The 71,805-nt window shown below is 43.6% G+C and overlaps 2 protein-coding genes and 1 pseudogene across 3 annotated transcripts; 1 reads left to right on the forward strand and 2 right to left on the reverse strand.

The window, feature by feature from the left end:
- Nucleotides 1-8,135: 8,135 nt before the first annotated feature.
- Nucleotides 8,136-8,794, forward strand: LOC110286286 (biorientation of chromosomes in cell division protein 1 pseudogene; annotated as a pseudogene).
- A 2,867-nt stretch (nt 8,795-11,661) lies between these two features.
- On the reverse strand, nt 11,662-16,122 carry LOC110286285 (uncharacterized). The gene is made up of 2 exons (XM_085837822.1): nt 13,426-16,122; nt 11,662-11,862 (listed from the first exon to the last, which is right to left on the reverse strand). The coding sequence occupies exons 1-2, from the start codon at nt 16,120-16,122 to the stop codon at nt 11,662-11,664; spliced, it is 2,898 nt and encodes a 965-aa protein (XP_085693948.1).
- Nucleotides 16,123-21,969: 5,847 nt separating this feature from the next.
- Nucleotides 21,970-28,579, reverse strand: LOC110286835 (uncharacterized). Of its 2 annotated transcripts, none has more exons than XM_021153453.2 (3): nt 27,355-28,579; nt 25,316-25,391; nt 21,970-23,451 (listed from the first exon to the last, which is right to left on the reverse strand). In XM_021153453.2, exon 1 carries the CDS (start codon nt 28,524-28,526, stop codon nt 27,699-27,701), a length of 828 nt encoding a protein of 275 aa, XP_021009112.2. In that variant the 5' UTR covers nt 28,527-28,579; the 3' UTR covers nt 21,970-23,451; nt 25,316-25,391; nt 27,355-27,698. The 2 variants fall into 2 exon arrangements, with proteins under 2 accessions (XP_021009112.2, XP_021009113.2); XM_021153454.2 differs by having other exon boundaries at nt 25,169-25,391.
- Between the last annotated feature and the right edge of the window lie 43,226 nt (nt 28,580-71,805).

Below are 71,805 nucleotides of genomic sequence, written 5' to 3' on the forward strand. Positions count from 1 at the left end.
TTGATGACACGAGGGGTGCATCAGGCTCCGTTTGAATAGGGATTAAGGGAACCTGCTTGCCAGGCCTAGAGCTTGGGTCTAAGGTGAAATGAAGTTAGGCACTAGAGTAAAAATTTAATGTAGTGCTAAAAGTTTTTTTTAAACCCTTAAAGGCAAAAATATCATTACTTAGCAGTATTTTGAAAAAATGTTTGAGCAAAAGAATCTATGATGAATGCAAATTTTTTATTAGATGTTTTCTTTATTTACATTTCAAATGCTATCTTGAAAGTTCCCTGTACCCTCCCCACGCCAAGCTCCCCTACCCACCCACTCCCACTTCTTGGCCTTGGCGTTCCTCTGTACTGGGCATATAAAGTTTGCAAGACCCAGGGGCCTCAAATCAAAAAAGGCAAGTTGAGTGATTCATGCTTATAATCCTAGCACCCAGAAAGTGGAAGCAGACAGATTTGGAGGCCAGCCTGATCTACATAGTGATTTCCATAGCCAGACCCTGCCTTAAATAACCCAATTACACACACACACACACACACACACACACACATATATATATATGGCTCATGGGTGCTTCCTTCTATAAACTTTACCGACATTGTTTGGGATTAAAGATGTGATGTAAGGGTGTGTCTGTATTCCAGCCAGAGGAATTAAAGGTGGCTAAGCCATACCACAACTAGAAACAGGTTTTTCAGTAATTAACACAACCTTGGGGTTCATGGTGTGATCAAATATCCTGCAACAGAGGAATAACAGCTACAGGGAAGCTTTTAAAGTCTTATTATTTTTTTTCTTTCATCTTTTTGTGGCTGTAGGGATTGAACCTAGGGCCTTTTGCATGTGAGGCAAGTGCATCACTGAGATTTATCAACAGCATTCTTAGTGTTCTGCGATGTTTTTATTAGCAGCAAAGTATCACATCCCTGAATTGTCTATATAGGATCTGAAACCCTAAACTGCTTTTAGCATACTTAATCGATGTCTTAGTTACTGCTCTACTGCTAGGACAAGACAACATGACCAAGGTAACTGAACTCAAAATATGTGACTTTTTTTTTTATCAGGATTAAGATATGAATTGAGAGCTGGTCATGGTGACGTGCACACCTGTAATCCGGGCAGGAGGATCAAGAGTGTAAGTGAGATTTTGTTTCAAAAGAAGGAAGGAAGGAAGGAAGGAAGGAAGGAAAAAGATAAGATAGATAGATAGATAGATAGATAGATAGATAGATAGATCTGGACTATAAGCCTCAGAGTCCAATCCCTGGTATTGAAATAAATAAATAATAAGCAAAAAAATTAACAAAAATAATTAAGTGCTTGGTTTTTCTAATGTTCTAAGTAGGAACATTGGGCCAGGTTCCTACTGAGGGCAGAACGTCTACATAGTGAGGTCTAAAATAGGAACCATTCTGAATTAAAATTACTTAAGCAGACAAACAGTGGATGGTTGATTCCAATGGATAGCCAAGACAGAATTCATGAGACAAGTGGCTGATCTAGAGCTTTCTGTGTTGACAGAGATATTCCATAGCTGTGTTGTTAAAATGAGTAGCCGTTAGCAGCGTGAGGCCCCTGAGCACGGGAATGGGGCTAGTGTGACTTAATTTTTAATTCTAATTAAAAATTTTGGTTTTTGGTATTTGAGATTGATGTTCCAGATATTGGAACTCAGTGCTAATATTTTCTAGGCGAGGTCCCAGAAGGTGTACAAATGAGACACGGCCAAGGAGGCTAAAGAGGAGACACAAGCTGTACCACCAGTTTTGGGTGGCAGGTACCCACTGTTTTTCGCACATGAGATAGAGCCTCAGTCTTTACGTAATTTAAAGTAAATTTGAAGAATCACAAGTAACGACTAGCTACCATATGCAAGAGAGTAAGTAATGTCCAGATTTCAGCGGGACCAGGCCTAGGGATGGGAGAATCCAGCAAAGCTGCAGTGTCAGACTGCATCCTACGGCAGGCTTGGGATTCGGAATTCTCTGTCACTTGCCAGCCTTTCCATAGCCGTACCTCCCAGACTCCATGAAAGGATCTAAGTAAAAATGCTCATTCTCACTTAGAGGTTCTGGGGTATCAGGGTACAACTTGCAAGCCGGTCTCTCTTTGTCTCTTTCTTTCTCTCCTCTCTTCCCTCTGTCCCTTCCCTAAACAGGATGGTCTTGAACTCACTATAAAGCCAAGAAAGTCTTTGAATTTCTGATCTTCCTTTATTGACCTCCCAAGTGCCAGGATTATAGGCATGTATTATTCCAGCCTGTCTTTTTTCTAATTTAAAAATTTTTAATATTTTTTTTGTTTGAGACAAGGTCTCTCTACATAGTTCTGTCAGTCCTAGAACTCATTATGTAGACCAGATCTCAAATACCTGCCCCTGCCTCCTGAGTGTTAGATTTAAAGGCCTCTGCCACCACACCTGCCACCACTGCATCTTGTTAATGTACTGTGGAGTGAACTCAGGGCTTTCTGTACTTTAGGTAAACATTCTAACAACTGAGTGGCATCCCTGGCCTGAGTACCTTCTTCCCTTCTTCATACTACTCTCTCTCTCTCTCTCTCTCTGAATGAGTGTTTTGCCTGCATGCCTACATGCATGCCTAGTGCCCATGGAGGTCAGAAGAAGATGCTAGATTCTGTGGAACTGGAGTTGTGGGTGGTTATGAGCTATCAAGTGGGTGTTGGAAACTTTGTAAGAGCAACAAGTGCTCTTAACTGCTGAGCCTGAATTTCTTTTTAAAAATGTGCATGTGCGCGCACGAGCGCACGCACACACACATACACACATACACACTGAGTATGGATGCGTGTTTTGTCTGCGTGTATGTCTGTGTACCTTCTGTGTGTGTCGGGTCTCCTGGGACTGAAGTTACAGACAGTTGTGAGCTGCCATGTGGGTGCTGGGAATTGAACTCTGCTCCTCTGCTAGAGCCACCAATACGCTTTTGTTTTTTTTAAATCTTTAATCTTGTTTTACGATCTGGTCGTTATCTCCCTCCAGTTCTGTCCTCTGACAGTTCCTCATCCCATTCCTCCAATCCTGCCCCCCCCAGCCCCCCACCCCCTATCTCCAAGAGGATGTCCCCATCCCCCCACCCCCTTCCCCTCCACACCCCACAGACCTCCTCACTCCCTGGGGCCTCAAGTCTCTCAAGGGTTAGGTACGTCTTCTCTCACTGAGGCCAGACCAGGCAGTCCTCTGCTGTATGTGTCAGGGGCCTCATATCAGCTGGTGTATGCTGCCTGGTTGAATTAGGGAAAGACTGGAAGAAGCTGAGGAGGAGGGCCACCCTGTAGGAGGACCAGCAGTATCAACAAACCTGGACCCCTGAGATCTCTCAGACACTGAGCCAACAATACTCTTAACCTTTGAACCATCTCTCCAGTCCCCAAGAGAGGGCCTGAATTATTTTTTAAAGATTTATTTATTTATGTATATGAGTACACTATAGCTGTACAGATGGTTGTGAGCCTTCATGTGATTGTTGGGAATTGAATTTTAGGACCTCTGCTGGCTCTGGTCAACCCCACGTGCTCCTATTGGCCCCGTTTGCTTGGGTCAACTCTGTTTGCTTAGTTCCTACTTGCTCCAGCCCCGAGATTTATTTATTATTATACATAAGTACACTGTACCTGTCTTCAGACATGCCAGAAGAGTGTCAGATCTCATTACAGGTGGTTGTGAGCCACCATGTGGTTGCTGGGATTTGAACTCAGGACCTTTGGAAGAGCAGTCAGTGCTCTTACCGCTGAGCCATCTCGCCAGCCCAGGGCCTGCATTTTTAATGAGCTCCCAGAGATGGCAGTGCAGATTGTCTTAGGACCTCACTTGGTACATGATACTATATTTGGGTTGTATTAATATTCTTTTTTGGCTAAGAGAATTCGTGAGGGAAATGAATGCTGTTAGCTCCTTTCAAATATTTTACTCAGTAAAAAAGTACAATCAGCTGGGTGTGGTGGCACATGCCTTTAATCCCAGCACTCGGGAGGCAGAGGCAGGCAGATTTCTGAGTTCGAGATCAGCCTGGTCTACAAAGTAAGTTCCAGGACAGCCAGAGTTATACAGAGAAACCCTGTCTCGAAAAACTAAAAAAAAAAAAAAAAAAAAAAAAAAGAGGTTGCTGGGAGCATCAACCTTATCTTTTATCTGGTTCCATTTCAAAGGAGGACAGCTGCCTCCAGCCTCCAGCCTCCAGCTCAACTGCTTGAGGCCTCCAGCCCCAACTGCTTTCATACCCTTTAATTAAAAGCACCGGGAAAACCTGGAACAGTAAGGGACAGAAACTTAAGAGGCATCTTGATCACCATGCATTTTGTTAGGCGCTATTTTTCTTTCAGAAGAAAATGTTACCTGTTTCAGAAAACAAGTCGTGTGTTCGGACATGCGTGCAGTGATGACGGGCATGGGGTGGGGACGTGCGTGCATACACGTTTTAGGGGTGAGGGAAAAGCCAGTATGTAAAGGCACAGAACAGGGACTTGCATTTGCCAATATTAAACAGTTGTAATTCCTGTAGATATTAGTGAGCTTCTCTAAATTTATCATCACAATTTTACAGTAAGTACAGATTCTTGATTGGGCCACAGAAAAGAATTGTATTGGGTAGGAAACATTGCATTGTCTTAAGAGAGGCAGACATCTTAAGCCTGAGAATGTTAAATGGATCTCTTAATGGGAAATAATGGGCACCCTCTTGTTATTTCCACATTCTAGTGTGTTCCACAATGTCACCCATACATTGGGCAGCTGTTCTTTTCTTAACCACACTCCATGCCTACAAAATTCCCATTTAGATAAAAGAATCTCATTCAGCACTGTGCATCTCAATTACAATCTGTTTCAAATTGCAGATGTTGGAGAACAGCAAAAGCCCACTGCAGCAAAACTCCCCACAGGCAAGCGAACCTAGGACCTGGCCTTTCTCTGTCCCGACCTGGGCCTGATTGGGAACTCAGCAGTTCTGTTGCTGGTGGGGGTGGGCGAAGGTGTCTCTTATAGGTATGGGAATTTTATGGCCTTTTCCAGCTCTTTTTACATTTTTTCACATGTATGTGGAGACCAGAGGTTGAGGTTGACCATTATCCACGGTCTCTCTTCCAAACCTTATTCATCAAAGCAGGGTCTCTCAATCAAACCCAGAACTTTTCGGGGTTGCTAGCCAGCTTCTTCTTTCTGACAGTCGGGTTTTGTAGGGATTTCAGGCAGGCTGCCACCCCCACCTGCATGTGTCTGGGTTCTGTGGATCTGGTCCTCAGGTTTGCAAGGCAAGTGCTTTAACCGTGGAACAGTTTCTCCAGCCTGCCACCCTTCCCCCATCCCTCTATTTGTCACTCTCATTTTTCCAGCATACATTCTTCCCAGCCTGTATAAGTGGACATTCTCAAAGACTAGATCCCAGATTTTCTTCTTTATAAGTTCTATATATTTAGCTGCTATGTTATTAAAAACATATTTATGATACAGTCCTTTCTTTCTTTAAACTGTGCCTTTCTGACAATCTTTTCATTTTCGTTTTTCTCTTTTAATTTTTTTTTTTTTTTTTTTTTTTGAGACAGGGTTTCTCTGGGTAGCCCTGGCTGTCCTGGAACTCCCTCTGTAGACCAGGCTGGCCTTGAACTCAGAAATCTGACTGCCTCTGACTCTCGAGTGCTGGGATTAAAGACATGCACCGCCACTGCCTGGTTTATCTTTTAACTTTTAAAGGTAAGATTGCACATAGCCATACAGGTCTTGAACTCCTGATCTGCCAGCCTCCAACACTGGGATTATAGACCTGTGTCACCACATCTGGTTCCCTCTGTCATTGTTTTGCATGTATGTGTTGGCATGTGCACATATGCATGGGGAGGCCAGGCTGTGACTTTTAATTAAGTGCCACTCCTCTAGGGCAGGGCATCTCAGCTTTCCTACCCCATGACCGTTTAATACAGTTCCTCATGTTGTGGTGACCCCCAACCACAAAATTATTTTCATTGCTACCGTTATGAATTATAATGTAGATATTTTTGGAGATAAGAGGTTTTCCCAAAGAGTCAGGACTCAGGACTCACAGGTTGAGAACTGCTGCTGCAGAGTCATTCACCTCACTTTGTGACAAGCTCTCTCACTGGCACAGAGCCTTCCAAGTAGGCTAGGCTGGCTGGCCACAGAGCTACAGGGGTGTTTGGGATTACTGGTGCGGTGTGTAACAACAGGCCTGTTCTCTTTTTGTTTTCATTTTTGTTTTTAATGTGGATTCTGGGGATTGAACTGGGTCCTAATGTTTGCAAAGCTAGCACATTACCAAGTGAGCTATCTCCCCAGAGCCTCCTGTTATTTTTGTTGTTTGGCTTTTATTTTAGCACTGGGAATCTTATTTAGGGCTTCACACATGTTAGGGAAGTGCTCTGCCGCCGAGCTATATCCCCAGCCCCTCCATCATTCTTTTAAAAAACTATATTTTAATATTCTTTAGTTCTCTCTCTCTCTCTCTCTCTCTCTCTCTCTCTCTCTCTGTATGTATGTAGATGCATGTGTTGACCATAGAATCCAGAAAAAAAATTTGTTCCCTGTGTATGAATGTTTGCCTATATTATGTATGTATGTATGTATGTATGTATATATGTATGTATGTATCCCATATGCCTATCTGGTTCCAGAGTAGGCCTGAAGGAAATACCAGCACTGGGCCATCTACAGGCCTCTAAACCTACTTTCTTAGAAGTTTGTATAGTGGAAAGTCTTAGGAGATAAAGATGCTATACCCTTATACAGTTCAGGGCATAAACAGTTCTTTCAAGAACAGGATGGGCCACTTTGCAGCTTTTGAAAACACCACTATTTTCTGGACTAGAGAGACGGTCGCTTTTGAACTTGCCACTTTTGAAGAGAGCCTGGCGTTCAGTTCCTAGCACTCACATAGTGGTTCACAACTATCCATAACTTCAGTTACAAGGGATCAGATGCCACCTTCTGACCTCTGCAGGCACACACGTGGTGCAGATATACATGGAGGCAAATGCTCAAACATGTAAAATAAATAAATCTGAAAAAAATAATGAAAACCTTGCTATTTCTTACCCATGGCTTCCTCAGCTGGGACACATTTTCCCTGCGTGTACAACACGTACCTGGGCCTATATTCCCATCGCCTTCATGGGACTTAAGGGAGAAAGGAATGAATGTAAATCCGCATCTCACGCTGCTTACCACATTGTAGGGAAAAGTCCTGTGTTTTCACTAGATTCTTGTGTCTTCTTCCAGTATCCATAAAATGATAACAGGCTAACTTGTCTTATGAGCAGGATAAAAATCTTAAGGCCCTTCATAGTTCTGTTTTATGGAGCAGTGCTGAGACTGGGCTTCACTTTGTAGCCCAGGCCCAGCCTTGAACTACATAGAGGCAATCAATCCTCCTACCTCAGACTCCAAAGTGTTGGCTTTACAAGTCTGAGCCATCATTCCTGAAATTTTGTAGTTTTGGTGTTGTGGCATCCCTTATACAGTATTTTTACTGATGGGTGTTCCCACTGATGCAGTAGAAACTCAGATTAATAGTGTTGATTAATAGAATAGAAAGGATACACTAATCGTTTTGCTTGGGAGACATTAAGTCACACAAGTGGAATTTAGCTAAAGGAACACAAAAGACCCCAAAGAAAAGTAGTTTACTAACCATGCCTGTTATAATAAAAATGTATAGTGCCAAGATGGAAATGTTTACTCACCAGGATTGACCAGCCATTAGGCCCGTCCCCAAAGAACATACCACTGACAGGCAGCTCAAGGGGGCAGAGCAAGGTGGTAACCATCCTTAAGATCTGGTCTGCCACTAAGTCCCCTATGCTTATCAGGAAATGCAAGAATGTAAGTGGGCAGGATGAACCTGGGTAAAGAACAGCCCTTGTAAATTTAAAATGATTCTGGCAATATCTTTGCTGTGTAAATCTGCCCAAGTGGCTACCCTTGCTGTTAGTGAGGCAGTGGGGGAACGGTGTGGGAAAGAAGATCTGACCCCAGGAGGCTTGAGCCCAAATCTGGGCCTTGGCACTTCATAGCTGGCCTGAGCACATGATTTAGGCCGCCAACTTGCTTCCTTTAAAAAACAAACAAACAAACAAACAAACAAACAACTTGGGGAGCACCGTGGTCCTTGCCTCCTTTGTCGCCGCCGCCTCCGTGAAGCCCTCCGTGTCTGCGCAGCTCGGCTCGCAGCTCCTGGCGCGGGCGCAGAGGGCCATGGCGGACGGTGCCCGAGCAGGCGCGGCGGGCCAGGCCTAGGGACTGTCGCAGGGTGCGAGTGGGGCAGGAGGCCCGGTCAATCCCGCTTCGCTGCCTCCCGCAGCTCACCGCTCTCATAGTGGAGCAGCTCAAGAGCCGTGGGTTCTTTGACAGCTTCCGCCGGGACTGCCTAGCCAACATGGACACTCAGCCAGCTTACCAGAACCCTGAGATAGAAGGCGGATAATTTTGTGTCAACACATCTGGGCAAACAGGAACGGAATCCTGCAATGAACAAGAGCCAGTTGGGAAATGGGCTGAGGCAGAGCGTGGTTCAGTCAGGCATGTTGGAAGCAGGAGTGGACAGGATCGTTTCTCATGCTAAACCAAGCTAACCACACCTTTAGGCCACAGATAGAGCGAGCAATCCACGAGTTCCCCGGCGGCCCAGAAAAAGCTGTGCCAGCTCTGCCTCCAGAACCTGAAAGCCCGGATCCTCTAGTGCCATCCCAAGATGCTTCCTTAGAATATGCTCGGTACCTTTGGAAAGCTCTATTTAATGAAGCAACGGATTCCTGTTTCATACGAATATAACTTTAGTCGACCATGGCCTTACTGATGTCAAGATTTTGGCCTTGACTGTGATGGTGTCCACACTGGATGGAGAGCAAGTTTGCTGGTGGGACAGTTAGCAGTACTTGCTCATGGATTGTGTCACCTTTGACTAGCCTGTCGAAGGCTGTGACCCCAGTAGACACTAGAGGTTTAAGCACTACAGTGACCTGGGCTTCCCTGAACGAACCTTTATACTTGAACACAGACACTGCATGTGGATGCTAGCGCTTGCGCTCTGTGGTGTGCAGAAGCCAGGCTGAAGGCTAGCTGGTCAGGACAGCGAGGGTCAGTGGGAGCAGCTGTTGGACGGTGGGTTGTTGATACGCTAGAGCTATAGACTGGAGCATGTAGCAGTTAGCAGCAGCAGCCTTAAGGCTGTTGTGACCTTCCTGTGCTTGGAGATCTTAGTGGTTTCCATTCCTTGTCAGAGGTAGTGTTGGAGCCCTGGAGTGAGTGAGGAAGCTGAGACTTGGGGTGCAGGGAAAACCCCCAGCTTCCATCCTCAGGGGCGAGTCACCCTGGGTGCCCTGCTTAGTTCTCATGTTTGTGTTTTTTTTTTTTTTAAACTTGCTAATAAATAGTGAATGTTTTACAATTTTTTTCTAAAAAACTGTATGGGGTTCTTTCTTATTAATCATTTTATTCATTTACATTTCAAATGATATCCCCCTTCCTGGTTACCTCTCTAAAATGTCGCCATCCCACGCCCCCCTTTGCCTCTATGAAGGTGCTCCTCCTTTTAAGGACTAGATGAAAACATTGTAAACAGAACTATGCCTTCCACATACTGGGACTGGGTAAAGGGTGGATGTATCCTATACTTGATGGCATAGGTGTTTCAAGCAGCTGAGTATATTTTATTGTAGATGATATATGAACATCTTGGATATGGAGGACTGTTGTATTCAATTTTACCAAAATGGATATTTGTTGAAAACACTACTACAGCACTGGTGAGGTGGCTCAGCACATAAAGCACTTGCTGCTAAACTTGGTGATCTGAGTTTGATCTTAGGGACACAGAAGGTGGAGGGATAGAACTGACTCCCATATGCTGTCCTCTGACTGCCCTATGTTCAGTGTGGCTGGTACATATGCACATGCTTGTGTCTGTGCACGCACACACATGATATAATATAAAAAACCCACTATTAACAATAAGGTTTCAACCATACACAAAGAACTATAACTAAAACTAAGGAATGCTGAGAGTGAGGGAAATAGTCTTCCCTGGGGAAGAGCATACCAATTAGTGACCCAGGAGCAAATGGCCAGCCCTGAAAACATACATACAAACGCCATAGCTGCATATGCAGCAGAGGATGGCCTAGTTGGCCATACATGGGAGGAGAGGCCCTTGGTCTTGTGAAGATTCTATAACCCAGTACAGGGGAATGCCAGGGCCAGGAAGTAGGAGTGGGTGGGTTGGGGAGCAGGGGGAGAGGGGAGGGTATAAGGGATTTTTGGAGAGGAAACCAGAAAAGGGAATAGCATTTGAAATGTAAATGAAGAAAATATCTAATAAAAAATAATATATATACATACATATACTAACAATTAATGAAAAAAGCCATGAAATTGAAAGAACACAAGGAGAGGAATATAGGGCAGGGGTTAAAGGAAGGAAAGGAAAGGGGAAAATGATAAAATTATATAATAATCTCAAAAAAAGAAAAGACTGCAAAACCATTGTATCCATTACCAGCAAGACTCACCTTTCTCTAACCAACAGGATGGCATTTCAGCGATGCCAGCTTCATTCAACAAAGACAAAAACTATATTGCTGTCAGCTGGGAGGGAAGAAATATGGGAATAAGACCCTGAATAGAGACAAAATGTCACCACAATGGAGACCACTGGAGGGGAAATAACAGAGGCAAATTTATTTGTCTGAAAAGGAAGGGTACACCACTGGAGCAAAACATCCTGCTTATTGTAACTGAATGGACCACATACAGAGCTAAAGGAGAAAGGACACCAAAACTGGCGCTGCACCGAGGTCAGATCTGCTCTCGTTCTTCGCAGCTCACTGGGCTACTTCACTTCTTCCAAGTGCGAGCACACACTCCCAGCAATGTCCAGGATGCTCCAGTCAGCTCGCTGTCACTCTGGTGGCAAATGTGACCAGCATGCTTGAAGGAGGTCAAATCTTTGTTGAAGAGCACCAGCAGGACCTCAGTGCAGGTTTACACCAGTGGCGATCACAGTCACCTGTACCTTTGTTAACCTCTTTCAGACCTGACAGACCAAGTTTCCATTTCTTCTTAGGGAAAAAGGCAAACAAACATACATGTGCACTTCCTTACAGAGGCAAGTTTCACATAGGCAGATTACCCTTCAGAGTTACAGAAGAACAAGGCATAGGCAGTAAAACAACCCTGTCCATGGCCGATGGCAGCACCACTACCCACAATAGCCCACAGGTGGAAACAGACCAAGCCATAGACAGACAAGGGACTGAGGACCAAAGTGCTGGTACACAGTACAATATGAACAAACATTAAGCACCTGCCAGGCAAAAAGGCAGACACAAAAGTACAAAGTTGTATATATAAAACACTGTAAAATTCACCTAATATAAACACGGGGAATAAGTTAATTCATAGAGACACAAAGCAAATTAGTGGTTGCCAGTGGCTGGGGGGAGGGGTGGGGTGGGGTGGGGGGAGGGGGAGGATGGCTTCCTGCTAGTGCTTAATGGGGCCAGGACTTCTTTTGAAGTGCTACGCATGTGTTGGAAACAGAGAGGGCTTGGCTGCACAGCACTGCCAATGTTATAAATGCTAAGGGGCTGCACCTTGATGTGGATCAATGCTTGTTACAGAACTGCTCCAACCTCAACCCTCTAAAAGGCAGGGCAGCCCAGTCCCCTGAGATGAGGAACTGAGATGAGGTGGGCAGTGTCAAACAACTGATGAGGACGAAACGGGGTGGGGGCAGAGGAGGAGGGCTTCCCATTTACCAGCCTCAGACAACTGTAGGCATGCAAGAAGCAGTCTGGAAGACTGCGCTTTAGGTTCTTACTTATTGCCTCCGTGCCAGTAACCTAGAATGTTCTAAAACACAAAAACGGCTTCACAAGGAGAGCCACAGCAAGCCACCCCAGTGGCCTTTTCCAGGCCAGTGCCAGGGTCTGGAGGAGAGCTGGGGTCTGCCAGAGCCCTGCTTGCAGGGCAAACCTTCTGAGGGTGGGATGCTCATCAGACAAGTCTGCCATGGGCTCCCTTGCACAGGAGTGCCAGCCTAGGCTATACTCAATTTCAGTGTGATAGTCCTAATCAGGCCAGGTGGGGGTGGTGCACACCTTTACTAGCGGCACTTCCTCCGGAGACAGAGGCAGGTGGACATCTGTGAGTTTTCAGGCCACTCTGGTCTACAGGGTGAATTCAGGACAACCAGAGCTACCCAGAGAAACCCTGTCTCCAAAAAAAAAAAAAAAAAAAAAAAAAAAAAAAAAAAAAGTCATTAAGGATATATCCCTCCTTCAAAAATTTGTTAAAATAGCAAAATGCGTGTTTGTTTTAAATCACCATTTACAAATAATCCCTAAATTACTAACTTAAAAGTGTATTCTTGCCATTACAAAAAGATATACTAAGTTTATTTTATGTGCTTGGGCATTTCCATGCATGTATGTGTATCGTATGAGTACCTGGTGTCCACACAAATCACAAGAGGGTGTCAGATCTCCTGAAATGGAGTTAAAAGATGTTTGTGAGCCGGGCCTGGTCCCAGCACTCGGGAGGCAGAGGCAGGCGGATTTCTGTGTTTGAGGCCATCCTGATCTACACAGTGAGTTCCAGGACAGCCAGGGCTATACAGAGAAACCCAGTCTGGAAAAACCAAAAACCAAAACAAACCAAACCAACAACAACAAAAAAAACCCAAGCAAACAAAAGATGTTTGTGAGCCACCATGTAGGTGCTGAGAACTAAGCATGGTTCCTGTACAAGAGCAACAAATGCTCTTAACCACTAGTCCTTATCTTAAGTTCTTATTTTATTTTAAAGGTATATTTGTGTGGGAGGGGCACCAGTATGTCAGTCCTCAAAGAGGGCCGACACATGTCAGATTTTCTGGAGCTGGGTGTACAGACAGCCTTAGACCTGCCTGACATGGGTGCTGGGAGCCAAACTCCAGTCTTGACAGAACAAGTGCTCTTCACTGCTGAGCCATTTAGGCAGCCTCATGGTACTGTACCTTTTATATTTATCTACTGACAATCTGGAAGAGACTAAACATTTGAATGTGGAATCACACCGGAACACTACAATAAACATGACTATATGGAAAGCAAAAAGAATAACAAGCAAGATTGTCTCAGTTTTTAATATCCTTTCTCTGATTCTATGTAAAACTTGGGTATTGTGTTTTTTTTTTTTCATTTTAAACTATAATATATTAGGACATTCAAAACACCAGAGGTGAAGTAAAAACTGAGAACTGATTTAGCTCAATGCTGGCACATTTTAAAGAGAATTAAGACTCAGGAATTTGGGGTGTTTGGTGGACCCCCTGTTCTATCACTGGGTTCACCAGCTGCATGCCCACAGTCAGAGCACTGAGTGCCTGGTTTGCCCACAGTTACTATGTGTGGTATGATTCTCACCTGCACATTCTGGCTCTGAGTCTGCCTTTGCTGTACTAGGGTAGCAGGGCGCTCCAAGCTCTGTGAATGAGTACTCTGCCTGTGGCTCTTCTGGGTGGAGCCTACCTGAGATACAACAGATGTCGGGGTCGGGGTCAGTTGAACTCCTCTGGCCCCACCAGTGTTAAGGAGACCAGTTTGCTCAGTGCTAAGGCGACTAGTTTGCTGAGCTGGCAAGAGCAACTGCTGATTATTATTAGGCCCTTGGGAGGAAGCTAGTGGCACTGGCTGTGGGGGGACAGGAGCCTTGGGTGTCTGCTGCTGTTTTGGAATCAATACATATATCTGCTGTGGCTTTCCCTGGGATGACTTCCGAGGCTCTGGGCGCAAAATGATAGAGCCAGGGGGAAGCTTTACAGTTAAGGGATTTGCCGTATTATTTATAATGATTTGCATAGGTGACTTTACGGGGCGCTGTGCTGGCCTAGGTAGCTGCTGTCTGGTTGGTAGAAGGCTGTTTTGAATGATTCCTGCAGCAGCTGGTACACTAGTGGGGCGCCCTAGGACCTGGGTTGAATTACCCACCAAACTAGATTTTGCTTTAGACTTTACTACATTGATCACATCTGCGGTAGTGATACTGGTAAGGCCCTGGACCTTTGGCTTGTTTTCTGATGACCTAGCAGTAGGCTGGAGAGCTAGAGGAAGGAAGTTAACTCCGCTCATGCTCACAGGGGCCTGCTGAACCACAGTGCTTGTCTTAGGAGCAGGTGGTGCATTCTGACCACAGCTCACAGTCGATGAGCCCAGTTTTGAGATCTGGGTAAGTGCAAGTGGTGGAGGAATTCTGCTTTCCTGCTCTAAGACTGAGGTTGGCACCAGACCAGTTGCAGGCTTTGCCACCAGACTGGTTGCAGGCTTTGCCACCACAGTGATTTGGGGCTTTGCCGCCAGACTGGTTGCAGGATTTGGCACCAGACTAGTTGTGGACTTTGGCACCACACTGATTGTGGGCTTTGACACCACACTAGTTGTGGGCTTTGGCACCACACTGATTGTGGGCTTTGACACCAGACTGGTTGCAGGATTTGGCACCAGACTAGTTGTGGACTTTGGCACCACACTGATTGTGGGCTTTGACACCACACTAGTTGTGGGCTTTGGCACCACACTGATTGTGGGCTTTGACACCACACTAGTTGTGGGCTTTGGCACCACACTGATTGTGGGCTTTGACACAAGACTAGGTGTGGGCTTTGGCACCACACTGATTGTGGGCTTTGTCTCCAGGGAGGGTTGAGGAAGACAGACTGAGCTACTAGAACCCTGCGTCACCTTACCTGAACACTTAGCTTCACCCTGGGCAGACCCTTGGCATATATCTACTATCTCCCTAGGCTCAGAGTTTACACTCGCCATGAAATCATCTGAATAATCATCCAGGGACATGTGAGGGAAATACATGTGACTATCAATTCTGTCCTCTGGAAGTGGCCCTATGTCAGCAGAGAAAAATGGATCATTAAGGGACTTCATAATATTTGAATTCATTTCCCATAGCTGATTGTCATCCTCATAATCAAACATAAAGCCATGTTTTACCTCAGGAACTTCCAGGACACTTGGTTCTTCATCATCAAAGAGCAGAGATGGCACCTTGTTAATATATGTCTGCACATCCAACTCTGATGGCATGGTCAGTTCACAGGGTCCCTGCATCCATGCATCAGTGTCAGAAAGCAGCAGCTCATCTAGGTCATCTGGACCTATTTTTGCCTGTTTTTTGGAAGGCATCATCATTGTGAGGTCAGGGGGACATGTACACCCAGATGACACCTCCTGTTGATCCAGAGAGGGAGATGTAGGCCTCTTGAAGCATTGTTTCACGGGGTCAGTGTTCATCTTCTGCTCATTAAACAGCAGTCTGTTGGCTGTGCAGGAGACAGCAACGGAGGGATCCAGACACAGTGGCTCAGTTGTTGCTAAAATCAGTTGGCGCTCAAGCTCAAGTTTTTCTTCCTCATTCCACTGCCGGTTATCACTTGTAATGGACTCTACATCGCTTACTAGACTCTGCATCGTGGGACGTAAGAGAATATGCCGAGTTTGGTAAGCAGGAGGCAATGTAGTAGATGGCACAGCAGATGACACAGCAGATGACTCAGCAGAGGACCAGGCAGAGGACCAGGCAGAGGACCAGGCAGAGGACACGTCAGAGGACACAGCAGGCTCTGCACCAAGCTCCCCAGGAGGGTGGACATTACTGCATTGTCTGTAGTCTCGGATTTCTGCTATGACACACCCATGGTGAAAAACATTCACAGGAGACTTGTCCAGGACATCAATCAGAAAAGAAGGTAGCTCTTCAGCATCCAAGTATTCAAGCAGTTTCTTTACGTCATAAGGCAACTGAAAGGTCTCTGAAAATGACCCACTTTTGTCCTTCAGCATGAGAGAATAGCCCTGATTTTCAGGGTACAGGTTGACCACTAAACATGGCAACGCCTCTCTCCTTAGAAGCTTCTCTAGCAAGTTGACATTGCTTTGAGGACCCCCTGCCTCTGCCTCTCTTTCACATTCCTCAACATAGATGTCATACAGTTTTTCATGAAAAGATTTTTCCCTGGTGGAAGTGAGTCTCGGAGGAGGGGGCTGCTGCAGCACAGACTCAATAATGTCATCGGCCCACTCAAAAGCCTTCTGTAAATTTCGCGCCATCGTAACAAACTAATCAGGAGCTTTAAAGAACAAAAAGAAACGAAACGCGTTGATGGAGGCGGATAGAGGTCGAAATCAGGGCAGTTCTAGTAACCGTCCGACAAAACTCGACAACTGTGCGCAGGGGCACACGACCCGAATTTAACATGGACTCCAAGAAACCCACCTCCCACGGCCGAGGCGGACGCCTCCAAAAGCCTGCACTGGCCCCTTGGCGCTTAGGCCCGAGCACGCGCAAAGCCCGTCTGGGCTGCACCAGGGAACCTCGACATCACAGCAAAGACGAGGCAAAAGCGAGCCGGAAGCTCCCTCAGCAAGTCTGCAAGTTTCTGACCCCCCCATACCTTCGGGGCTCACAGCCGGGTTGCCGATAGACACCCCTCCGCACTGGAAGCGGACACGCAGGGCTGAGGAGCCGCCTGGCTTGCGCGCGTCGTCCGTCCACCGTCCGCGCGTAGTCCGGGCCTCATGCTCCTTAAGCCCTCTGGGTAGGAGGGTCCCTGGCCAAACTTCCTTTCCAGGGGTGACTCCACTTCCGCTGGAGAAGGCGGGAAGATTTTGGGGGCGGTGCCCTATTGTCCATGAAAGGCGCTCAAGCGGAAGCTTGCGCAAGCTGCACTTTTGTTGTTGTTGCTGTTGTTACAGTTTCAGCTTCCACCATTCTACACTGGAGTTCAGCCCGCAGGGCCACTGAGCATCATTTTAGTTGTCTCTGTGGGTCCTTCAAGAACTGATGATCTACGGCAACCAGGGGCCGTCAGATCGCTGGGAGTTTCAGGGCCAGCCTGGCCTACGTAATTCAGTTCGAGGCCAGCCGGGCCTCTACAGTCAGTTCTAGCCAGCCAGGGCTACATAGTGAGACTGTGCCTGGTTATATTTTCGGGGGTAGGGGTGGGGGTGGGGGTGGGGGTGGGGGTGGGGGTGGGGGTTGGGTGGCGGTTTGAGACAGGGATTCTCTATGTAGCCCTGGCTCTCTTAGAACTCATTCTGTAGACCAGGCTGTCTTCGAACTCAGAAATCCTCCTGCCTCAGCTCTCGAAGGCTGGGACTAAAAAAGTTGCACCACAACCACCTGCCGTGACTGTATTTTTTTTTTTCTTTTCCTTTTTCTTTTTAAAATTTGTTCAGAATCTCCTGTCTCCAATGCTTTGGTGATTCCTGGTACCCATCACTGATAATTTAGCACACCTTGTTAGCCTTTGTTACCCTGTATAGCGGTGGAGACACTCACTGTATGCTTGTGTGAGCATTACAGCACTTCATTCAATTCTCCAGGTACATCCGCCCCCCCCCCCAGCCCGCCCCTTCCCCCTCCCGCCCCAGGGGGACACATAATGTGGCATTCTTATTCACAACCACTTACCTTTTATTTCTCTCTGTGTTTCTAGTTTTTCTTTTCTTTTTTTTTCTCTTACTATTTTGTGTGTATGCTGGAAATGGAACCCAGGTTTTTTTTTTTTTTTTTTTTTGAAGATGAGCAGTGCTCTCATCTGCTAAGTCATCACTCCAGTCCTATTCTTTTCTTTAAAAATAGATTTACTTTATGACTTTATTTCCACACACATGCCTTCAGAGGATAGGCGGTGTCAGATGCTTTAGCGCTGGAGTTATAGGCAGTTGTGAGTTGACTGACATGGGGCTGGGGACTGAACTCTACTCCTCTAGAAGAATAGCACGTGCTCTTAACCACTGCACCAATCTCTCCAGCCCTGGCCTGTGTGTGTGTGTGTGTTTGTGTGTGTGTGATGAATTTCTTCTATGGATTCTATTTATAGAATCTTGTTTTCTAGTCCCATTGTTGCCTTGAAATTTGCCAGTCTGGTTTTTTTGACAGCTGTTTAGAAGATTCTCTAATGTTTAGATTTACATACAGCACTGACACAATATTCACAGTGATTATACCTGTAATGACAAGAACCCAAGATAAATCTGTAAAGCCCCTGAAGTAGACAGATTTACAATAAATGCTTTCTTTCTTTCTTTTTTTGTTTTGTTTTGTTTTGTTTTTGAGACAAGGTCTCACTGTGTAGCCCTAGCTGCCCTGGAACTCACATGTAGATCAGACTGACCTCTGCCCTTACCTCTGCCTTCTGAGTGCTGGGGCACCAGGTTCAGATAAAGGCTTTAAAAAAATCAGTAGTAATTGTGATTGTTACAAATCATTGTAGCTATTTTACATTTGGTTAGAGTAAAAACTTTTTACCTGGCTCTCTTTGAAATGATTGGTGTTAAGGAACAGATAGAAATGGATTTCTAGGGCTGGATATATAATTCCTTGATTTCACTTGACTAAGCATAGACAAGGGCCTAGGCTCAACCCACAGTGTGGGAAAACAAAAACAAATCAGCCACAGCCACCACTGCCGCCACTGCCACCACCACCAAAACCAAGCCTACAAACATAGAAAAAAAAAATAGAGTACGGTTTTCTAGCTCCCTGGTTATTCCTTGGAAGATGCACCCTTCTGGAGAGGCACAGAGGGCTTTCTTTTTTCCTTTCTGTTTTTGGTATATGCTTTATAGATAAGTATAAAGGGTCTGCATGTGCACTGTATTTGCATGTGCATGCAGGTATGTGTACACCTGTGTGTTTATATATAAGGAGGGCAGAGGTCAACATTGGATGTCTCCCTGGATTGCTCACTCTTCATCTTTGGAGACAGGGTCTCTCAGTAAATTCAGTGCTCAGCATTGGTTAAACTGGCTGGCCAGTGAGCTTTAGGGTCTGCCTGTCTCTAGTGTCCCAGGGCTAGGGCTGCAGTGAGTGGTAGGAGGCTTCTTTTTATATGGGCACTGAGGATCCGAACTTAGGTCCTCATGCTTGTGAGGCAGGGACTTTTCCAGTAGAACTGTCTCCCAGACTCTTATTTTCTTATTTTTGGTATATCTTGTCTTGTTTTGTCTTGTTTTTCTTTTCTTTTTTCTCTTCTTTCCTTTTTTCTTTCCTCCTCCTCCTCCTCCTCCTCCTCCTCCTCCTCCTCCTCCTCCTCCTCCTCCTCCTCCTCTTCTTCTTCTTCTTCTTCTTCTTCTTCTTCTTCTTCTTCTTCTTCTTCTTCTTCTTCTTCTTCTTCTTCTCTCTCTCTCTCTCTCTCTCTCTCTCTCTCTCTCTCTAAATTCCATATCTGAAATGAAGCTAACCAAAGGCTTGGATAGTTAAGTTGTATTTTGCTTTTCCTTAACTCCCGCCCCCCCCCCCCCAATATCTCCTGGGTTTGCTTTTATTTTGCTGGAGGAGGAAGGGATGAACAGAGAGCAACTTTATAGCTTTATTTGCTATTTATAGGCATAGGTGCAAATGCTGCCCCTGCTGTTAGTTATCCCAGGGTACATCTCCTTTAGCATAAGAAGGTCCCTGGGCTGGTGAGATGGCTCAGTGGGTAAGAGCACCCGACTGCTCCTCCAAAGGTCCAGAGTTCAAATCCCAGCAACCACATGGTGGCTCACAACCATCCGCAACGAGGCCTGGCGCCCTCTTCTGGAGTGTCTGAAGACAGCTACAGTGTACTTACATATAATAAATAAATAAATCTTAAAAAAAAGAAGGTCCCTGATGCCTCACCTCCAGGTACTCTCATCTTCCTCCCATCTTATCACAAGTCCCACTTCCTTCCTGCAAATGCCTTTTCTTCAATTAACAATCCTTCTACTCCCACTCACTAACCCTGGTGCTCGTGCAGCCTCTTTCCCTCCTGTCTCTTCCTCTTTCACATCCCAGGCATCCTTTTGACTACCCCCACCCCCATCTTCCTCACCTCTGTTTATTTCTCTCTTGTGTCCCTTCCCAGTTTTTTAAGGCTTCACTTACCCTTACATCTGTTTATTTGTATTCATTTATATACCACAGGCTAGGATTTGCATTTAGGGAGGACATGAAATTTTTTGCCTTTCTGAGTTTGGTTAACACTGTCCACTAACCAGAAACATCTATTTTCCAGTAAATTTTGTTTTTCTTTACAACTGAATACAATGCCATGGTGTATGGTATCTATTCTGTGGCACCTTCTGTTTTTACCTCTTTATTTTCTCCAAGGTCTGTCTCCTCTTTCTTTTCCTCCATCTTTTTTTAGGGCGGGGCTGGAAAGATGGCTCAGCAGTTAAAAGAGCTTGCTACACTCACTGTTCTTACAGAGCACTGGGACTGAAGTTTGATTCCCAGCTCCAGGTCAGGTAGTTCACAATTACCTGCAATTCCAGTCTTAGAGGATCTAATGTGCACACACACACACACACACACACACACACACACGAATTAAAAAGGAAAAGATTTTTGCTCCACTTCTTGTGATAAGTAGTCATACCCAAAGTCCTAATTTCTCTCTCTGCGTCATCACTGCTCACGTTGGGAGCCATCCTATGCCTTTTGGGGTGTTTACAAGCATGCTTACTCTCTACCTACTGGATGCCAGTAGCAGCCTCCTGCAGTAAATGACAGCCAAGCATATTTGTAGACACTTCCGAATGTTCCCTGGGGGACCAAATCATCTGTGGCTGTGAATCAATCCATAATCATTTATTTTTGTTTTTATTCTAATTGTTCTTGCTAATGTTCTAAAACTTACCATTTTTCTTAATAGAGTCTTTGGTCAGATGCAAACAAAACCACCACCAACACTTGAGAAAGAAAGTATATTTAAAAAATATACTAGCATAGTATTCTATTTATCTTCTTTGGGAACCATCGATGGCCATCCCCAAATTTCCTAGGTTTATTAAGCAACTAAGACCTTTTGTTCATCTTAATACTTGCCTTAAGCCTTCACGCAATGTTTGTTCTTTTAGCGTAAAACAGACTTTCCCATGGTTTCTTTTTTTTCAATCCTGAGCCAGTTTTATTTATTCAACCAGCTTTAAAGTATATAACATTTTACTGTTTGAGCATTGATCATATCAATCACCCTCACCACTCCCTAACTCCTCCTGTATCATGCCCACCCCTCACCTCCTTTCATGTGTTTCTTTTGTAATGACCCACTGAGTCCATTTGATCTGCCCATATACATATGAGCATGGGGCTGTCCACTGAGGCATGAATGACCTATCAGGGGCCACACCCTTGAAGAGGACTGGCTCTCCCTCCCCCAGCAGTCAACTGACCACAACTCCTCAGAGGCAGAGGCTTGTCAGCCCTTTACCCCCTTCAAGATATAGCCATTTTTTTTCAAATTAATGACTTACCATGAATAACTTTTTCTTGTGACAGTGTCTCTAGGTAGCCCAGGCTAGCCTGGAGTTTGTGAGTCTTCTGCCTCAGACTCCAGTGTGCTTGGAATATACTGTCACACCTAACTATACTTTCTCTCCCCCAATCTCCTTTTTTTCTTTTTGTCTTGTCTAAGACAGAGCTTCACACTGTAGCCCAGGCTGGCCTGGAACTCATGGCAGCTCTCCAGCCTTGGCTTCCAAATGCTGGGATTACAAGTATCAGACACCACATCTGGCACTTTATAGTTATAATATTAGAGTAATCCTTATCCAGTATTTTTACTGATTTTTCCCTGCTAGCCTTTAATACTTTAGTGACCTCATCTCATCTTGTGGCTTTAAGACTACCTATACATTGATTTAACCTATACACTGATAATTTTAATGATGTATGTTTTTGCTTTACCTGTATGGCTTGTCAATTTCCATCTCTAGCCTGGACCACATACTACTCACATCATCAAGCTTTCCTATTCAAAATCTTTACCTGGATGCTGACTAGGAAGTCTACATTTTCACACATTGAAACTGAACTTCTGGTCACAACTAGCTCCTTTGGCAGTGCATCGGTGGCGTTTCGAGAAAGAATTGGAATCACTGTGTGTGCTATAGAATAGCATTTATTTTTAGGAATCAGGCTCCATACAATCATGGCAGAAGCTAGGGAAGTAAGGTGTGGGAGAAAACAGTTGAAGGGTAAGAGCAAAGTCATTATCCATCAAGAATCATTGAGGGAAGCTACTGGGATCTATGAAGGGTTGTTGCTTCTGTCTCAGAGAGTGAACCTGATTCATGGTGGTTTAGCAGTGCAAGAAAGCAAGAAAAGTGGGAGATGAAACAAAAGAAATCAAGGCTCACAAGGTTTAATGGAACCAGTGAGGATTATTCTGTTTGGGGCTCACTGCCTTGAATGCTTCTCACTGAGCTGTATAGAAACTTGGCCCTGGATTCAGAAAAGCTGAGGGGGAAGAGATCCAGTGAGAGCTGAAGTTACAGCTACTGCCTACCCCTATTCCATACTATCACTGGAGCCTCTTAACAGGGTGAGGTACCAGGTCAGCAACAGGTGTGTGAACTGCAGCAGTGCCTGGTACCTGGCAGAAATCTTCAAGGTGGAACAGCTGATGCTCCAGTTCTGCCTTCCAGATCACATCAGTTTTTATTTTGACCACTGTAACCTAGAACTGTAGTATACTCCTGAGGCTCTCAGTCCATACAACAGTGGACAGGTCTAGAGGAAAAACATTAGGAAATGTAGTTAAGCTTTCGGTAAGGTAACGTAGTATACACTTGCCCAGGGAACATTCCCAACTCAGGAAATGGCAACTTCATCATGATAGCTGCTTAGGCCAAAAAGCTAGGAGCTGAAGAATCTTATTTAGTAAAGTGTCTGGTCTGAGTTTTGTTTTACGTCTGAGTGTTAATAGCTGGTTATACATTGGGGTAATAGTCCTCTGTCAGCGAAGGCTTGGTTTTCACTGTTCATTTTGTCAAATCCTCTGAATGGCATATTAATATGCATTCCACTAGATATTCTAAACTTTGAAAAAAATAAAATTTCTCATATACAAGTACCCTTCCAGCTATGGGAGTAACCAAATTAGTTAAATAGAACTTTCATTTTTAAAGGGGACCAATGGTCAAGTCAGCTAATATCAAGAGTCATTTTCTTTATACAACTTTGACAAAAGAAAAAAAAAAAGCTACCGAAAATAAACGAATCCATATTATTGACAGATGGCCATATTGGCTAAGAGCTGATTTTGCTCAAGATTGTCCCCTAGTCACCACTAATAGTATTCTTTAGTTTTGGTCACCTGGTTTTCCCTAAGATCCTTTTGTTTGATGGGGAAATATTAAGTCATAAAACAGAACATGTATAAAAAAATGAAAACCTCCTGTCTCATAAGAAAAATACATTTCTCTAAGAACTTTAAGGTGAAAGAAAATATTTGGCTGTTCCCTAAATCATTTTAGTTATTTTCTGTCCCAGGAAAGGATGATGGGCCTAAAAGAAATCAGTTCTATAAAACGTGTTCACCATTTTCTTGATCAAGGTATGCATTTCCCGCTTTGAAGCTTTCCACAGAAGATTATAAGTTGAGCTCACGGCCTGAGTTGTTTTTCCTGTTAAAAAAAAAGAAAAGATCATTTGTTTAGGAGTTTCATCTGTGCCGGGCGGTGGTGGCACACGCCTTTAATCCCAGCACTTGGGAGGCAGAGGTAGGCAGATTTCTGAGTTCCAGGACAGCCACAGCTACACAGAGAAACCCTGTCTCGAAAAACCGAAAAAAAAAAAAAAAAAAAGGAGTTTCATCTGTGAATCCCATATGAAGGTACTTTTGAATTTGTGACGTCTTTAATGCTCACTACTAACAGCAGCAATTTCTGACAGGCCACCTGTAGGGCCCACATCTGTAGTGATGAGGATGGATGGAAGAGTGTGGGGGCCCTCTTCATGATGATGGACCAAATGAGGTTGTCAGGCTGGGCTTTGGGTAGGATTTACTCTTCAAACAAGTCATTCTTGGTGAAGAGAGACGACTATGGGTCATTTAGTTTTTCTTTCAAGATTTCAATTTTTCTTGAAAAATTTGAAACTGTGTCTTCTGGTAGTTTCTAAGGGCAAAAATGTTCATTTGTTTTTGCTTGAGTAGAATACAAGGAAAGGATGGGGGGCTAGGGAGATAGGTCAGTGGTTAAGGGCACTTGCTGTTCTTCTAGAGAACCCAAGTTTGATTCACAGTACTCATGTCAGGCAGCTTGTAATTCCAGCTCCAAGAGATCTTACACCATTTCCAGGACTCCATGGACACCCACATGGTAGATAGACAGACAGACAGACAGACAGAGACACACATACATACACACACACAGACAGAAGAGAGAGAGGGAGAATGAACATTGGGGAATTACTGTTTTTCTCATCCCCCTAGTGGAATTAATTGAAGTCCAGGTGAGACAAATATATGGGGATGGATGAGTAGCTAGCCAAAGTTTTGGGACTTCTGGGAAAATGGGAAGGGCTGTCTTTGGGAGGACGGGAGAGCATGGAGGTTAACATGGGAGAAATAGAGTTGCCTAGAGTTACACAAACTTGTATATACACAAGCCTCAGAAGCTTGGTCGGAGTTGCAGAGATTAACTCTCAGTGACGCTGTATGACAGCGTTTTGTGCCTGTTTCTATCATCCAGGTATACAAACACTGCAAGTTCTGCATAGTTCCCAACATGCTTTATATTTCCTAACATCTGTTTCGCATGCCTTAAAACCAAAGAGCACATGACCAAGAGTAGGCTTGTTATTCCTCATGCCCAAGTAGAAGGCCAGCAACAGGAGATCTACCTCAGACTTAGTACCTCAACTCCTACTACTCTCTTAGCTCAATTTCTATGCAACCAGAGCCTAAAGACACCCTTGGGACCTCCATCTGTTGGACAGCCCTAGAGGTCTCTTTGTGTTTTAGCAGGCCTAAGTAAGAGCAATGTGAACACCCTAAGGGGAAAGACTGGAATTAAAAAAAAAAAAAAAAAAAGCAAAGGTGATGTGCGCAGGCCAGCTTGAACACAGTCTTAGTCAACAGCTTCTTATCTGATTTCAGGGACCTTGGTCTGGAAGCACGGAGTCTCTGACTTGATATGGGAAAGCAGGAGTCAGAGTAGAAGCAGCTTTAAACTAGGAAGTCTGTGACTAGACTCCAAAAGGTCTTTTCTGAGACCTGGGGTTTTACTTAATTTGTTCTATGAGGGCAGGAGAGAGAAGCCACAGGGTACCTGAGGAAAGGAAGAAAGTGAACCCCACTTGGGGAAACCAAACAGACCCTGGAGAAGCAGGAAGACCTACCTTCCAACATTTTCATTAAATGGAGGAAAAGCCATGTGGAATTGTGGGCCGAAATGGGTCAGCTGGCCAGACCCACAGTCTATGGCAAAGCAGCACTCCTGGAAAAGCAGCGAATGAACAGGAAACCAAGTCATTAAATCTTCTTACCCGAGCCTGAAGATCAGATGCCATTTTCCAGCCATTTCTTTTGGTAGTTTTTCTGATGGGGTGATGCTCCAAGGGCCTGTGAATGAGTAAAGAATGACAAGGTCAAATGGTAGGTTAGTCCATTCAAAAAAGGCAACTGAGGATCAGGACCAGTCCCTAGACCTGCTGTTCAGTCTGCCCAGTGTCCTAATGACCAGGTGACTTTTCTCAGAAAGTCACCTTAAACTCAGAGCCTTAAGATCAGGGCTGGTGAAGTGTTCTGGAATTGAGTGAGCATATCCATTCCTGTCTATCTGTATGCTCATCTCATTCATGTTTAGGGGTCTGAATGCTCCTGGAGAATGACGTCACATTAGTGTTGTCAGTGAGGGGGAGATTTGAATTTTTTTTTCTTTAATCAGAATTTTCTCCTGAGTCATAGCAGATAATTTACTGTAGGTAAGGACCTTAAACTCATACTAGTAGATCCTCCATGACTAGAAGCTCTATGTCACATAAGACAGGGCCAGCCTCCTAGGGCATAGAGAAGACTAATCAAAGGTATTTTGCTTGATGATGCTTGGCGTCTTCCTCTGAAGCAGAGCCTATTCATGGAAGTCACCTGGGGAGATTTGAAAGAACGACAGCATGAATTCTCCAGAGATCCTGCTTCATAAGCCTGTGCTGGTGTCTGGATAATGGTCACTTTTAAAATCTTCCCAGGGGATTCTATCTAATATGCTAATACAATTGAAAATCAACCTTAGGTATCAACCATGCCACCCTGAACAGGCCTAATCTTATCTGACCTTGGAAGCTAAGCAAGGTTAGTCCTGCTTTAGTACTTGGATGGGAGGTAGCTCAGTTTCTCTATATTATAGATGAGAACAATTTAATTTCTCTCTCTCTCTCTCCTCTCTCTCTCTCTCCTCTCTCTCCCCCAACCCCTCCTCTGTCTCTGTGTTGGGTCTGTGTGTGCCACCGTGTAGAGGTCAAAGGTTGTTTCCTTCCAGTATGTGGGTCCCAGGATTGAACTCAGATTGTACTATGGCAAGTGCCTTTTACCTGCTGAGATATTGCACCGGTCTAAATGATTTTCCTATGTGCCCAAACTAGATCCAATGGCAGGGTGTGGCAGCAAAACTCATAATCATAGCACTTGGGAAGACTGGGGTTCAAGGCTATCCTGGAGCACGCAGCAAGGCCTCATTACAAAAAAGAGAAAACCCAATGGCTGGGAGGCAGCAAAGTGGGTAAAAGTGCTTGCAGGCATGCATGAGGGCCTGAGTTTGAACCCCCAGAATCCATCCAAAAGGCAATCATGGTAAGAGGAACACCTGCAACCCACGTGCTCCTAAAGACTGGCCAGAAGCTCGAGCGCCAGCTAGCCTGCCTTAGCCAACAGAAACCCAAGCAAGGAGGAAAACAACCACCGACGCTCAAGGCTGTTCTCTGACCTCTACATGAATGCTGTGGTATGCATAAGCCTACATATTCATTCATTCATTCATTCATTCATTCATTCATTCACTCATTCATCCATTCTTTCTTTTACATACACAATCTTAGTGCTTATTCTTTTACTTTTTAAAAAAAAATAAATCATTTCTTTTTAATTGCGTACTTCATTCAGATCACAGCCTCTTTTGGCTGCTTCCTCTGACAACAGTTTGGTTCCCATTTCTCGGGAATGCTACAACTGACTGTATTGAGTGAACCAGAGCCCCCAAACCAGGCCTTTTGAAACAGTAAATCAACAAACCAAAGTCCAGCCTCTCCTTTCCCTTAGGAAGGGACTGGTAGTCAAATGATCGGAATTCTACCTTCCAACTGCAGACAGCCAAGAGAGTGGATGTACTGCAAACACGCAAACAAAACACAGCACAGCAGCCCCCACCCATATATTCCAGTGCCACTATCTGATCTCTGGCCTCTTCTAGTAGAAGCGGCCTCACTCCAGCAATCTTAAGGAAGACGTTTTGGCATCTACTTAATTTCCCAAAGAGACATAAAACCTACTAAAAGGGATACAATGGGTCAGCATAAATCGGCTTACTTACGAGAGACTTTCCTGAGTAACGGCTCTTGACTGTTGAGAAACTTCATATAATTTCAAAGTGGCAGAATCCAGGGCACTCAGAGAGGACAGTTCGGCAGTGGCCTAGTGTTGGGGGGTAAGTTTCTGTAGAATGCAGGTGCACACACACACCCCTCTTTTCTTCAGGGTCAGGCAAGCCGCCAAGACCTCGATCGTCAAAGTAAGTTATTTTCTATATTACAGTGCATAAAACAACAGAGGAAAGGATACTTTCATTGAGAGAGAGAGCAAGAGATTGAAAGGCAGGCGTTCATAGTGCACAAAGTTCTGTGGCTGCAAATGGGCAGCAGCTGGGGCTTGTGGCCTTCAGGCGCTGAAGTACTGCAATTTGCCTCCAGAGGAGGCCTCAGCGGCGTCTGCTTCCTCCTTGGGTTTGGCTGCCTCCGCTGGCTCCTCTTCATCCTCCTCACCGAAATAGTTAGCCTCATAGAAAGCATCCTCATCCTCTTCATCCTCCTCATCCTCTCCCTCCTCCTGGTAGTCAGCCTCGTAGTAGATTTCATCTTCTTCCTCCTTATAATAGTTGTCTTCGTAGTAGTAGTAGTCTTCATCATCATAGTAGTCGTTATTGTTGTAATAGTTGTTCTCGTAATAGTAATCATCATCGTCCTCCTCTTCCTCCTCCTCATACTCCTCTACTTCGTAGTAATCGTCATCTTCCTCCTCCTCCTCCTCCTCTTCCTCCGCATTCTCAAGCCCCTCGTAGTAGTAGTCATCGACATCATCGTCCTCTTCTTCATCCTCCTCATTCTGCAGGGCCTCCTGGTAGATGTCCGAGTTGTCGTCGTCCTCGCTCTCGCTCTCATTCTCTTCTTCAGGATAGATGTCTGGGTATTTCTGCATGCACTCCTTCAAGGCCTGGTACTCACTTGCACAATCGGATCCCTTGATTTCTTCGGTGCTATGGTGGAAGCAGGAAAAGGCAGACTTGAAGTGTTCTCCACAGGGGCCGCTGGCCATTCCTCCAAGGCACGGGCAATTCCAGTTAATGTTTCCACTTGGCAGTATCAGTCCATTCTCTGCATGGGGATCATTGGGGTCGTCAACCACCAGCTCGGCAGTGCTGGGACTTTCGTGGTCTTCTTTGGTCACGAATACAACTTTATCTTTCTCTTCCTGCGGGCTGTAGGCCATGGTAGCTCCGGGTACTGGTTCGCACAGTGCTGGTGCTCCCAACTAACAGCTTGCAGCTCTGAGCTCGAAATGCTGGAAGGCGTGGCGGTAGCTGATACACCTTCAGGCTCTGACCTCCCTCGCCCCTCCTCAGGCCTGGAGGAGGCGGTTCTAAGGCCGGCACAGATCCGCCCCTTCAGGCCTGCTTGCTGCTGACCTTCAGTATTTTTCAAAGGAAAACCTAACCTCCTGTTCTTTGGATGAGTACCCCTCAAAGGTCTACATGTAAAAGCTAGGTCCCCAGGGTGGTGCTACTTGCTGGGCAGTCCCTGTGGGGCTTTAAGCATCCCTTGTAGAAATTAGTGGAGATCGTTAGGTAATTGAGGGTATACCTTTGAGGGGAATAAAGAGTCTAAAATCTCTCAGGCCCTTTGCATCCTGGATGATAATGTGTCTGGTACTGCCTTCTATTCGTAGACTTGAATCTCCAGAACCATGAGCCAAAACAAAGCTCTCTTTACTTCCTAAGTACCCTGGATCAGGCATTTTGTTACAAAGCTCCATTTTTTTTGAGGAAAAGTCTCATCCACTTTTCCTTCCTTACCTCTGCATCAGCTAATTGCAAACCTGGCTGAACATAGGGATCATCTGATGGCTTGCTAAAGTTAACATTCCTAAGTTCTCACCTGAACATTATTATTATTGAGTAGGCTGGCGTAGGTTCTTAGACTCTGTGATTTTTAAGATTCTCTTCCATAAATATAATCTGAACAATTTTCTAACTCTGAAATAAGGTGATTGTTGGTATGTTGTAAATTAATGGAAATATGAATTATTTAATGGCAGTACAAAGAAAAATTAATATTTCCTTTTAATGATTTTTCTCCTGTGGGACAGACAACAGTAAAAGATGGCAACCCCGCTTTATCAAAACACAGGCCTGAATTATTTTTATTTATTTATTTACTTTTTATTAGACATTTTCTTTATTTACATTTCAAATGTTATCCCTTTTCCTGGTTTCCCCTCCAAAAATCCCCTATCCCTTCCCCTCTCCCCCTGCTCACCAATCCATCCACTCCTGCTTCCTGGTCCTGGTATTCCCTTATACTGGGGCATAGAGCCCTTCACAGGACCAAGGGCCTCTCCTCCCATTGATGATGGACTAGGCCATCTTCTGCTACATATGCAGATAGAGCCACGAGTCCCACCATGTGTACTTTTTGGTTGGTGGTTTAATCCCTGGGAGCTCTGGGGGTTATTGGTTAGTTCATATTGTTGTTCTTCCTATGGGGCTGCTAACCCCATCAGCTCCTTGGGTAACAGGCCTGAATTATAACCCTGCATTTCTTATTTTGTTTGGTTATTGTTTTAAAATTAAACAGGTGGTCCTTAATGCTCCCTGGTCAGGGACACACCTTTTTATTTGTTAATTTTGCAAGTTGAATTCAGTTATAGCTTCCAGAATGGAAAATGAGTCGGCCACTGCTGCCACCCATCACAATGATGTTCAGTCATTCCATCTTTCTGTTGTTTAGTGGCTGGTAGTTTCCAGTGGGGGGTGGGGGTGGGGTGGGGAATCACTGAATGCTCAGATGACCCAGGTGAAGCACAGCTCAAACAATCGCTTATCTTAAACCCCTGGATTGAGCCTGTGACTCACAGGGCCATGCTTTTAAAAGCTCCTCTCCAAGGCAGCTCAGAGGTAGACTTGAAAAAGCTTTGGAAGGAATCCCTCAGGCCTAAGATCCTGCCATCTGCTTGCTATTCATCTGTGCTAAAGTCCTTGTGACTCACCTCTACAGCTGCACAGAGGGGGATGATGGAATTCACCTTACCTAGCTAAGGAGGGTGTTCCCTACCCTTTAAAAACAATTATCAAGGTAGGATCTTGAGTTGGTTGACAGCCAAAGGGGTGGGTGGTCACTGAAGGTGTTCTATCTTGAAACAGCAGGGTGGCTGTGGAGTTAGGAGTCTTTTGTGCCATAAAACTTGGGTTTTCTTCCACAGTAGTGAAATTGGAAGTACCCAGGCGACTCACCAGGTTAGAAACACAGAGAATCACTATTATTTAGTATCTGTGCAATAAATAAACTAAAGCAGCCAGTCATTTGACAGATTTGTCCAGGACTGAAGAGACAACTTTTGTTTTTGGCCAGGCAGATGCCTGTAATATAAAAATTTAGGAACTAGAGTTAGGAGTTCAAGGACAGCCTTGGTTATGTAGCAAGCTCAAAAATTCAAGAGTATCCTAGGGTATGTGAGACCATGTATTAAAACAGCAATATCAAATAGGCTAGTGAGATGGCTCAGTGGGTAACAACCCTTGTTGCAAAAACCTGCTATCTGTGCCCTCCTCTGTTGTGCTCTGCCTTATTCTTTTAAAACAGGGGCTTTTGCTAAACCCGGAGCTCTTGGTTCTTTGGCTAGGCTGGTGGCCTGCAAACTCCAGAAAGCCTTCTGTCTTACTCCCACCCTTTAGCATCCACCTAGGGTTCTAGGTGCACATGGTCACACCTGATGTTTTGTGTGGATGCTTATGACCTGAACTCTCCTTATCCTTGTGCACTGCCCACTGAACCATCCACCCAGCCCAGCTTTAGTGTTTTTTTTTCTTTCCTTTTCTTTCTCTTTCTTTCTTTCTTTCTTTCTTTCTTTCTTTCTTTCTTTCTTTCTTTCTTCCTTTCCTTTTGGAAAAATTACAGATAATGTCTTCTTAAAGTATTATTTTTGAGATAGCATAAAAAGCAATGGGTTTCACAGTGGGATTTTCATACATACATTTATTGCCCTGACTGGCCTGGAGCCAGCGCTGTAGATCAGACTGCCCTCAACTTACAGGGATCAGTCCACTTCTGCCTCCTGAGTGCTGGGATTAAAGGCCCCCCCATGCCACTGTGCTTGACTAACTCTTCAGGTGTTTTAAATGTTAGCCCCCTGTCTGAGAGATAGCTGGCAAGGATTCGGGGGCCATTTGAAGTTGTCTGTTCACTGTAGCGATAGTTTCCTTTGCTGCTCCGAAGCCCCTGTGTTGTATCAACCCTTGAAGTTATTTGCTGTGCTATTGGGGTCCTTCTGATAGAGTTCTTGCCTATTGGTGTATCTTGAAGTGTTTTCTGTATGTTCCCCCTCCAGTAGTTTCAGTTTTGATATTAAGATCTTTGTATGATGATTAAAAAAAAAAAAAAAAACAATACAAAAGGCCTTGGAAAGATCAGTGTAGCTAGAACTTGCAGGGAGGAGACCGGAGAAGGCACACTGCCTCAAGATTGAAACTCTAGAGATCTGCAGAAAGTGTTAACATCTGCAGCCCTGTACTCATCTGTGTGTGGGTCAAGAAGCCAGGGATACCGTCTCTGAAGGGATCAGGTGGAGCCGTTCTTGGGGATCACACAGGAAAGAGTTCATCTCCCCCTTAGCCTGGATGGGCAAGCATTGTAATCCAAGCATTTGGTAGACTATACAGAAGGGGCTTCGCTCAATAGTGACCTAAGGCTGTTCTTAGCTGAGCTAGCCTCACAAAACCGAAAAACAAGCCTTGAGGGAATCAACCTGTTTCCACATAACTTCATCTGAGACAAGATTTTGTTACAAAATGTTAAAGAAGCCCTTTTTATTTATTTATTTAAAAAACAGAAAGACCCAGCCCAGAACAATGGCCCTAGTGTCTGGCATCCAGTCACTGACTTCTGTGATTGTGTGAGGCTATCTCCAGTCTTAGGAAACATGCTGAAATGTTTAGGCCTCAAGGACTATGGTCTGCAAGGTTTTGACCAGGAATGTGGATCAATGTTAATGCAGGTTTCTTTGTGCTGTTTTTACTTTTACAGCTGTTAGATAGAAATCATTAATATTCTAAGTTAGTATAAAAATGTTTAATGCGTCTTGATTTCAGAAACAGAATAATTTGTTCTGTTTAGATCGTGTTCTGATGGTGCTCAATCTAGCTATAGGAAAACAATATAACTTTTAATTACCAACTGTTACACAGAATAGAAAATAGCATGAGAGCACTTGCAAAGGCAGGTAATTGCAGAAACAGGGAGAAACCTAACAAATAGCTCTTTGTAATAACGATGGACATTTGGAAATCCTTTAATTACCAGCCATTTCCTATATTTCACTTAAATGAGAAATTCTCAAATATGTTTTTAATTTTTAATTTTATTTGCAAAATTACGTGTATGAGTGTGTCTCTGTGTGGGTTTGTGCATGTAGGTTGTAACTCCGACTTCAGGGAATATGATACCCTCTTTTAGTCTCTGCAGGCACCTGCACTAAGGCTTTCTGTAGCAAGTGCTCTTAACCACCAAGCCATCTCTCCACTCCCCATTTTAGTTTTAATTTTATTTTTACATGGGATAGTCTCACTATGGAGTTCAGGCTAACTGTGAATTCACAATCCTCCTGCCTCTGCATTTAGAGTGCTGAAATTGTAGGCTTGCCCTAGTAAACCTGGTTGGTGGTCTTATTGATTGAACTAATAGATTCTAGAGCCTTTCTAAGTGTTTGGAAAAAATCTGACTTACTATGCAGGCAGAAGTGACAGTCCTGTATGAGGCACTCTGCAACAGGAAGACTTGTTCCTAATTTCAGTAAGGAAGAACAGGCCCAAGTGAATCCAGGAATTCCTAAGTACTCCATACTGCAGTATGCCCATATGTTCTAAATTGGGGACACACGGGCCTGTTATCACTCTGTGACCAGTTGCAGTTAATTTTCTACATTGAGTGAGCCTAACTTATGTTAAAATAACAAATATACATTCTTTGGCCAGCTTGAGGTTTGTGGTACATGTAAGAAGACCCCAACATTTGATACTGAAAGAATGGCGAAAAAAAATATTAAGGATCGTCAAGCAAGGAATAAATTCAATCAAAACAAGTATGATTTTGGCACTGTACTTCTATTAATCCTCTGTCTCCCACCCAACTGTTAACCAAGGCCAATGCTGCTTAGCCTCAAGGACAGATGAAATTAGATGCATTCAGAGTGGTATATCCATAGACACATCTCTTTCTTAAATATTTTATTGGAGAAACTTTTATTATTTTTTTATTAATCATTCCATTTGTTTACATCTCAATGATATCCCACTTCCTGGTTACCCCTCCACAACCTCCCCACCCAATACCGCATCTGCCCTCACCCCGTCCCTTTGCCTCTATTTGGGTACTCCCTTGCTCCCCCCTACTCCTGCCCCACTGCTCCAGCATCCCCCCCCCCTACACTGGGGCATCAAACCTCTACAGGACCAAGGGCCTCCCCTCCCATTGATGTCAGGCAAGGCCATCTACTGCAACATATGTATCTGGAGCCATGGATCCCTCCAGGTAACTTCTTGGCTGGTGGTCTAAACTCTGGGAGCACTGGGTGGTCCAGCCAGAAGATGTTGTTCTTCCTATGGAATTGCAATCCTCCTCTGCTCCTCCAGTCCTTCAGTCAGCTCTCCTACCAGGTTTCTTAAGCTCAGCCTGATGGTTGGTTCCAAGCATCCACATCTGCATTGGTCAGGAGCTGGCAGGACTTCCCAGGGAAAAGCCACACCAGGTTCCTGTCAGCAAGGACCTCTTGGAAACAGCAACAGTGTCAGGGGTGTGGTATCTGCAGACAGGATGGATCTCTAGGTGGGGCTGTCCCTGGATGGCCCTTACAGCCTGAAAGCTTACTTCTTTAAGGTGTCTGAAGAAGTAGTCACTAAACATTCTTTTGCATCATGGTCTATTTATTTGCTTTAATATGAAACTTCTGTTTCCATGTTGGATCTTTCATAATCAGAAACATTTCTTAATCCTATAAGCTTGCTTAATTTTATTGTTTAGACCCTGGTATAATGGCACATCCCTTTAACTTCAGGACTCAGGAGGCAGAGACAGGCAGATCTCTGAGAGTTCAAGGCCATCATGATCTACACAGAGTTCTGGGACAGTAAATGCTACACAGTGAAAGAGACTCTATCTTAAAAGAAAAGAAATTTTACTTTTATTTTAGGATATGAAATTCCATTCCATCCATAATTAGTGAAAATGTATGACTCAGACATTTTCAAAGTTCCCAAATCAAACATTAATTCAGTGACTAACAGCAACAAGGCTTGTTTGGGGAGTAAATAAGATGCCAATGGCATGTATAGGACTCCACACTGCATTAGGCCTAGTGGTCCTCAGCTCTGGCAGTACATTAGAGTCATACTAGGAGCTTTAAAAGATCTTTATGAAAGTAGAAGTGAAACTGTTTAGGGAACAGAGGAGACTTAATGGGCATGGGGGAAGGAGAGGGTAGTCTGCTATAAGGGGAGTCCTCAGAGTAAATGACATGCTTATACAAAACAACCTAGGAAGAGGATAGGATGGTTATGAGGAAGATGATGAAAATAAACATGATGATGATGATAAATCTCATGGTCAGGAAGTCAAATGAGAATCAGAATGTCTGGAATTGGCTTGGCTGTCAGCAGCTTTTAAAGTTTCCTGGTTAGTGCCCGTAATACCACCTCAAGGTTGAAGAACTTTGGTTGAGTAGTGATTTTTACCATTCTATGAAGTGAGTATTTCAAAGAATAAAATCAAAGAACTAATCTCAGATTGTCTTATAGGCGTTTATAAAGTATAAGTCCAAATTCTGTCCTGTCTCAAATGCAGTTTCATATTTATTATCTTTTAGGTTATAAAGGACTTGTATTTTTTTAAATCACTGTCTATAAATTTAAGGAAATGTGAATGAAAAATGAGTGCATGAATGGAAATGATGCACACGAAGAATACAATAAGAAGCACGTTCGCTAGGTTTGACAGCACAGGCCTGTGATCCCAGCTCCTCTGGAGGCCGTGGCAGGATGGTCAGCACACTGCATTCAAGGCCAGATGCACAATTCAGAACAGGAACAAAAGCTGCTCCTACAAGTCTTATCACTCAGGATATTACAAGGACTCTAAGAACTCTTTGTTAGGAGCTGGTAGCAAAGTCTAAATATATAGTTCTTTTTCATCTTTTAAAATAATTAGTTTCATTTTATGTGTATGGGTATTTTGCCTGCATGCATTCCTGGTGTCCTTAAAGGCCAAAGGAGGGTCTTGGATTCCCTTGAACTGGAGTGTAGAATATTCATGAGCCACTATGAGGGCTCTGGAAACCAAACCAAGATTAGAGCAACAAACTCTCTTAACCACCGAACCGTCTCCAGGCTCTGAACACATAGTCCTTATTGGGCTACACCACCATTCTCTCTCTCTCTCTCTCTCTCTCTCTCTCTCTCTCTCTCTCTCTCTCAAAGATTTATTTATTTATTATATGTAAGTACACTGTAGTTGTCTTCAGACACCCCAGAAGAGGGTGTCAGATCTCGTTACGGATGGTTGTAAGCCACCACGTGGTTGCTGGGATTTGAACTCCGGACCTTTGGAAGAGCAGTCAGTGCTCTTAACTGCTGAACCATCTCTCCAGCCCCCCCCCCCATTCTCTTTTAAGACTGAATACTGACTATTCCAGCAAGAGAACTTTTGTCATCTTAACATAGTGTAAACTTAAGGATTTTTTTCTTGCAACTGAAGGTCACTGTACACAGAAAAACAGTTGCAGCTGGCTCCAGAGTAATAACAGTGAAGACCTCAGTAGACAGTGAATGACATTAAGGATCTCAAGAGCTACCCAGAAAGGGAGCATATAAAAAAGCTTTGATACTATCTTAGATACGTTTTCTTTTTCCTTTTTATGGTTTAAGAGCTTTATTATAGAAATGCAGGGAGAAAGAGAGAAGAGAGAAGAGAGAGAGACACACAGAGACACAGAGAGAGAGAGAGAGAGAGAGAGAGAGAGAGAGAGAGAGAGAGAGAGAGAGAGAGAGAGAGAGAGAGAGAGAGGAGAGAAAGGAGAAAAGACAAAGAGAGGGGAGAGAGGGGTAAAAGTTACATTTTCTATTGCTGTGATTAAACACCATGACCTAAAGTAACATAGGGGTGGAAAGGGTTACTTTGGTTTACAGATCACAGTCCATGGCTCAGGGAAACCAGGGAAGGAACCCGGGAGGCAGGAGCTGATGCAGGCAGGCCCTGGAGGGGTGTTGTTTACAGGCTGGCTCCCCATGGCTTGCTCAACCTGCTTCCTCCAGGGCCCACCTGCCCAGGAGTGGCGCCACTCAGGTGGGATAGGCTCTTCCATATCAGTCAGCAATCAAGGAAATGCCCCAAAGCAAAAGCAGCAACAAGGACAAAAAAGAAAGCAAAACCCAAAGCCAGGCCAGCAAGCGAAGAAGCAAGCAAGCAAACAAAGAAAGTAACCAGTGCAGAGTAACCTTGCCTCAGAACTTGAGAAAAAATGGAGAGAGGGCTGGGCTTGCAGCTCAGTGATAAGTACATGAGACACCGAGTGCAATCTCCAGAACGAGAGAAAATTAAAAACTTTATTGTTAGTATACTATATTAGCAATTAAATAATAGAAAAAATCATTTCAGCTAAGAATTGGCCATTAGGGAAGACTTTCTAATAGTGCTTTAATTAGGAATGGGGAAGGGACACGTGGACATGAGAACTGCCAGAGTAACCTGTCTATTTTCTGAAGCAGCTTAGTGACCTTGCTCTCCTCAGAAGAAAGTGGCTTTTACAGTTTTCTGCTCACACCCTGTTATGTCTCCCTGTATATGGCAGCATCCCTACAGCGCCCTTCACTTCACCCTAATCCTGCTTCCTCCCCTAGGTTGCCCTGGGTTCCCAGCATGAACTGGTCATTGAGCTCCTCTCTGCCTTATCATCCACGTGTCTGCCCTTCCTTTGAAGATCATGTCAACCCCTGGTTGTCTCCACAGGAGCCAGGTCTACAGATCCCTTGGTATTTGTAGCAATGGGAGACAATGTGAAGGAGTGGTTGAAGACTGGAGCTGGGCTGCTAGGGCTTAAATCCTGGCATTTTCCTTAGGTATCGCCAAGCAAGTTGCTGGACCTCCCTGTGCTTCAGTTTACCCATACCTATGGGATGATAATGATGGAATCTCCCTGACTGCTTATGATGAATTAAACAGCACATGCAAATGCATCAATGCAATGGCCGGTGCACTGTAAACCCTAAAGAAATGGAAATAATTATTTGTAAATGGTAATTTGCTTCCTCATAGCCTCATCAACAAAAATCATGAGCGTAATCTTAGGAGCCAGCTCACTGTGTTTTCCAGGGAATAGCTGGACTTCCTTCTTTGTTGCCCTCCTTCCCCATATTGATGGGAGTGCAATGCTACTTTAAAACATATATAGGGTATATAGAACTTGATCTCTTCCTTCCTGGAGCCAGCACATTGAAGCTATTGTGTGTTCAATAACTTCATGGTCTTGTTGGGTTCCCATTACGCCCAAATATAGCTCTAGAAAGCTGTCAAGAGCATCTGGCTTTGAGAAACTTACTGTTCCCTTCAGAAAACTGCTGCAGAACAGATGTTTTATTTAGACCTTTCTAGTGAGGAAAGAAGAAATCAGGAACAATGTAGTTTATACTTATCAAGGAGATAGGCACATCTAATGTGTGTCCTGTTATTTGAGTGTGGTATTCATTGGGTCTCTTAATGGGGTCAAATCCCAGTCTACTTGGCTATTCTTCAAGCATTGACTGGGCACTTGTTACATACCAGATACTGTGACATACATAGACAAGCAAAGAAAGATGGCTGATCTTTAGGTATCTGGTGAAGATAGTTCAGTGGTTTTTAGGCTCTGGCAGTTTGAGGAAGTGCCTCTGTTCTCCACTCACAAGAAACTGTATATTTGACTTTTGTTCCCTATTCCTGACAAACAGTTCCCAGAACCCGAGTGATTTCCTGAGTGATAAGGTGCTAGCTAGCTAGCATTTTTTTTTTTTTTGGTCCCGAAGATTGGCCTTTGGCAGGCTCTAAATCCCCTGCAATATCCTGAGCAACGAGGGTGATTCTTGCTGCTTACAGAGAGCTCTTCAAACCCTTGAATGGCAGGACCCCCCCACACCTCCCCCACCTGCTAAAACTTAGTGCTTCAACTTGAGAGCTGGTTGTAAACCAGCTAAAACTGACCAGCACATGCTTCCAACTATTTGGTCCATGCCCCCCTCAACTTCTGGGAGTGCGAAGAAGACATGGAGAATAGTTCATATCTCCCCGATGACTTCTTCATAAAGTCCCTAAATGCTCAGATTCAGAGAGTATCAAGGTTCGTGAGTGCATCTGTGTGCTTCGAGAGTGCAACGTCCTAACTGTATAGGGGTGGAAGTTCCTGGACTTCACCCTGTGCACCTCTTTACTGGGATACCTCACAATATCCTCCACAACAAAGCGCTAAACATAATGGAAGCTATGCTTCCGAGTTCTGTGAGCAACTGTAGCAGCTTATCAATTGTGGGGAGGGGGCTATGAGAATCTCCCGAACTTCTAACTAGTTGATCAGAAATCCCAGAGACTTACAATTAACATTTCAAGTGGGAGTGGTCTTGAGGGACTGAGTCCTAAAGTTTTGGAATCTATAAGACTAGAGTTGAATTGGGCATCAGAAGGGCATCTAGGAAGTTGGAGAGCTGGTTTGTTGATGTGAGGGAAAGCCCACATACTCGATTGGTTTGGAAGTGTTCTATGACTAGAAACAGATGTTAGCAGATTCTTCTATCTATCTTTTAGTATCAAGAACAGGAAACTATAACTCCCAGTAATTCAAACAATAAGGGAAATTTATAACTTCTGAAAGTAAAATCTTGAGAGATTGGCATAGCTTTTGGAGAGGTTTGATCTGGTAGCCCAAAGACACCACCAAACCCTGTATTTCCATTAGGCTTTGTTCAGAATTGTTCAAACAAAAGACACATTCCCTTGTAGTCTCAATGTGAATTCTGGCAATAGTTAGGGTCTTTTCTTCATTTCCAGTTGGAAAAGAGATATTAGCTGATTTATTGGCAAAAGTCCTGACATTTGCTTTGATTGTCTTGGATCATACAACATAACTATCTCTGAGTATGAATTGCATGGGGGGTGAAGAATACTAATTATGTTAGCTTTCCTCCAATGCTACATCCGTGAGACTTAGAAGGGAGACAGAGTATGCAGTACAAATTGATCCCAGCAGCAGAATCAAATACATTGATAAAATGTTTGCAAAGGTTATCTGTGGATATAATTCAGTAATAAAAGCACAATCTCATCTCTCCCACATTTACCAAAGTCTTGTTCCTTTGTAGCAAGTTCCTCAACCTTGACGTTTTTGGCATTTAAGGCCAGATTTTGGTCTCTCTCTCTCTCTCTCTCTCTCTCTCTCTCTCTCTCTCTCTCTCTCTGTGTGTGTGTGTGTGTGTGTGTTCTGCACATGTTCTCTGGGAGACAAAATTGCTTTCTGTGGAGTCACCATTTTGTAGTTAAACCTCTTAGGTAAAAAAAAAATCCCTATTATGGCTATCTGGAGACATTTCAGTTGCCACAAGTGTGCGAGAGTGGGTGGTGCTACTGACATCTAGTGGGTACAGGGCAGGAGTGCTGCTAAGCAGCTGCAGAGCACAACATATTCCTACAAAAAGATTTACCTGGCCCAAGATGTCAACAGTGCCAAGGTTGAAATGCTCTGTGCTAGCCAGTAATCTTAAGATTGTTTCCAGGGGCTGGTGAGATAGTTCAGCGGTTAAGAGCACATCTGCTCTTCCAAAGGTCCTGAATTCAAATCCCAGCAACCACATGGTGGCTCACAACCATCCATAACAAAAATCTGATGCCCTCTTCTGGAGTGTCTGAAGACAGCTATGGCGTACACACATATAATCAATCAATCAATCAATCTTAAAAAAATATTGTTTCCAATTTTATGTTTTAAACACAGACCAATCTATATTTGCCAACACTAGAAGAAAAATACCCAGGAACACTGAACAACTGAGAGCAGGGGGAAAACATTTCATCTTTCTCTCTGACAGGTAGGTTCAATTTATTAAGCATTACAATTCTTCCCTTACTCTTCCTTCTTTTCCTCCTCTGCTTTCTCCTCTTCCTTCTCATTTTTCCTCCTCTGCTTTTTTTCCCCGTTTTTGTTGAGCTCAGTATGGCTTCAAACTCTAGCAATTCTCCGGCCTACCTCAGCCTCTGAAGAGCAAAGTTTACATGCTTAAGCTACTGTACCAGGCTTAACAGTTAGTTTTCTAAAGTAGTTTATTAAAAGTGTGTGTGCGTGTATGCTATGTATATGGGCCATGTGTTTACCTGTGGAAGTTAGAGATCAATGTCAAGTGTTTTCCTTCCGAGTCTAACATCTGATTTTTTTTTTTTTTTTTTTTTTTTTGGAGACCCAGTCTCTCTGTGAACCTGGAGCTCACTGATTGGCCACTGAGCTCCTGACATCTGGTCTCTGCCTCCCAGTCCTGGGGTTACAGGGCCACCAACTCTGGCTTTGTACATGGGTGCTGGGGATCCAAATCAAGGCCCTCATGATTTTATGACAAAAACTTTATCCATTAAGCATTTCCTGAATCCCAATGCCCTACCTGTGTGTGTATGGTGTTCATGGGTCTGTGTGTGTGTGTGTGTTGTTTGCATATGTAGAGGCCAAAGAGTGACATCAGGTGTCTTCCTCTATTGTTCCACAAGTTATTATTATTATTATTTGAGGCCAGATCTTTCACTAACCCTGGAGATTGCTGATTTGGGTAGGCTGACTTGTCAACGAGTCCCCAAATCTCTTCCCTTACCTCTCCAGTGGAAGGATTATAGTGTGTGTTGCCATGCTTAGCTATTTAAAATACAGGTGCTAGAGATACAAATGTATGCTTGTGCAGAAAGCACTTTATTAACTGAGCCATATATTCTCTAAAAGAGTTTTTAGTCCTCTTCTCTGTCTCTATACCAGACTACATGGCTTTTTAGGATAACATCTGGTGTATAAAAACCATCCTAGTAACACAGTGCTTGCCTCGCATGTGTGAGGTGCTGGATTGACTTCAGCTCTGCCAACACCCATACTAAGACAAGTCCTTTGTGATTTCTGACTTCTTTCCTAGGTTTTTCATTTCAATGAGAGACTCTCAGGACTCAAAGGGAGGGACCTTAGATGAAAAGCCCTACCGTGGGGAGAGGGAGCCTGTAGAGACCACCAGTAGAAAGATGGCATCAAGTGAGGGATGGGGTTGCCCTCCCACAGTCACATCTCTGACCCATAATTGTTTCTCTCTGAAAGAATTACAGGGATGGAAATGGAGAGGGGCCTGAGGAAAAGAAGGTCCAGCAACAGGCCCACAGTGGGATCCAGCTCAAGGGGAGGTCCCAAGGCCTGACACTATCACTGAGGCTATGGAGCACTCACAAAAAGGGATCTATCATGTCTGCCCTTCAAAAGACCCAACAAGCAGCTGAAAGAGTCAGATGCAGATATTTACACCCAATCAATGGACAAAGCCAGGGATTCCTGTGGCTGAAGTAAGAAAAGGCTGGAAGAAGCTGAGGAGGAGGAGGAGGGCGACCCCATAGGAAGACCAGCAGTCTCAACTAACCTGGATACCTGAGATTTCTCAGACACTGAACCACCAAACAGGCAGCTTTCACCAGCTTATATGAGGCCCCAACATACATACAGCAGAGGAGTGCCTGGTCTGGCCTCAGTGAGAGAAGAAGCACCTAACCCTTGAGAGACTTGAGGCCCCAGGGAAGGTGGGGGCCTGGTAGTGGGGAGCATCCTCTCGGAGGCAAGGGGGAGGAGGAAAGGGAGGTCTGGTGGGATGGGGACATCCCCTTGGAGACAGGGGAGGGGGAGGGAGGAGGTGTGGGATGTGGAACAGTTGGAGGGTGGACCAGGAGGGGGATAAAGTCTGGACAATAAAAAGAATGATTAAAGAAAAAAGACACTTCTTTTATGATATGCTAATTTAACATAGTTACTAAATTCTACTGACATGACTACCCCCAAATTCCCACTAAAGCTATCCTTTGCACAATTTGTTTTTGTATCTAGAGAAGACAATTCCTGTTTGTTAATAAAATGTGGGATTCTTAATCCATACTGTCGTGAAAATTTGCTTTCTTATACAATGTGAGATAGCAGCAGATGTCAGCAGCTTTCAGGAAGACATTTGTCTCTCACTTATTTCATGAATAGCTGTAGAGCCCTCACCCCCATCCGCACCCCTTGTCAGGGTCTTGAACATTCGGACAACAGGAGAGCATTTTGTTAGATGTTTTGGATATTGTAAGATGAGTTTCCAGTCAGACTTACTTAATGAATAGATAAGGATGATGGAAGACAGCATTTAGATAGAGCCGAGACTGGATTTCTTATAATTCTGGGATAATATGCTAGGCCCAAAGATTCCCCTTGGATCTCTTTATTACTTCTTAAGGGGTAGAGATGTGGCCTGCTGTTCTGTCCCCACCAGAATCTGACCTGTCATTTCCCATTGCTGGCCTTCCCTTTCTTTTCATTTCCCTTGTTTATCCTCCTAGGCTTTCTTCTCTCTCTTTTTTTAAACAAATGTTTTGTTTTCTTTTAAAGATTTATTTATTTTATGTATATGAGTACACTGTAGCTGTCTTCAGACACACCAGCAGAGGGCATCCTATCCCATTACAGATGGTTGTAAGCTACCATGTGGTTGCTGGGAATTGAATTCAGGACCTCTGGAAGAGCAATCAGTGCTCTTAACCACTGAGACATCTCTCCAGCCCCACCTCCTAAGCTTTCTAAGATGAGGTTAGTGGTACAACCTTCTCTTCATTTTACATAACTTACCACTATTCTGACACCAGCTGGTATTCTGCAATACAATTTTAGCATTAACTATCAAGAATTAATGTAGATTTTGTGAGTTAAGGGGCACATTCCCTACCAAGATGGCCAATTGTTCAAATGTCAGTCACAGGTCAAGTTACTTGACAAAACTCAAAGTCAATGATGTGGAAATTAGGAGGTGGAAAATAGGCCATGACAAGTTCTACAGAGCACACGGTAGTGTTGGCTCTAAGGAGATGGTGATTAATTCTGTTTGGAAGCCAGAAGGTCTCAGAGAGAAGAAAATGGCTAAGCCAGGATGTTCCTTTCTTTTCTTTTCTTTTTTTTTGGGGGGGGGGCAGTCTTCCTATATGGCCCAGGCAGTCTGGAACTCACAATCCTTCTGCTCCATGTCACTAGGATTCCAGGCCTATATCATCACAAGTAGTCCTTGGTCCAAGTTTTACAGGTTGGCTAGAAGTTTCTAGCAATTAATTAATTAATGGGAAATCAAGGTAAGAGAGAGCCACACATTTTTCCTAGAAAATTCCTATAATTGTATAGTAGGACAGTTTATAAAATTATTTATTCTTATTTCATGTGCATTCATGTTTTAACTCCATATGTGTCTGTGTGAAGGTGTCAGATCCCCTGGAACTGGAGTTATAGGCAGTTGTGAGCCACCATGTGGCTGCTGGGACTTGAACTCAGGACCTTTGGAAGAGCAGCCAGTGCTCTTAACCACTGAGCCATCTCTCCAGTCCCTCATAATAGGCTATGTAGTCACCAGAGAAGTGTAAACCATAGCCACAATAAGATACTATGTCGTGACTCTGGACTATATTTAAGAAAGGTGATCCATATGGGTGAGATGTAGGTAAATTAGAACCTCATGTACCATTGGTGGGAGTGGGAAGTGGTGCAGCTGCTTTGGAAAACAGTGTACTGGTTCCTTGCAAGATTAAATATAAACACCATATGACCCAGATACAAACATACACACACATATATATTTTGAAGTGGAAACTTAAAGGTTCTTTGGAAAGTTGGCTGGGGCAAACACATGAAGGAATACTTTGTTAAGGTGGACTCAGGTGTGAAGGGCTAAGCCAGACTCCTGAAGGAACATTTCTCTGAAGCAGACACAGGAAACAGGATGTTCTGCTAAGGCAAGTGCATGAAAAGACATGTGATAAAAGATTCTTTGCTAATGACGTACATGTATTGATTCACTTTACCTTGTGTCGTTGAGCTGTATTTGTCTGGACACCATAGAGAGAAACACACCAAAAATCTTCTGGTGGTGTGCTGCAGTTTGTGGCTGCTTCCAAGGACTTGGGCTGATTGGATGCGCATGTGGAAGCAAGAGCCACGCTGAGGCAAGGCACGTGGAGGACACGTGATGTTTAGAGGGTGTAAATAGGACTCCACAGAGTGATGGAGACAGAGCTTGGAGTGTTGGTACAGCTAGCTGTGCAATGCTTGTGGGTCTCGTGTCTTCGCTTTCTTTCCCACTACCTCTGGTGGGTGGTGGGCTACAAGGGAGGTTAAAGTGTTTAAGAACCACCATTAAAAATACGGTTGGTGCTGGGCAGTGGTGGTGCATGCCTTTAATCCCAGCACTTGGGAGGCAGAGGCAGGCAGATTTCTGAGTTCAAGGCCAGCCTGGTCTACAGAGTGAGTTCCGGGACAGCCAGGGCTAAACAGGGAAACCCTGTCTCGAATATATATATATATATATATGTATATATATATATATAGTTGGATACTTACGCTCTTCTTAACTGCTGATTTCCCCCTGAAACTGCTCATTTCCAGACAACACAAATGGGATTTGCTCCAACAAAACAAAACAAAACAAAACAACCCCAAAAACCTTTCTATGCAGGTCCACTTCCTCATGTTGGGTACCACCTATGATTTATTTTTTTATTAGATATTTTCTTTATTTGCATTTACAAGGGGGACACTATTGTGACTGCCAACAAGTGCTTGCTGACAGGAGCCTGATAATAGCTGTCTCCTGAGAAGCTCTGCCAGTGCCTGACAAATACAGAGGCCGGTGCTTGCAGCCACCCATTGGACTGAGCACAGGGTCCCCAATGGAAGAGTTAGAGAAAGGACTGAAGGAGATGAAGCCCCATAGGAGGAATAATATGAACTAACCAGTACCGCACCCCCCAGAGCTCCCAGGGACTAAACCACCAACCAAAGAGTACACATGGAGGGACCCATGGCTTCAGCCACATATATAGCAGAGATGGCCTTGTCAGTCATCAGTGGGAGGAGAGGCCCTTGGCCCTGTGAAGGCGCAATGCCCCAGTGTAGGGGAATGCTAGGACAGGGAAGCGGGAGTGGATGGGTTGAGGAGCAGGGGGAGGGGAATGGGAGAGAGGGTTTTGGAGGGGAAACCAGGAAAGGGGATAACATTTAAAATGTAAATAAAGAAAATATCTAATAAAAAATTAAAATCATAGGTGGTACCCAACATGGGGAAGTGGACCTGCATAGAAAGGTTTGTTTTTGTTTTGTTTTGTTTTGTTTTGTTTTTTGAGCAACTCTCATCTGTGTTGTCTGGAAATCAGCAGTTCAGTTCACAGGTCAGCAGGCAGTGGAAGCTCATACACTCACAAACACCTCACAGATACACCAGCAGCCCAGTTCGGTAGAGTCAGGTCAGCAACAGCAGTGACAGGACCTAGCAGAGACAGCCAGGCCTCAGCCTAGGCTCCAGTCAGCGGGAGGGACCCAGAGGAAGTTCTCAGCTGCATCTCTCTCAGGGAAGCAAAGACCAGCAAAGATGTGAGACCCACAAGCATTGCACAGCTGTACCAGAAGCTAAGCTCTGTCTCTGCCACTCCATCCAGTCCTATTTATGGCCTCCAAACATCATGTGTTCTCCACGTGCCTTGTCTCAGCATGTGCATCCAATCACCCTGAGTCCTTAGAAGCTGCAACAAACTGCAGCACACTGCCAGAAGTTTTTTGGTGCGTTTCTCTCTAAGGAGTCCAGACAAATATAGCTCAACTACACAGTGTAAGGTGGACAATACATGTGTGTTGTTAGCCAAGAATCCTTTATCACATGTCCTTTCATGTGCTTGCTTTAGCAGAACATCCTCTCTCCTGTGTCTGCTTCAGAGAAACCTTCCTTCATGAGGCTGCCTTGGTCTTTCACCTGTGTCCACTTTAATGAAACGTTCCCTCAGGTGTTTGCCCCAGCAAAACACCCTCCACCGACTTTCCAAAAAAAACCCCTTAAGTTTCTGCTTCTGTATATATACTCAATAATTTGGAAATATGTATTCAGAGAAAAATTCATGCAGCATCCACAATAACCCCCAAATAGAAACAATGTCTATCAATCAATGAATGAAACACATGCAAAATGTCTCATGTATAGGGATAGAATACCATTTGTCAATAATAAATAATGAAATATTAAAACAATACAAATGAAAGGAGTGAGCAACAAAAGGCCAGATATTGTAGGATTTCATTTACATCAAGTATCCAAATAAGACAAATTCATAAAGATAGAAAGCAGATCAGTGTTTGCCAAGGGACGAGACAGGGAACTTAAAGGTGAAGGGATAGTGGTTGAAGGGAGATGCAAATGTTCTAAAGTTGATGATGATGATGCTTGCACAATTCTGAACATACAAAAGACACTGAAGTATTTACTTTAAGTGAAATTAGTGATGTATGAATTATAAATTAGTAAAGGCTTCTATAAAAATGACGCACAGCAAGAAACAGAGCTATGGAAGCATGATATGTTTCAGGAAGACAAGCACATTAACATAAACATTATGGAGTACATATAGGGAAATCTGGGAGGTCAGGTAGGGGCCAGATCATGTGTGGCAAATGAAGAGCAACAATGTTTTAGAAATATTAATCCATGGATGACTAAAAGTTTGAAGAAATAAGATGCGAGAGATGCTAGTTAAGACTTCTGACATATATATCCTCAGCTGATGAAGGATGAGTCAGAACGGATGATGGAGAAAGAGAAGAAAGAACAGAAGGAAAAAACGTCAAGACAGGACCCTATTATTGAGTACAAGCTGGTCTGGAACTTGGTCCAGACTGGCCTTTTGCTTTCACTTCCTACGTGTTGGGATTATAGGCCTGCATCACCATTACTGGCTTACAAGAGATGTAAAAATGTTTTATTAGCTTATAAAATCTTATTGGGTTTCATAATGGCATTTATTATAGTGGTTAATTTTTTTTGACAAGATTTCTCTATGTAGCTCTAGCTGTTCTGGAACTCATTCTATAGACCAAGCTGGCTTGAAACTCAGAAATCCACCTGCCTCTCTCTCCTGAGTGCTGGGATTAAAGGCATGCAACACCATGCCAAGTGTCATTATGATATTTTAAAATAAAGATGTAAAAATATGTATTTTTGTATATGTGTCTGTGTAAATGTGTCTCATGTGTGTGTGTGCCCAAGGAGATGAGAGAGGGTCTCAGATCCCCTGGAACTAAAGTGGAACTAAAGTGGTTGTAAGCCACTAGCTGTGGGTTCTGGGAACCAAAGCTAGATTCTCTAGAAAAGCAACAAGTGCTCTTGACTGCTGAACCATGTCTCCACCCCCATTGAGGCATTAAAAAAAATGGGAACAAACCACAAATTTGTTCTGTTGTTTCTTCTCATTACCCAACAAGAGATCCTTAAGAGTACAAAGTGGGTTTTATGATAATCATATAAGTGGTTATGGATGAAGGGAGGAAAGACATCTTCATGTCTCAATTATTCACAGCTTTGACAGAAAACAATGCCCAATGACGTTTAGTGATCAAATGAATAAATGAAGTGAATGCTTACATTTTTGGAATTTTCCCTTAGAGTTCCCTTGGAAGTTCCCTAATAGAGAACTTTTGGGTGCAGAAAAGGATTTGTAAACCTGCAGAAGAGGGACTGTGACAGGAAAGGAGTTTTTAAAATTTAGACTAGGGGACCGTGGTTTCCAGAGAATAGATACTTTTATATGAGGGAAAGGGTATGGCAGGGAGAGAAAGAAAATAATGGTAAATCTAAAAGTGCACTTTTTTCTTTTTCTTCTTTTTTTTCTTTTTTACATAAGTCCGTTTTTAATTTGTAAAAAATAATATGTAACTAAAGCTAACTTGATTTTTAAACTCAAAGGCACTTTTTCTTGCATTAGCCAAGTAGACAGGACCTACTTGCACAAGCAAGAGAGAGCACAGCATGTTGTACATATTGACCAGATGAATATTTTATTAAGCCTTCATGAGTTAGGCCATGACCACCAGAAAGCACTTAGATAATTTTCTTTTTTCTTTTTTTTTTTTTTTTTGTTTTTCGAGACAGGGTTTCTCTGTGTAGCCCTGGCTGTCCTGGCACTCACTCTGTAGACCAGACTGGCCTCGAACTCAGAAATCCGCCTGCCTCTGCCTCCCGAGTGCTGGGATTAAAGGCGTGCGCCACCACGCCCGGCAGATAATTTTCTTTTTCAATTTTTCCTGATTGGCTACAGCCATTCTTGTCCTACTATGAAACATGAGACGATCAAGACAGACCTTGCTTTCATAGCACAGATTAGAGCTGATTGTAGAGACCTAATTCTTTTTTTTTTTTTTTTTTGGAGACAGGGTTTCTCTGTGTAGCCCTGGCTGTCCTGGAACTCACTCTGTAGACCAGGCTGGCCTCGAACTCAGAAATCCGTCTGCCTCTGCCTCCCGAGTGCTGGGATTAAAGGCGTGCGCCACCATGCCTTTGTATGTTACAGCTAAGGAAATGACACGAACCAAGATGCTCCTACAGAAGAGTCTGCTCTGTAGAGTTATTGGGAGACGGTTCTCATTTGTATGTTGGAGGGAGGAGAAAGGGGATGCAGTTTTGCCTGCCAGACATCATGAACCTCTTGGCTATAATGGGATGATTTCCTGTGAATCTGCTTTCCCTGCATAAGTGTGAGGGGTTGTATATACTCGACCAAGGGAATAGCACTATTAGAAGGTGTGGCCCTGTTGGAGTAGGTGTTTCACTGTGGGTGTGGACTTTAAGACCCTCGTCCTAGCTACCTGGAAGTCAGTATTCTGCTAGCAGCCTTCAGATGAAGATGTAGAACTCTCAGCTCCTCCTGCACCATGCCCGCCTGGATGCTGCCATGCTCCTACCATGATGATAATGGCCTGTAAGCCAGCCCCAATTAAATGTTCTCCTTATGAGAGTTGCCTCGGACATAGTGTCTGTTCACAGCAGTAAAACCTAACTAAGACAAACAGCAAGAGAAGCCCATGGGTAAATAAAGACTTTGTCTGGTATTTTGAGTATTTATTCACAAGATAGTCCTGGAGCCCTGCTTGTGAACATTGTGAGCTGTACATGGGCTTACCTATGACAAAGGAAAGTCTATATATAGTGTTTTAGGATCTCCCAAGGAACCAGCTATGGATTAGAATAAACGGAATCAATTAAGCTTGTCAGAAGTGTTGGCAGAAGAGGTGAGTTGTGAGAGAAAGCCTTCTGAAGGATTTCTTCTTTCAGTTTTTAAAATATTTTAAAAAAATTTATTTTATGAATATGAGTACACTGTCACTGTCTTCAGACACACCAGAAGAAAACATCTAATCCCATTACAAATGGTTGCTGGGAATTGAACTCAGATCCTCTGCAAAAGTAGCCAGTGCTCTTAACCACTGAGCCATTTCTCCAGTCCTCTTCATCTTTCATTTTGTATCAAATGGTACCCAGTTAACATAAGTTACCAGCAGTGAATTTAGAATCCGAATGAGTGTTTGACTTAGAGTAGTAGTTATTATCAGTTCTCTCTCTTTTCTAGAGCTAAGGTCTTCATTCAGGAACCAATAACTACCTAGATCCAAATAGCTCTCAGTAGACTCATCCTCTATCCTTTTGGGAACTAACCCTTTGGGCTACCCCCAGCTTAGTTTGATCTGCGGAGGTCTCTGCAAACGTCAGAGCCAGCAGAGTAACAATCCATGAGAGGAGAGAAGGAAATCTGGTCCAACATGACTTAGTTAGCCAGTGTTGACTCAAACTTCTAGAGTCTGACACAGGGTGCTTTCTTTTTAGCCATATTTAAGCACATCACAACTTTGGAGAAATTTTCTGGTGACAATCAACTCAATCCTGTGGACATAGCAAAGCTAAAGACATGTTTACATTGAGACTCTCCACAAAATGCATGTGGCCTCTTCCATAAAGATGGGCTCCATTGCCTCAGATAAGGGTCATGCTCAAGATAAGGGTCTAGGGAGAATGACTGAGATAAACATAAAAGTCTGTGGAAGTGAGAAGTGGCCTGGACCTACATACAGCACAAAAGGTACTTAGACTGTTGGAAAGTACAAGTGACATTTCCCATAAGGAAGGGTTTTATCGACTGAGAAACAATAATCAAGGTAAAGGTCTAGGAAGGAAGAGTCTGTGATGAACAAACAATTTCCCGGGAGATTCAGTCATGGCTTGATCCTACAGATAGCACAAATCACGAGGCTCCTAACTACATCCATTCCCAGCTTTCTGGGTGGGAAACAAGCAAACCTGTTCTCCTTGAGGAGACAGCCTGCATGCTTATCATTCCTTGTCTCCATAGTGCTTATTTGCAAGCACAAGTGCCTCGTGCCCTCTACATTGGGTTCTTTAGATAGTTAGAGCATTCTTGATATTTTTCAAGCCTCCCCAGCCTGCCGTTTGGGGATGTTTTCCCTTTGTAGATACTCTTCAGAGACTCAACAGCTGCTCTATCCCCACCATTTCTGAGATAACAGAGGGTTGAAAGTGAAAATTTAGACTTCTAAGCGTCAGAAATGGTTACTTTCTAGCTCTCTGGCTTCTGCTAGATCTGAAATGTCCACCAGAGATTTATGCTTGTGATGCTTGGCCTGTTGGATGATGCTGTTATGAGAGGAGACCATGGAACAATAAGCAAGTATGGCCTAGTTGCCAGAAGTATGTCACCTGGGTTGGATAAGTTTTGAAAGTTATACCTGGCCGCTGACTCCACCTTTTCTTCCTGCTCTGCTACAGTATGGACAGCCTCAGCTACAAGCTTCTGCTACTATGAACAAAGTTCTTCTGCTGTGTTTTCCCTGCCATGATCAACTAAGACCCTCTGAAACCAAGAGCCAACATATGAGCCTTTCTTCTCTGGAGTTGCTAGGTCAAGTGTATCATTATAGTGATACAAAAAGAGCCAATATAGCTTTCATTTACTCTAATAGTAGTACCCCAGGTTTTCCTTATATGGATCTCTCTAGGTGGCTTTAGTGAGTCCATATCTTTCTTCCTTTCACCCTTACCCTTGACGTCATTGGCTCACCTGGACACATACTCAACTATGACCAGAGGAATAGCCTCCCTTGCCCAGCAGGCCATATATCTAGCTGATCTGATGAGACTCAAAGTTCTTCTTGGCCTTATAAGGATGGGTGAACTTGAGCCCTTTTCACTGCAGGCAAGGACCCTTCTGGGAAGATCCTGCCTAAGGAGGAAGTAGAGACACAGAGGGAACCAGAAAGAGGTGAAGGGTGCTTAGGGACAACTGCTCTTTTCCTTTGAGTTATGGAATTATTATCCTCAAGACAAGACAAAACTTGGAATTACTAAGTTATTTGAGCTGATAAATTCCACTTACTGCTTATGTCTCTTTGAGTTGGGGATTATTGATTGAAACCCAAAAACCTGAAAATTGGACTCAGTGGTGACAGAATTAAGTAAAAAGGTCACATGTTATAGAGAAGTAAAGGGACGTTAGAATGACGTGATTTAGTTGAGGTAGCAGACTGTAAGCAATGTAAGGCTCCAACTTCAGGGCTGTGGGGATAACTCAGTGGTAGAGCACTTGCATGGATTGTTCACTAAGTCCTAGCTTAAATCTTTGCCGCTAAAAATCAGGCCCAGGCTTCTGATACCAGATCTATCATACCAACCATTTCTCTTTGAATAAGAAGTTATCACACAATTTAGGAATATGAAGCAACCATTTTATTTGTTCTTCATGTTACAGAAGCATCCTTTTGGCTGGCCTCAACTGGTCAGTTCTACTGGCCTTGTCTGAGGTTACACATGCAGCTACAGTACTAGCACGCAGAGGGTTCACAGGGGCTGTATGGTCTAAGATGGCCTCATTCACATGCTCAGCAAGAGGTGCTTGTTGTTACTGGGCACAATCCACATCCATTCACCTGTGCAGTGGCCCATCTCAGATTTATTCATGAAAAGGTCCGATGATAGTAAGACAGAGTGAAAGGTACAAGGCACATTACCGAAGAGACGTGAACATAAAACGCGGGAAGAACTGTTATGGCCTTCTTTGCAAGCAATCTACTTAATCTAGTATTAAATGATGTGGTACCTGTTAGGGCTTATTGTTGTTGAACATATATTAAAAATAGGTATGTTGAGAGGCTGGAATGATGGCTCAATGGTTAAGAGCACTGGCTGCTCTTCCAGAGGACCTGGGTTCAATTCCCAGCACCCACATGGTGGCTCACAACTGTCTGTAACTCTCGTTTCAGGGGATCTGACACCCTCACACACCTAAACATGTCAGATCATCAATGTACATAAAATAAAAATAAAATGTTCTTTTGGGTCTGAGGGACCTCACTTAGGATGATATTTTCTAGTTCCATCCATTTGCCTGCAAAACTCATGATGTCCTCATTCTTAATAGTAATATTCTATTGTGTAAATGAACCACATTTTCTGTATCCATTCTTCCTTTGTGGGACATCTGGGTTGTTTTCAGCTTCTGGCTATTACTATAAGGCCATTATGAACATAGTGCAACAGGTGCCCTTGTGGCATGGTGGGACATCTTTTGGGTATACTCCCTAGAGTGGTATAGCTGGGTCTTCAGGTAGATCTATTTCCAATTTTTTGAGGAACCTCCAGATTGATTTCCAGACTGGCTATACCAGTTTGCAATCCCACCAGCAACGGAGGAGTGTTTCTCTTTCTCCACATTCTCACCAACATATGCTGAGTTTTTGATCCTAGCCATTCTGATTGGTGTTAGGTGGAATCTCAGAGTTGTTTTGCTTTGCATTTCCCTGATGGCTAAGGATTTTGAACATTTCTTTAAGTGCTTCTCGCCTTTCAAGATTCCTCTGTTGTGAATTCTCTGTTTAGTTCTATGTCCTGTTCTTTGATTGTGTTGTTTGGGTTTTTTATGGTTAGCTTCTTGAGTTCTTTATATATATTGGATATTAGCCCTTTATCAGATATGGGGTTAGTGAAGATTTTTTTTCCCAAACTGTAGGTTGCCAATTTGTCCTATTGACTATGTCCTTTAGCTTACAGAAGCTTTCTAGTTTCATGAGGTCCCATTGACCAATCCTTGATCTTAGAACCTGAGCCATTGGAGTTCTGTTTAGGAAATTCTCCCCACCCCATGCCCACCAAAGAGTTCAAGGCTCTTTGCCACTTTCTCTTTTATTAGATTCAGTGTATCTGGTTTAATGTTGAAGTCCTTGATCCACAGTGGATATTAGCTCCCCCCAAAAAAGTACAGAATACTGAGGATATAGTTCATAGAACTCAAGAAGGTTAACAAGCTGAAGGGCCCAAGTGAGAATGCCTCAGTCCCACTAGGGAGGGAGAAGAAAGCAATCATGGGGGTCAGTAGGGAGGGATCTGGGTGGGAGAGAGGATAGGGAGGGGAAAAGGGGAACATGATCAGGTATTGGGGTGTGGAGAAACAGGACTGAAGCCCTGAGGGCCAGCAGAATGAATGGAAACAGGCAACCTTGGAAGGTAGGAGGTGGGGGGACCGTCTAGAATGTACCAGAGACCCAGGAGGTGAGAGATACTCAGGACTCAATGGCAGGGACCTTAGATGAAATGTCCTACAGTGGGGAGCGGGAACTTGTAGAGCCCACCTCCAACAGAAAGACAGGAAGGAGGGGGGGCATCCCACAGTCACAACTCTGACCCATAATTGTTCCTGTATGAAGGAACTGCAGGGACAAAAATGGAGAGGAGCCTGAGGGAAAGGAGGTCAAGTGACAGGCCCAAACTGGGATCCAGGTCAAGGGAAGGCTCTAAGGCCTGACAGTATTACTGATGCTATGGTGTGCTTACAGACAGGGGCTTATCATGGCTGCCCTCTGAGAGGCCTAACAAGCAGCTGACTAAGACAGACACAGATAGTACACCCAACCAATGTACTGAAGTCGGGGACCGCTGTGGTTGAATTAGGAAAAACTAGAAGCTAAGGAGGAGGGCAACCCCATAGGAAGGCCATCAGTCTCAACTAACCTGGACTCCTGAGAGCTCTCACTGAGCCACCAACCAGGCAGCATATACCAGCTATTATCAGGTCCCCAACCCATATATAGCAGAGGACTGCCTGGTCTGGCTCGGTGAGAGAAGACACACCTAATCCTCGGGAGACTTGAGGCCCCATGGAGTGGGGAGGTCTGGTGGGGTGGGGTGGGGTGGGGTGGGGTAGGATGTGGGGACATCCTCTTGGAGACAGGGGTGGGGTGGGGGAAGGAGGAATGGGATGAGGGCAGAAAGGGGGGGCTAATGGCTGGACTGTACAAAAAGATTAAAGAATAATAAATAAAAAATAAAAATAAACAAACAAACAAATATTACCAAGAAGGAAAAGATTTTAAAAAGTAAAAATAAAGTAAAATTTTAAAAAAAGGTATGTTGAAATTCTACCCCTTCACCTCAGAATTTGGTGTTATTTGCAAATATGATCTTGGCAAAGGTAATTAACTTAAAATTAGGCTATTAAGGTGAGCTCTCGTTCAATATGGCTGGTATCTTCATCACAGTGGGGAACTCAGGCACAGACACTGAAAAGCATAAAAGAAAACAAAGTGAATATACAGGAAGGTAGCTATGTGACTGAAGTGATGCATGCACATGCCAGGGAACAAAGGATTGTGGGTAAACATCAGAAGCTAAGTAGAGTCTCCCTATAGATTTTAGAAGGAACCTATGCTGCCCATAGTTTCGATTTTGGACACTACTACCTTAACCATTTAACACTAGTAATTATGAGATACAAGTACAGCAAGGAGGGCGGGGCAATGTCCTTGTAGCTGTCTTTTATGTTGCCCCATTAAGATGTATATGAGTCTAGATTTCACATATAAAATCTTTAAGCAATGTGTATAGTCATTCCTTACACTGATGGTTACATAGCTTAGGTGACATTTTCTATATGTGGAGCTATACTCCACAAATATACACATTTTGACACCCTCTTCAGGCCTCTGTGCTTACCCACTCACGTGACACACACTCAGACACACACTTATGCATAAAAATTATGATCCTAAAGTTTCCTTCATATTTCCTCCTAGAAATTACACCATTGGCTCCTATAAGGGTAATCGCTATTCTTGCTTCTGACACCATACAATTTATTTTGTTTGTTTTTGAATTTTGTATAAACATGGTCACCACACGGAATATACTCTTGTGATTGGTTTCTTTTTGTTCCACATTTATCCATGTGGTTGTCTGAGTCACAGCTGGTTCACTTGAAATGAGCTATTCAGTCTATAAGAAAATGGAGTCACAGAGCGATTAAGTATCATGTTCAAAATGACACAGCAGTAAAGAGCAGAGCCAGAATTTGAATCCAGTAATCTGACTCTACCCTGTTAAACATGATGCTACTTTATCTCTGATTGCTGTTTCTCTAATATCTGTATTATTATTTTTGCTGTGATGGAATATCATCATCTTGTAAAAAATCAACTTATAGAAAAAAGTTTCTTTTGTCTTTTAGTCCCAGGGGTTAGAGTCTGTAAGGATAGGGAAGGCGTGGCATAGAGGTAGGAGCAGAAAGCTGGCAGATCACATCTTTACTCCCGCACAGGACGGAGTGTGAGCAGGGAGTGGGGGAAAGCTATCAATTTTCAAAGCCCATTCTACAGGACAGACACACTTCTTCCAGTGAAGCTGAGCCTCCTCCCTCAAACAGCACCACCAACTGGAGGTCCAATGTTTAAATGCATGAGCTCATGGGAACATTTCTCATTCAAACCACAGCAAGATCCAATTCCTTTGCCATAACAGCTAGGGCATACCAATAGATATCTGTATATAACACATTAACAGATTTTTTTCCCTGAGTGAATGAATGACAAAAATGAATGAATGAGATATGTTTGCTTCTACAATGCAGTGATTTGCTTAGGTTGTCAGAAATGCCTTAGAAGATTCTGTATCTTCCTTTTGTTTACCTTGATAACGGAAATTTCCTTAGACTCAGTCCACCACCTCTGGTCAGAGCCCCTTGCCATCCTTTGTGTTTTCTGGAGGTGCTGGAATGGAACTCAGGGCCTTGCACATGTTAGGCAAGTACCTTAGCAGTGAGTGACACCCTCCAGAACCAAGAAGGGTGGCAAATTTTCCCAAGATTTAAGTTTCTAATATCTCAAAGGCCTGATACTATAGTAGAAAAAAATAAGTTAAGGATATGCTCTCTCAAAATATGTCCATTTTTTCCCGCTAAAATCACTTGAAGGACTTTAACTTCAAAAGGAGCCATGTGAACCGTTTTCCTTGCATGCAGCAAGCCATAAAGATGATTTTAAAATAATTTAATATTTTCAAGAATGTATAATAATCCTATTATTTCTTCCTTCCATTTCTTCCCACCAAAAACACACCCACATACCCTCCCCCCCATACCATGCGTTCTTTCAAGATCATGGTCTCATTTTCTTTAATTCATGTGTGTGTTTTCCATATATATCCTGCTTAGTTCATATAATGTTATTTGTTTGTATCCATTTTCAGAGCTGTTCCTTTGGTATTGGATAACCAATTGGTGTGCTATTCCTGGGTATTCCATAAAAATTCTTTAAGGAGACATGTCTTCACATAGCAAGTCTGGAATGTAGCCTTGGTCACTAGAAACTGGTAGCTTACACTGTAATCATTCTTAATAACACACTACAAAGCTATCTTTATCTTCCACTCCCCTGCATGTATTTCTTAGCAACATTCCTAAACTTTAAGTTTTGTTTATTTCTTCGGACTCCACTCTCTTATGAAGATCCTTGCATACATGTCAAATCAATACAACGTTCATGCTTTTCACTGGTGATGGGCTTTGAGGTTTCTAAAGCACACAACATTTCCAGTTAGTTTCTCTCTCTCTCTCTCTCTCTCTCTCTCTCTCTCTCTCTCTCTCTCTCTCTCTCTCCCTCATAGTTGTTGCCTCAAGGATGTAAACTCTTCAGTGCCATGTGTTCCTCCATGCTGCTAAGCTCCTTGCCATGATGGAAATAGACTCTAACACTCGAACTGGAAACCCTAATAAACTCTTCTCTAACTTGCCTTGGTTGTGGTGTTTTCTCATAGCAATGAAAAATTAACTAAGACACTATCTCTAAACTATACAAGCAATACTGTGCTGAACTTCTGCTTCCCTCTGAGAGCCTGGAAATTTGGGATTTGCAAATAGAGATTACCTATGTGTTCACCCCCTGGAGTAAGAAGCCCTCCCGAGTGCTGGATCCTTAATGAGTTTGTCTGTTTATTTGGTATTGGATAACCAATTGGTATGCTATTCCTGGGGCCTTAAAAATTCTTTAGGGAGACATGTCTCCACATATCAAGTCTGGAAAGTATATTATACATTTCACATGTATAATCACAGCTCATTAGTGGGAGAATTAAGCATTCCCCCACGTGACCCTGCTGAGAGAGAATTCTTGGACGCATGTGCCAGATTCTGACTTTCTCCATATGTCTACTGGTTGTACTTGATATCTGATTTATAGGCCATAGCTATAAGTGTGACTATATGCTGAATCCAGTGACTTTTCTTAGTAATTCATCTGACCTTGGAATGGACTTGAAAATCCCCTGACACAGAATAAACTATTTTACACCTTGTCCCCTTCTCTCAAGATGTAAACCATCAACTTTTAATAATGTGATTATTCCTGACAAACCTTGGTTTAATATGACAGAAGATTTGTGAGTCTGTAAGACAGAAGCATCAGTGCTTCCTTAAATGAGTAACATCCAAGAAAATTAATGAAGTCGGGCAGTGGTGGCAGATGCCTTTAATCCCAGCACTCGGGAGGCAGAGGCAGGCAGATTTCTGAGTTCGAGGCCAGCCTGCTCTACAGAGTTCCAGGACAGCCGGGGCTATACAGAGAAACCTTGTCTCGAAAAACCAAGTTAGAGAGAGAGAGAGAGAGAGAGAGAGAGAGAGAGAGAGAGAGAGAGAGAGAAGAAAAAAGAAAATTAATGAAGAAGGGAGAAACTACTTACTCTGAAAATGGTTTAAAAAGGTGGGGAGGGTGCCCGCAACTATGTGGTGTGGGCAGAGCAGAAGACACCCCATAGGCCCACCCATTTCACGTGGTATGGGTGAGTACCCCTAAAATGAGCAAGTAAGTGGTAGAGATATGGTAGAGAAAGAGAAGTAGAACGGCTTGTGCATTGTGAAGAGAGGCAGAGTTAGACACGTGAGGGTGGTGAGAAACAGGCTGATGTGAGTGTCCTGCGCTGCCATCTGAGACCACAGTGATGTCCTGGCCTGTGCTGCCACTGAGGGTCATGTGTGGGTTCTTGGCCCTGCAGCAGCAGGAGTCTGTGTCAATGTGCATGGCCAATGTTACCACCATGGGCCAGGGTGCTGTCTGAGGGCTGTGAAGAGCAGGCCTGACTCCTCACCTGGGCAATGTAGGAGAACTGGCCCTGAGAACCTGAGAACAGGAGAGCTGGCCTCACCTCTTATCAGCCTTGGTGCTTGGGAGAGTGGTCACCACACCTCACCTGGGAGGCACAGTAGAGCTGGCTGGCCCTGGTGGCAGGGGGACGGGTAAGGCAGTCCCTAGGGCATGAGCATGTGAGAGCTGGCTCCACAGGCCATGCAATAGCATGGACATGGGAGAGATGGCCCCATCCTTCATCTGGGCAGCATGGGAGAACCAGGGACTTCCCAATACACTCACCCTTCTGTACCTGTGGGTTCCACATCACAGATTCTACCAACCACAGATAGAAAAGATTTGGAAAAATTGTTTCTGCAACGAGCATTGAAAACTTTGCCCGTTGCCATTATTTCTTAAAAGATTCAGTATGGCATCTATTTTCATAACATTCACTTTGTATCAGGCATTCTAAAGAAGAGATGTCTTAAACTATACAGAAGAACATGTCTGAGTTCTGTGCAGATGCTATGGTATTTTATACAAGAAAGTTCACACTCATAAGTGCTGGAACCAATTTCTATCTGATACTGAGCAAAGGAATGGCTGTACTCTTCTAGTCTGTAAAGGATTCCTTTACAGTTAGCTTGAGGACTCTAACCCACAGGCTTTCCCTAATCTTGTCCATAAGTAAACTCACCTTACCTCAACATTTACTGTGTCTCAAGTACTTAGGCTTCCTGCCTCAAAGGCTGCGGATAAGGCAACCTGGAATGATCTGAGTCATGCAGACATCACTGACCAGAAAACAACTTCCAGAAAACAACCAAGGTGATCACTGTAATGGAAAGGGAGACAAAATCCAGAATGGTTATGAAAAACCTAAAGGTTTCCTTCGCCACATTGAAGCCAGAAACCAAACAAAGCAACAATAAAACAAACATTTTTCTAAGTCTTAGAAATATTTTAAGTCTTCCTTGTTTATGAATTAACACTCTGCTTCCACTCCTAGAAGATATTTAAATCCCACATCTTAAAATAAGCAGGCATTAACTTAACATAGCCTTTCTCAAAACCTGAATTGAAGTCATAATTTCTTATTTTGGTACAGAATTTATTTTGATGCAAAATCAAGATTTTCATTAGTATAAATTTCTTCTATTGATATAAAAAATTTTAAAGTACAAGGCTTGGACCCAGTCCTTCTATAAGTGCCATAAAACCTGAGCTGAGATGTTTAAATCTGTGAGTTAAGGACCAAATAGTAAATTCATGGCTCTGAGTTTATTGTTAGGGTGTTTTCAGATATTTTAATTAGAAATAGCTGAGGGTAGTTAAAGGACAACAATCCAGATTACATAGATAGTAAATTTCCAAAAACGTTAGAAAACTACAGAATGTGACATTTAATGTTAATTATTCACTTGTTGAGACAAATCTCAAATCTGCTCCTAACAGCTCCCCATTTGTGGATTCAAAAAAACAACTGAGCACCTATGCCTCCAGGTGAGGTATTGTGGCTAGGTAGCCATTGGGCAGAAATTGCCTATCTCTACTACAGACCTGTACTGTCCTTGAGTGGGCACAAGTTACAGGTTCAGACAGCTTAGTTCTGATGAAACAGAATAAGCTAGTCCTTAATAATTGCTGTTTTTCAAGGTCTGTCAGAAGATCCTGGGCCAGAAGGCTGAAGACTGATGCTCCAACTTCCTGACTTTCTGGGGCTGTATGGGTAGGCAGCTGTCTCTACAACTTGTCTCAGTTCTGAAAGCTGTGTTAGGCTTCCTGTATTTTCAGATGTTGGTCATCCTTGCGTTTCTGATGGGGTTGAAAGACTACTTATAGTCGGCCGGGTGGTGCTTGGTAGGTGGGGGAGCACCCTCATAGAGGCAAAGGGGAGGGAGGAGAAGGTAGATGTGGGATAGAGGGTTTGTGGAGGGGTAACTGGGAAGTGGGATATCATTTGAGATGTAAACAAGGACTGGTGAGATGGCTCAGCTAGTAAAAACACTGACTACTCTTCTGAAGGTCCTGAGTTCAAATCCCACCAACCACATGGTGGCTCATAACCACCCATAATGAGATCTGACGCCCTCTTCTGGGGCATCTGAAGACAGCTACAGTGTACTTATTTATAATAATAAACAAATCTTTTAAAAAAAGAGAGATGTAAACGAATGGAATGATCAATTAAAATAAATTCTAGTTAAGGCCTAGAAGTCACCACCATCCCTTACCAAAGATCACATAACAGTGAGCTTTCAGATGTATTTGGGTTTTGTTTACAGTGATCTCATATTGTTTATGTAAATATGAGGACAGCAACTCTTTAACTCCTAATACCAATCAGAGGTCTTTACTCTAGTTGGCTACATTACTTTTGAGGTCTCCTTCATGTTTACAGAGATTAAAGGCATCCTTGAGGGGGTTGTTAAATTATAGCCTGCTGTCCACCCCTAACCCCAAGATTCCTTTATTTTTTATTTACTTTGTGTGTCTTTTGCCTGCGTGTATATATGTGTACCACATGCATGCCTGATGCTCTCATAGGTCAGAATTGTACATTAGATAGATCCCTTGGAACTAGAGTTATAGATCGATGTGAGACACCATGTAGGTGCTGGGAACTGAACCCTGGTCCTCTGTAAGAGCAGCATGTGTTCTTATACATTGTAGTATCACTCCAGCCCCTGACCCCAAGATTTCTGATGTGTGCAAGGCTGGGATAAGGTCTCAGTATTTGCATTTGTAGTCAGTTCACAGTTCACAATGCTAAAGCTATTGCTCTAGAGACCATAGTGGGGAACTACTAGATCAGAACAGTCAGGGCAATTGTCATAACAAAGTCCCGGATGAATTTGATCTTACTTAGCCAGCAAGGTAATTGGCTTGTTCCCTTATAAGGGCCTGTATAGGGTTACTTTCCTATGACATCTTGACAGGAGATAAAAATGGGGAGCAGAAATGGAATGCCCCAAGTATGCAAATTTGGTTAGAATATACCTCTGTGAGCTACTGAATTATTGCCTCTGTGAAATGTTTGCCCTCTTTAATAAGATCTAAATCTATTGGTATTTTTGCTCTTGGGACATGAGTTCATCTTGTCCAGGATTTATTTATTACTATAGTTGCACACTATAGTAATAGTGTATAGTTTTATCCCACCCCAAATGGAGAGAAAACTCAGAAGGATTTGACATATAACACTAGAGAAAGACATGGAACTATTCAACTCAACTGGGGAATGAATTGCTTAAGAACTAGAGAACTTTTGTCCACATTTAAAAAAAAATAGGTGGAAACACATCATATAGGTCACTTTCCCGGAAGGCCTGGAGATAAGGATTCGTATGCAAGTGCTTTAAAAAGTCGTGCTTAAGGAAGTTGGACAGGGAATAAGAAATCAGACAAAAGACCCAGCCACAGTGATACTGCTAGAAGCTCTGGAGGGTGACTTAGGACCCTGACTGGACTTCAAGCCATAAAGGTAGGCTTTCGTATACCTTTCCTTAGCTCCTCAAGGTAACTTAAGTAGCCGTAGACCAGTTTTCAAAGATTTGCTTATACAGACCATTAGACAAATTACATGGAAGCCCAGGGATAGATGTGCATAAAAGGGGATCCTAAAGGGGCTGAATTAGGGCAGTTTCTACTATGTACTCCTGGCACAATGCTAAACCTCAGGCTTTTTTGCCCCTAAGATGAGTGGAAATGTGTTAGTAAACAAGTTAGAAGAAAGAAGTGCTCTGTCTCTGAAAGGGGGAGATGAAAATGAATCTAGAGACTAGGGTGTGAGGCTGAGAACTGGAGCATGACTTCAAAGGGACCCCCCCAAATGAAGTGTTTCATGCTGCCCACTCTTTTCCTTTGGAGTCACATTTAGCACTTAGCTAAGAACTATTTCCTGAGTTGCCATGCCATTGAGATATCCCCAGCTGGCCAGCAGTCTTAAATACACTATAAGTTGTATTTGCAAGGGTGTTGAGGGCGTGGGGGATTTGATATTCCCCGTATCACCGTCTCTGCCCCATGTCAACGAATTGTCACATGAAGTAGGACAGAGCCACAGGTGATGACCCAGAGCAGGACCTCACAAAGCAGAAAAGGAAGAGGCTAGCAGATGACTCAGAAACAGACATATGACAAGCCTCCTTTCTGCACAGACAATAGAGAAAAAGGTACCTGTGTGAAAGGAGAAGCAGGAGGTAATGGTGGGGCTCCACTTACAGTTTAAATGTCATCCCGGATATGAGAGGTTCTTACAAGAGCTGACACCTTCATCCTTTGGCCTTGTGAAGACCAAATTGTTATCGAAATGGTGATAGCACAAGGCATTAAGTCTCTAAGCCAGATGAATGGGTAATGAAGAGTCTTTCCAGAAAAATGTAGGCTGGAAGTCATATTCAGCTTTTATATCTGACAAAACTAAAATTATAGTTGGGGTTATCATCTTTTCTTAGCAATTTATTTTGACTGTAATTTGGTATTAGACAGTGTTATATACTTAGTAACATTAGTCAGCCTTATTAAAATGGATCTGATGACACAATTTTTTCTTTTAAAAATATTTTAAGTTTTTAACTTTTTTTCAAAATGTAGGATGACTTAATGGAATAAGAGATATTTTTTCTACATGAATTTCTTTGAGCAAAGTAAAATAGTGAGCCTTAATATGATATAATATAATTCAATAAATAAATAATTAAATACATAAATGTTTAAATTATATTTGTTTGAACCCTGCTTCTTTATGTTTTCTATTTATAATATGTTCATAGTTGGCTAATATATTTATCATTTAAAATATTTACACACAGCTGGGCAGTGGTGGCGCACACCTTTAATCCCAGCACGTGGGAGGCAGAGGCAGGCGGATTCCCGAGTTCGAGGCCAGCCTGATCTACAGGTTCCAGGACAGCCAGGGCTACACAGAAAAACCCTATCTCGAACCGCCACCCCCCAAAAAAAAAACCCAACAACCACACAATCTTAGTGTTTATTTACAAAATTATATTCAGAAATATGTAGAAAAACAATTTTATTTTTCTGAGCATTAAGTGAAGCTCTCTAGTAGACCCAAGCATGGCAAACCCAGCTCTGGCAGGCCTTACCCGTCCTCCATTCCCTCTGCCTCGTTAAAGACTGTTCTACACTCTTGAAGCTAACCATCAAGATTATTTGGCCACTTCTTCCCCCTGAAGCTGCCTACTAAGGTCCAGCTATCAAAGTATTGATAATCCAGCAATCAAAAACCCCCTTTGATTAACCTGCCCAATCAAAATGAAACACCTCATTCTAACATGGAGTTTTCCTCTTTCACCTTTATAAGTTGCCATTTTCCTATGGGCCACATCTGTTTCCTCTCTATCCAGAGGCAGTCCTTTGTCCCTCTGGGACAAATATCTCTTTCCCCTTTCCCTTGTTCCTGTGTTCTGGTCCTCTTCCTCCTTGTCCTTTATCTCCTTCCTATCTTTGTCTATTATTACCTGCCCTTTGTCCCTCTGGGGCAAATGAATCTCCTTTGTGCCAAGAACTTGTTTTGGGGGGTGGTTCCTGAGCCAACACCAGACCTTTTACTACGTATAATTTCAATTTTCTAACTTACATGGGATAGTTGTTGTGAAAACATGTGCCATATGGACTGGCTTAAGCATTACAGTATGGTGACTAATGAAAAGGGCTTTTGTTTCCAGTCGTTGTTGTTGAAACTTTTGTGAGTGGTGGCATGATAAAGTGTGAAGGTGTCAGCTCTTATAAGAACCTCTTATATCCTGTATGACATATAAACTGTAGATGAAACCAACCATTAAGTCTCCTCTTCTCTCTTTACATTTACTTATGTGTATATTTATTTTATTTTATTTTACTTTTGTACTCACTAGACAGCAGAGCCTGGGGCTCTTTATTGCCCCTCTATTAAGCAATAGAAGGAAGCAGTACCATGCCCTTCTGCTACAGCTCCTGGTCAACAGGGGGAGGCCCCCACCTGTGAAAGGCTGTGCAGGCCCTGGATGGGGAGAGGGAGGGAACCTGCTTGACTGAAGATGGCTGACTTACATAGTCCAGGGAGCATGGAGCACGGTGAAGACTATGAAGAAGGCCACTGAGAGGAGCACGTTCTGCCGGTTCTCTTGTCAAAGCAGCTTTAGCTCCTTCTCATACTTGGAGGCTTTGTTCCTGAGGGTGTTTTTCTCCTTCTCCAGAGACCTCCTGTCCTCAAGACTCTGTCTGCCCTGTAGAGCTGGGAGGTCATGGCCTCCAGGTCCTTCTGACACTGAGACAGTTTTTCCTACGTCAAGATTCTCTCACTTCTTTTTAGTCATATTGCTTGCTATGTCCCCACTGTATATTTATTTTCTAATATAGGATCTTAGTTAGTAGTCCCAGGCTGGCCTTGAACTTGTGGTAATTCTCCTTCCTCGGTCTCCAGAGTGGCTGAGATTACATGTGCTGCAACATCCCACTCTGTAATTATATCTTGAAAGAACTATGTTCATCTTAGACCATTTGGGCTACTATGAACACCTACCCAGTGTGCCTTATAAACAACAGAAACGTCTAGCTGTTGTAGTAGCTAGGAAGGGAAGGATCTGAATGCTTGCAGATTCAGGTCTGAGAAAAGCCTCCTTGCTCATAGATAGCCTCTCCTTGTATCTTGACATGGCTGACAGAGGAAGAACTCTTCAGGATTTCTTTAATAAGGGCAGTGAATCGTTCATTAGGGTTCCACCCTTGTGGCCTAACCACCCTCCAAAATTCCACTTTCCAATACCACAATGGTGGTTAGGATTTCAATGAGTATTTTGGAAGGACACACAGTCCATAGTGATGCTGACTCTGTTGGCTGTGGATCCTGAGCATGAGGGATCTCTTCATTATGTCTCCTGGATATGAATGGAGATATTTTTGAAATGCTTATTATCTTGTCATTTTCTTCTTTCCTGGGTTTTGAGGGCCCACTAATTGAGGTTCTAATGGATGGGAAGTCTCGCCTGAGCAAAGCACTTAACTTTGGGAGTAATTAGAAATGGGGAATGAGGATGGGGTAGGGGATACAACAGCTGTGATTTCCATTATTCCTGTTAGAATAGCTACAATTTTTTAATATAAATGTTCGGGAGCTGCCTCAGTCAGTGTTCTGTTGCTGTGAAAAGACACCATGACTGTCGCATCTGCCCTCAACCAGCAAGAATGACATGACCACCAGTTCTTCTATCAGCAGTTTATTCAGCCATTTTCAGTCTTCATCTCCCTCCTCTGAACCCCGGGCCTGTCACTCTTATATACTCTCAGCCCCCATCCACTCACGGCAGGCCACGTCACCTCACCAGGCACGTGGCTTCAGCCAATCAGGGTGGCAGGGGCGAGTCTCCACCAAATATAGACTTGTTTACACCACCAGCTCTGCATCCGGCAGGTGCCATCTTTAAGGTGCAGCTCGGGCAGCCTAAGGGGGGAGGCTACAGCCTCCTATACATGACCAAGGTGGCTCTATAAAGAGAAAGCATTTAACTGGGGACTTGCTTATAGTTTCAGAGGGTTAACCCATGACCATAATGTGGGAGGCAGACAGGCGTGGTGCTTGAGCAATAACTAGCAGACAGAGAAAGAGACACTGTCCTGGTACCCCCAATAACACACCTCCTGCAATAAGAACATACCTTTTAATCCTTTCTAAACAGTTCTAGTAAGTGAGGACCAAGCATTCAAACATATGAGCCTATGGGGAGCCATTCTCATTCAAACTACCACATTCCACTCTGCCCCCATAGGCTTATAGTCAGATCATAATGCAAAATGCATTTAGTCCAACTTTAAAAGTCCCATAGTCTTTTATTCTCAACACTGTTTCAAAGTCCATGTCTCTTCTGAGACTCAAAGGCAATCCTTAGCAGTAACCTCATGTAAAAGCAAAGGCAAAAAGCAAATCGAATATATGTCCAACATACTGTGGCCCGGAATATACATTAACATTCCAAGAGGGAGGAAAGGGAACACAGTGAGGAAATACTGGACCAAACCAAGACTAAATAAAGTCCAGCAGGGCAAACTCAAAATCCTGTTTTCTCTGTTTGATGGCAAAGGATTTAGAGAGCTCTTCCCTTTCAGCTTTGCTGACTGCAACACACTTCCTTATCTGTGTCAGATTCCACTCTGTGTCAGAAGCTCTCTTGGGTGGCACAGCTCTGGCATCTCCAACATCTTGGGGTCTCTAAGGCAATCCAGGCTTCACCTTCACCATTTCACACAATGAGTTCTCTGGGCCTCCGTGCAGAGACTCCCCTACTAACTCAGAGGAAGATTCCATAACCTCTCTCATGTATTCTTCTTGACTCTAAACAAAACCATGTGACCAAAAACTGTCACGTTCTTCTGCTTTCAGGGGCAGAAACCTGGCCCCCTCTTTTAATTACAATTGCATACACTTTCCATTTTTTGTTTAGGCATAGGAAATCCTTCAGGCCTTTCCCCTTCATAGGCCACAGGATTAGTTGGATGGGATCTTTCCCTAAGGTAACCACTCCATTTATTTCATTCAGCATCAGGCTATTTTTAAAGCTTCTCATCTGCTTGAGCACAGGTCTTAGCTCCAACATTTCATTTCTGGGTCCTCTTTTTCTCCTTAAACTGTACATTTTGTACTTCTCTTTGCCCTGCTCACTCCTTTTCTTTGTAAGTCTTCTAACCATGGGCAGCAGTCAATACCTGGCTGTCTTAAAATCTCCTTTGCCCAATATAGCATCCCGCAGACTTTTAGGTCAAGGACAAAAAGCAGCAATATTCTTTGCCAAAATATCACAGAAATAGTCTTGAGGCCAGCCAATAATAGTCTCCTCTTGAGCTGGGCCCCTACAGTTCACATCACCCTCAGCACTAATATTTCCCATCATCCTACCAGAATGCCATTAATCCCTGCTAAAACTGTGCAACTGATTTTCTAGTTCAAAGTCCTAATGTCTTCCTTATTCTTCCAACAAATAGCATGGTCAGGCCTATGAGAGCAATATTCCAGTGTCTGGTACCAACTTCTGTCTCAGTCAGTGTTCTATTGCTATGAAGAGACACCATGACTAAGGAAACCCTTATAAGAGAAAGCATTTAATCTGGAGCTTGCTTACAGCTTTAGAGGGTTAGTTCATGCTTATCATAACAGGAAGCATGGAGACTGGCAGGCAGGCAAAGAGAGTGAGAGAGACTGTCCTGGAATGGACTTTTGAAACCTCAAAGCCCAACCTCAGTGACTCACCTCCTCTAACAAAGATACACCTCCTAATCTTTTCCAAACAGTTCTGCTAACTGGGGGCCAGTCAAACACATGAGCTTATGGGGGCCATTCTCATTTAAGCCACCACAGAAGCCTACAAGTTTCTATGTATCATTTTCATTTAAGGAGAAGGACAACATCTATTGTCTGAAGAATCACACCAGAATGAATCCATTTCCAGCACAGTTCTCCAAGGCCGATGCCATTTCCTTCTCAGAGGTCCTGCTTTTTCTGGCCTTTGTACTGGTTTCCTTCCCAGTGGCTCTGTCAACTCCTCTGCCCTCAAGTTACACATTGCACTCTGCCTCCAGGAAGTAGAAGTATACCCAAGACAGGGATGAGTCCACAGTGAAAGGTGAGATCGTGTAGACTGAGGCTTAGACTGAGCTGCGATGAGCTATTCTCTAGTTCCACCTAACTTTGTAGAATGGCAGTGGCTACCAGTCACAGAGAGCTAACCATACTGCCTGCTTTTATGACTTAGTTCCGAGTCTGCTATCATCTCTGTTTTGCAAGAGAGGAAATTGACTCAGAAAAGTTGTAAAGTTCAGCAAAGCTCACATAATTAGAGCAAATCCAGGAATGTGAAACAGGTCTGTCTACTCTCAGAGACTGAGTCCCTGTCACAATAGTCTTCTTTTTATGTTTGTTTCATATCTTTCAAAAAATTGTACCCCCTCACTGATTTGTTTCTAACATTTGTGATCATCCCCAAAACAAGGCATTTTGTCAAATCAAATAAAGTAGATGATACTAGCATTCTGAAAAAGCTGAGTCCTATCTGTTTCAGTCATATCAGACAATGAAGTAGCCCTCACTTACTAGACAGGATAGTCTAGTCTAGGCAGAAGCAAGTGTAGAACCAGTGAACTGTGGGTGGCAAGATACAGGCTCTTTCCATCTCTCAGCTCCGCCCATCATATAAATGGTGCATTTATTTGTCAGTTGCTATGGTCTGAGTGTTTTACACCCTCCAAACTTCATGGGCTGAAACCAACTCCTGGGGTGATGGCATTAAGAACTTTGTGGAGATGATTAGTTCATGAAGGCATCACATTAGAGATCAGGATTATTGCCCCTCAGAAAGAGGATCTTGTTTGCCCCCTCTCCCTTGGGAAGACACAGCTAATAGCCTCCAGAACCGTGAGAAATATAGTTCTATTGTTTATAAGGAGAACCCACTGAAGGCATTTTTTTTTTTTTGGTCAGAATAGCTTGAATGGATTAAGAAGCCAGTGCTGCTATAACAAATTACCACAAATGCAGTGACATAAACCAAAACAAATTGATTATTTCTAGTTATGGAGATTAGAGTCTGAAATAGATCTCACTAATCAAAACACAACGGTGTTGGCAAGGCTTCAGTCTGTCCTATATGTGCTGGAGCAGAATCTGTCTACACTCTCCAGCATTTAGAGGCCATTTACACTCTGTGACCCATAGCCCTGCCTTCTATTTTCAAAGTCAGCAGCATAGCCTCCTCAAATGTCTTTTCTTTCTCTCTCTCTCTCTCTCTCTCTCTCTCTCTCTCTCTCTCTCTCTCTCTCTCTCTCTCTCTCTCTCTTTCTCTCTCCTATCTCCTTCTCTTTTTTCCAGAATAGGGGCCCTTGAGAGTCCATTTAGCCAACCCAAGAAATTAGGGATCGTTTTGTGTCAACTTAACACAAACTAGAGTAATTTTGGCATTGGGAACTTCAATTGCGAAAATGCCTGACCAGAATGGCTTCCACTCCATAAAAGCATGTAATGCACTTTTTGATTGGTGTGGGAGGGCCACAATCACTGTGGGGAGTGCCACCTTTGGGCTGGTAGTCCTGAGTTGTGCAATAAATTAGGCTGTGTAAGCCACGAGGAGCAAGCCAGTAAGCAGCATTCCTTCATGGCCTCTGTATCAGCTCCTGACTCCAGGTTCCTGTTCCGATTCCCTCAGTGTTGGGCTGTGACCTGAGAATTGTAAACTGAAATAAACCCTCTCCTCCCAGGTTGCTTTTGGCCATGATGTTTTATCACAGCAGTAGATGCCCAACAAAGACAACCCTCATCTTAAGTCTCACACTTACTCATGTCTAAGAAGCCTTCCCATTGGAAGGTGCTCTGGCTAGTTTTATGTCAAGCTTAGCTTCATATAAGCTAAGGTCATCTGAAAAGGAGAGAGTCTCAATTGAGAAAATGTCCCCATAAGATTCAGCTGTAACCCGGGCTAGACCTAGGCCTTCCTGCACAGATGTAGCAGGTGTGCAGCTTGGTTTCCATTTGGGTCCCTAACAACTGGAATGGGAGCTGTCCCTAAAGCTGTTGCCTGCCTGTGGATCCTGTTTCCCTTAACTGGGCCACCTTGTCTGGCCTCAGTGGGAGGGGATGTGCCTAGTCCTGCAGTGACTTGATTGCAGGTGGTGGTAGTGATGGTGGATAATATGGGGGATGGGACTCCCCCTTCTCAGAAGAGAAGGGGGGATGGGAAGGATCTGTGTGAGAGGATACTGGGAGGAGAGGAGGAACTGATATTAGGATGTAAAGTGAATAAAAAATTAATTAATGAAAAAAAATTAAACAAAAGATTCAGCTGTAAGACATTTACTTAATTAGTCATTGATGTGGGAGGGCCTAGCTCATTGTGGGTGGTGCTATCCCCAGACTGATGGTGCAGGGTTCCATAACAAAGCTGGCTGAGCAAGTCACAAGTAGTAAGCCAGTAAGCAGCAACCATTGAAGGAGGCCTCTGTATCAGTGGCTGCCTCCAGATAACTGCCCTGTTTGAGTTCCTGTCCTGATTTCCTTCGATGATGAACATTTATGGAGTGGAAGCCAAATCAACCCTTTCCACTCCAAGTTGATTTTGGTCATGATATTTCTTTTTCTTTTTTTAAAATATAATTTAATTTTTTTGTTTTCAATTCATCTCAACCGCAGCCCCCCCTTCACTCCCCCTAGCCCCTGAACCCTGCACCTCCCCTTTCCACCAGATCCACTGCCCTTTCATTTCCTTTCATCAAAGGGCAGGCCACCTGTGGACATCACTGGTCATGGTATTTTGTCACAGCAATAGTAAGCCTAAGGCAGAAAGTTCTATATTCACAGGTTTTGAGGATTAGGAGGTAGACTTCTTTGAGGGTCATGACTCTGTTTCTCATGGGATTTTGCTCATATGGAAGCAATTGTGCTATGCTCTCCATAACCGGTAGTGAACAAAGAAAATAGCACTCCTTGTTCTGCTCGAAGTCTAATAGATGTCACTGTGCAGTCTTGACCTCTCCTCTCCATAAAGAGTTATATGTGACAACGACACCAGAAGCCACTCCATCCCTTAAGCTAGCAACTTCATGTCAAATTTGTCTCTTTTCTTGCTTTCAACTCCAACAATCAGTTTTCAAGTCCTGTTCGCTCAGCCTGAGGAAGGTCTTAAGGACTTCCTTACCTTGATCTCTGACACTGACCTCATTGGTTGCCACTGGAATACTGTGATCTTTTCCTGTTTCCCAACATGGATCTCACTCTACTTCAGTCCATTGCCCTCTCTGTTTCTAGAGCTCCCATACTGAAGAAAGATCTCTTCCCCTCTTCAAACTGTTTATTAGTTCTTAAGTTAGGACTAAGTGATCCAAAGTCTCTCTTTCTCTGTACACTGTCCAGCTGTGGGCTTCTGTATTAATTCTCATCTACTCCAAAAAGAAGCCTCTCTGATGAGGGTTGATACTGATGCACACTATGGGTAGA

Source organism: Mus caroli, unplaced genomic scaffold (genome assembly GCF_978045245.1).
Source record: "Mus caroli unplaced genomic scaffold, Mus_caroli_1 scaffold_5, whole genome shotgun sequence".
NCBI lineage: Eukaryota > Metazoa > Chordata > Mammalia > Rodentia > Muridae > Mus > Mus caroli.

Excerpts from the sequence above, each read along its gene's own strand:
- LOC110286835 (XM_021153453.2), bottom strand. The coding sequence starts at position 28,526 with ATGGCCTACAGCCCGCAGGAAGAGAAAGATAAAGTTGTATTCGTGACC.
- LOC110286285 (XM_085837822.1), bottom strand. The coding sequence starts at position 16,122 with ATGGCGCGAAATTTACAGAAGGCTTTTGAGTGGGCCGATGACATTATT. Across the intron at positions 11,863-13,425 it reads CTCAGAGCCAGAATGTGCAG|GTTACTGGCACGGAGGCAAT; the intron begins GTGAGAATCATA and ends AGAACATTCTAG.